At 41.5% G+C, this 72089-nt stretch overlaps 1 protein-coding gene across 1 annotated transcript; it reads right to left on the bottom strand.

The window, feature by feature from the left end:
- Positions 1-18410: 18410 nt before the first annotated feature.
- Positions 18411-64985, bottom strand: LOC308169100 (uncharacterized protein; the record flags this gene model as incomplete). Its single annotated transcript, XM_080543743.1, has 4 exons — positions 18411-18417; positions 28698-28821; positions 30888-31095; positions 64896-64985. The coding sequence occupies 4 exons, from the start codon at positions 64983-64985 to the stop codon at positions 18411-18413; spliced, it is 429 nt and encodes a 142-aa protein (XP_080399869.1).
- Positions 64986-72089: the final 7104 nt, after the last annotated feature.

Below are 72089 nucleotides of genomic sequence, written 5' to 3'. Positions count from 1 at the left end.
ACTACTGACTACATGAATTAACACAGGCCGTTTAGAATCCATTATAAGCAACCAAACAGATAAAATAATGTATTGTGCAACGTACTATGCACAGTTTTTTGTATATGTAAGCTATACATTGCCAAACTCGTAAGCCCCTCAAATTACAAATGGCAAATAGGTGTCAGATATGACAAAAAGCATGTTTTGTGCTTATTCATAAAAAACTATTGTGGATGATAAATGAAACTTGTTCTCATCTCACTCCATTTTCCAGGTGGACCAGGGAAGACCCTTTTATTTGAAGGGGAGGAAAATCATTTTGTGCCATCCACTTCCAAAGTCCTGCTTGACAGTGGGCTTTTTGTGGTTGTGGGCAAAATGATTGGCCATTCTTTTATCCACGGGGGTCCCAGGTTGACTGGACTGAGCCAGGCACTCTTTGACGACACTCAGCTGTCCTGTCTGGACTGCCCAGACATGGACATACGGGAAATGGTTGAGATTGTGAGTTCCATGTTTATTAAAAGATTTTCCCTCCATATCCTTGCTTATCATTTGCATTTGACGACAATGCTGTAATGGTGAACAACATTAATGTAGTTCGGGATAAGTGCCTGCTAGTAATTGAAATCAAGGGTCAACTGATTGTGTAACAACATGATAATATTTACATGTAACCTTTTAACAGGATTCGTGCTGCTTTGTTTGTTTTGTAATTCACAGCTTGATGGCCAGAGAAACCTCAGGGAGGACGAACAGCAAACCCTGCATGACCTGTGCCTGAACTGGGACCTGCCCCAACTCACTTCTGACAATAGGAAATGGCTGGCTGAGAAGATTCTCATCCATGCAGTAGGTTTCAGTATTTGCTGTTGAATCAATTGCCCTTTGGAGATTGCTGTTGTAATCAGGTTAGGCTCATGCCTTAACCAAGGCATTGGCCATAGAAGTGGATTCTTCTTCTAATAACTATTATAAATATTTTTCTTCTAATAACTATTATTGTAGGTCCTTGGCCGGAGAAGGGAGCAGGTGAAACAGCTGAGGAAGGGGCTGAAGGAGTGTCAGGTCCTTCACCTTTTAAAGGAAAGACCGGAGGCAGTGGAGGTTCTTCTTCCAAGATCGTCAAGCGTTAATGTGGTCCCAGAGGTATTAAAATACAGTGAGCACTCGATGCCTCACACCAGTCAATACCTGGCCTTGTCACTCCTTGCATGTCCAAGAGTACAGTATACTCACTATGTCCCATGTTATGGAAGTGTACATGACAGTTTTAACTGGTCCTATAATCCAAATATTTTGAGTAAAATCGTCTTATTTTCATAGATGATTCTAGGGCGAATTGTGTGGCCAACAGAAGAGAGCGAAGACTCGGACGACGACTACTCACCCAATATCTCGCTACTTGAAATCCAGTGTCGTGTGACTGGGTTCTTGAGGGAATATATTGAGAAAGGTAAGAAATCGATTTGTATTGCTATTTATTCTAGACCGTTGTGTACGTGAATGTTCTGTTGTCTGACTTGCAGGTAAATTGAAATGTCCAATTGTATTCGACAGAACATTTGAGGGAATGTAGTTACATTTTACAGCACTGTGGATGTCCAGTTGTCAAATACTCAGTTTGTTAAACGCGTGTCTTTTTTTCTGCAGCCACATCAGAAGAACTGAACCAGCTTTTGAAGTTCTGGGTAGGGTGGAGTGTTCTGCCAGAACAACTTCATGTTGAAGTTTGCTCGGTCCAGATGCCCACTTCAGCCACATGCTCAGAACTGTTAAAGCTACCTGGTCGCTACACATCCTTCCAGGATTTTGCAAATGATCTTGTGGCTTCTGTGTCCACAACTGACACTGGATTTGGACTTCTCTAGTCACTCCGCCTGCCTGACCCCCAGCCTGTCATATTGCCACTGTGTAGATGTTAATAGAACTGTCTGTAACATTGCCACTGTTTAGATTCAAATGGCAGCTTGCCCTGATGTACCCTCATGTATGCTGTCCAAATGCGCTCACATGCACAACGATGTTTACTGCTTGAAGGATTAACGAGGGGGCACAGAAACCACAGTACTTTTCTGACCAAGTAGTGTGTATAAAGTAACTATCTGACCAGACAGGCCATTTCAGGACATCTCTTACCTCCTAGACCTAGGACAAATCTACTGTAATTCACAGAGCCATAACAGGATGGAACTCTTAACCATGTTCGCAAGGACAAACAGACTGAAGCTCAGCTTCTACCCCAGGGCCATTCAGGCCCTGAACACAGCAAAGACCTAGGTTCTAGGCCCTGGACAATCTAGACATTTGATGGCAGCTACTAGATTGAAATCAAGTGCAATACTGAAACACAACTGTGAACATTTCAAACCTGCAAACTGCGACACTTTAAATGAATGTGCAATAACACTATGTGCAATATGACAACCCTCGGGTACATAAGGTTCAGAGATAGGAAATGTTAGAATAGGTATAGCATAGCATAGAGTACAGCACAGTGTTTATTTGTATAGTATAGTATAGTAGACAGTGTACATAGCCTTTATTTATGTAAACCAGCTCTTTTCCCTTCTTGTTTTTAGTTTTCTTTCCTAGCACCAGGGGAGCCCCCCCTCCCAAATTTCGTTATTTGGTACCTGTACTATATCAATGACAATAAAGACCATTCATTCATTCATTCATTCATTAACCCAAGCATGTTAGTAAAACTAATTCTAGATGCACTTTCAAGAAAACAATAAAAGAGCACTTGATACAATTAACTCTGAATGAACAGTAGATTATTTATCTCGTTTGCTGATCTGTTGTATTTCATTATTTTATTTTTATTAAAATGTATAAATGTATTTATTCTTATTCATTTATTGTTATTATGATGTATGTTTACAATTTTTTACAAAAAATGAAATAAAATTCTCTGTTGCAGTCCTTTGTCTTCAAGTGCTCCTTTGTTCCACACGACTATCTATACTTTAGATCAGGCCTATTCAAATAGCGGCCCGTGGACAGGTGTAGGTGTGATAGAGTTGATATGGAGGGTTAGGGTCTGATAGTGTTGATATGGAGGTCTGATAGAGTTGATATGGAGGTCTGATAGAGTTGATATGGAGGGTTACTGTGGGGAACATGGCGCGTTCCGACCTGCAGGGGGAGCCACAGGACGGTTGGTGAAGGGATGGGGGCGCAATTGGCACCGGCTGATCACCAACCGTCCTGTGGCTCCCCCTGCAGGTCGGAACGCGCCATGTTCCCCACAGTTACGGTCTGATAGAGTTGATATGGAGGTCAGATCCTGGTGGACGTAACAGTTAGTCACTGGGTCAGATAGCTATAGCTAACATTATTACCTAGCAAGGTATTACCTAAGCTAATTAGCCAGCTTATCATTATGGAGGCTTTATGGTTGTTGTAACTATTATTCTTTTAATGATACAAAAAAGTCTTGAATCAGAAACAGAATTTATTTTACAGTACACAATAATACAAATCTTTGGCTGTGGTTCTTCAACATTAGCTTTGCAGCAAGGTACATAATCACAACAATACCATCACAAGTAAATAAGTAATGTAAATAATGATAAGTAATAAAGTGATAAGCGATGGTAGTCACACTACAGCAGAATTAAAGTGCAATCAATAGTGTAACATGCTGTGCAAACACAAGTAAACAAGTAATGATAAGTAATAAAGTTTTGCCAGTCGTAGCATTGAACAAGCACGGTGCCATTCTCCAGGCCTACAAGCTGGGGGATGTTGACGTGTTTCACTGGAGAGCTGTCCCTCACGACTCTAGCAATGTCATCCAAAGTCTAGCTCAACAGGGTAGTCAAGACTTCCAGTGTTTGCAAATACAAGTGCACCCCATAATCTTTCACTGTGTTATCAGGATGAGGGAGCTGGCTCTGCCTGAGAAAGTTGCCGTGACAGTTGAATCTCAGGCACTTGAATTCCAGCAGCGTCTTCTCCAGGGTCACTGGGTCCAATCCAGTCAATGCCGTAGTTATTGTCCACCTAAACATCAGGTTAAACAGAATGGATAGGGTTATTGGTTTTGAGAGGTATCTGTATGACAGATGACGTCACAATCTCATGCTACAACCGGACACACACAGACGGACACATGTCATGTATAGAAGTGGCTGCACCACTTAAAAAGACGGTTACATTTTTAACAGCAATGTAATATGAGAATGTCAGCCTATTTCAGCATGAGTTGAAGGATCTTCCATTAGTGATCTACTGTTTCCAATAAACTCCAATGACAACAACTGTCTATTTTGGTATGATTTTAAAGGTATATAAAAACAGTGTATCCGCTCACTGTTTCTGTTGCTTGTTTGTTGTTATTTTATGTTGTATGTTGTATGTTTTTATAGTATAAATAAATAATAACAACATCTTTTTTTAATTAAGTGCTGCTTTTCTTGGCCAGGGCTCATTTGAAAAAGAGGCTACTGTCTCAATATGACTACCCTGGTTAAATAAAGGATTAATAAAAAAGTATAGAAACCTGCTGTAGATCTGGAGCGCCTGGGCTGTTTCGGAACCTGTGCCATAGCTGCATGGGTGACTGATTTCGGGCAGTGCGGATTCCATGGTGGTTCCACCCCTGGACAAAGAAGTCCAGGTGCATCTGAATCCTGGGCAGGAACACCCATTGAAGAGCAAAGAGGTGTGTCTCATCGTCTGGACACAAGAGTCCTTCACACTCCAAGTGCCAAAAGAGTGAGTGGAAGAGCTCTGTCACACCGATGAAGACATCCCTCCAGAGTCTCTCTATTCTGTTGGGGGATAAAATATACACCATATGTATGGTGTAAACCACAAAGAGGGATGCATATATCAAAATATACTGCATGGGTAGGCTGCTCATTAACCCGGTCCCTACCCATGAAATATATACAAACGCCTCAGAGTGCTTCATACCATGGTCACCATTACAATAATATGGGTAATAGGTGTTGAACAATTGTAATTGGTGTAAGGTGTTACAGAGTATTGTTACAGAAATATGACTACTTGTGAAAGAAATACCTCTGGTTATGCACACTTCTCCCAGCAATGTGGGAGTGTCTGTCGATACCTCTGTTGGCCACCATGTAGCTTGCTACATCCCTGTTCTCGCCCCCTTTATCGCTGCGAACCCTGGATGTTAAGCCGTGTGCATGGACAGCCTCAAGAAAATGGGAACAGACTGTCTCGGCACGGTTGTTGTTGGATGCTTTCAGAAACACAACCATTCTGCTGAAACCATCGATCCCTCCATGGATAATGATGCGCCACCTTCAGAAAACATAAGAAATGAGACACATTTATGATCATTTTTGATTTTGTTTTTCTCAATTACTTGTTATTCATCACTTCTGACCAATATTATCTATGGATACCTGATAAGCTTATGATTCCCATCAATGTGCCACAAGCAGTTTGGTGCGGGGACACTGTACACCCTTCTTCTTATTGTGTTCAGACGTAATGTACGCTCCAATACTCCCTCTGGGTCAATGCGTCTCATTGCTTGTTGGACTCTGAGACCTATGATCATAATATCCAATAACAGTGATCATTAATACAATTTAAAAGGACAATATGGTTACAAAATACATCACATAACCTTGTTTTGTGGGATTTGGAGCTTTGTATACTGTTCTGCACTAACAACACAAGCTACTTTCCAAATCCCCCTCCCTCAATACACTGTATACAGTCATGCTTGAAAGTCGTCATCAGACTATGGGACTCATATGAAGATCAAATAAAAGTCTAAAATGTGTGGAAATTCCAACAGGGTTCACAAGCGTTCAAGCATGATATACGGATCCTGCTGTGGACTCATTTTCACCATCGACCTTTTTCAATGATTGTCCATTGGATGTAAACATGATTTAAACTTTCTTGACGGCAAATGTATTCATGTGATAAAACCTTTGGTGCCAAGATAGCTGTAGGTTTGCCAAACTCTGAATCAGACTACATACTCTGAACCCTGATGCCTCTCCCTTGAAGATGTCCTCGCACCATCTTGTACCCACAGTTGGGAAACATATGCTGGATATCAGAAATAATGGTGTCCAGGTGCTCATCTTCCACATCAGAATAGAAATCTGATACCCTATTGTGAAAAAAAGATATATTGTAATATTTATGACATACTTATATGACGTTACATACAGTTTACAGTGATGTCTGTGTGTGTCTGTTCGTAGGATTGATTGGACAAGAGGCATTCCATGACTGCTGATCAGATTTCCAGAGCGAATTTACGAACGCAGCCGAGTACCCAAGTACCCACTCGATATAATAAACAGCAGTTTAACGATCACAAAATACTCATAATTTGTGGATACGTTCGTTTGGGGCTGTGTGATCATCTAATTATGTGTAGTTATGTGTTTCTAGCATGTCGATGTTCTATCAGAATGTTGTGATGTTATCAAAATTAAGAAGATGAATGGCTGAAATGGCGCAAAGCGGGGAAAAACAGATACGACATCTAAAGTCTGGATGGAACGATTATATTTCAAAACAAACTTTAACTCCCCGAGGGCTCCGACTACTGCCAAGTCTATCTGGGTTTATTTGCAAGGACCTTCGCCTGTAGGCCTACAGTGTTGTGGAAAACGAAGGTTTCTGCCGAATGCTGCAACACTGGAACCACGGTATTACATACCAGTTAACACAGATATCTGCAAAATCATGCAATGCCTACCAAATACTTACATGTCAATCCGGACGGTAATATAATTATCAGAGGACCTCAGGGTTTGCTTAAAAACAGTAAAGATAAGCTGCATGCTTATCTCAAAGGTTGGTTATAGTTTTAGTATTCAGTTCAATGTGTGACTGACCTCATGTCGTTTTGCTCCATTCTTCTTCTGATCGTCCTCAGCGAAACATTGAGTATACCGGCAACAGCTGTCGCTGATATGCCCAAGCTGACGTAGAACTCAATTAAACTGAACGGGACGTCCATTTTTGGACGGCCCGGTCGGCCAGTGGTGATGATCCCAGTCTCGGGTGCTGTTGCGTTTGGCATCGTTAATGTCAACAAATGTTCCTGTTGAATGGTCATCAAGGCGGTTACCGTTGCTTGAGGAAATTCTACACCCATAGCAGCAGAGATTTGCCCCATTCTATCCAACAGCCACTCTACGCGGTAGAACACAAAATCGTTAGACACTGTGTTTTGCTCTACCTGGAGTTGGAGGCCACGGATTTCTCGTCGTACAATCTCAAATGTGTCCATGTTGTTAACCTTATGATATGATAAAGGCTAGGCTAATACTATAAGGCTATTATAAGGAAAAGGCTCGTGGAAAGGCTGGAGACACACAACAGGCAACAAGTGCAGCAATTGATGAAAGGGCAAACTTTACAGATGTCACAGTTTTTATACTCTCTTACAGCTCCCATAGCGAATCACAGCGCCACCTATGGCCGGAAAGGGCAGAACCTATGGCCGGAACCGGAAGGTTGTATTCCATTCCGATGTAGGTGCCATAATACCTACATCGGAATGGAATACAATGCAAATTACATCGGATTTACATGGGATATCGAAAAGCAATGCAAATGAGTACCCAACACTCGAATGCAATACAATGCAAATTACATCGGATTTACATGGGATATCGAAAAGCAATGCAAATGAGTACACCGACACTCGAATGGAATACACTCATGACCGAATGGAATACGCTGCGCTCAAATGTAATACACATGCTCAATGGAATACACTCGTGACCAAATGTAATACACATGCTCAATGGAAGACACTCATGACCGAATGGAATACGCTGCGCTCAAATGTAATACACATTGATTTTATTTTGGCACAAACATGCCGTATTTTTGCATTGTATTTGGTGTTACACGTGTATTGCATTCCGATGTGTGTATTGCATTCCGATGTGTGTATTGCATTTAAATATGACATGATACACCCTCCATAGACAGCAGCCTACCTAGTATAAAAGCACATTGGTCGCTGTCTATTATATCTGGCACGATGTCCTTTAACCTATTGGCAATAATAGCTGTTACTATTTTATGGTCCGTATTCAGTAGCAATATTGGCCTGTAAGACGAACATTCAGTAGCGCCTGGGTTTCCGTTAACCGGCAATTACCGGTCTTTGTCCGGTAAATTTGGTTGAAGTCCGACATATTGAAAAGTCGTCGGACATATTGTCCGGTGAAAATAATTCCCTTTGAATACAATTCGCTAAAGTTCACATTCTGATTCCTTCTATTTTAAAAAAGACGAATATATAGGCTATGTATTTCTTTTATTATGATATGATTTGACACCGGCATGATGATGACTCCTAATGTGTAGGCCGGCCTATGCGAAACAGCGCACAGGTGCCACATGGGATTGATGCCAGATGGGATTACAGCTTAACCAGTCTATTACCGCTTAAACACAGTAGCCCATTCGGCGGTAACCCATGCCTATCTGGCAACCCTGCCAACCCGTCCACCATAGTAATACGGTTTCTTGATTTCCCATCTATGGGTGCGTTCGTAAACACGCTCTGGAAATCCGATCAGCACTCGCGGAACGCCTCTCGTCCAATCGAACGACTCGGTCGCTCTGTGACATCGAAGCCAGCGTGCGCTCCGGCGCTCTCAGAGCGTGTTTACGAACGCACCCCTAGAAGTTTCTAGCCAGCTAGCTGAAGCTGCTACACACACTAGAGCCATGGCGACCGAACGGCAAGTTAAACAACATACTATAAAAGTGACATTGTTTTACTCATTACTCATACATTTGTTGTCATTCAGTTATACAGTTATGTTCTTCCCATTGTCATACTCCCGAGCTAAACGAAATGCCTTCCCAACCAGCGAGACTTATAGAAATGACGTTGTTTTATTGATTTTAAAAAAAAGGGTAAAACTGGAAAGAGAAAATAGAAAACTCACATTAATCCCAAACAATTTAACAAACTTCAGTTAACGTAATGTGGAGTCCGTTCATTGATCGATGCTGTCTGTTCAGTTCCCAGTGAGGCGCCCGTTCAGCGCTGGACCCGTTCAGCGCTGGATTTGACGCATGGCATAGCGCGCATCCGTCAAATCATGTTATATTATTATATATTATATAGCTCGCATCTAATCGTATCGGATGAGAAATAGACATTAAATGGCATATATAGGCCGCTACACAACAGTAATCACCGCGACAAACAGCTATATTAGATTTGGAGAAAAGAAAAATATGATTTTGCAATTTTTTTTTTAAATTATATTTTAATATGATGACCGGAATATATCACGTTTGTCCGGTAAATCGAATTCTTCCCGGACACGATGTCCGACGGCAAATTTTTCTAACGGAAACCCTGAGTAGCGCCCTACCTTCTTTATGTATAACCGTTATTATAGATGAATTCCAAGTAGTTGCCCAATTTCCCGTTTGTAATACATACTTATATGCTTGTAAAAGTAGTGGTATCAATTGTTTTTTAAAAGTTTTATAAAATTCATTAGTATATCCATCATCACCTGGTGTTTTCCCCATTTTAAGGTTATTTATTTGTTGTTGTATTTCATTTACTGTGATGTCCTTAATGAGCTGTTCATTTTTTTATCTTGTTACCTGCTTTAAGTTTAACTTATGTAAGAAATCTTCCATTAGTCCCAGGTCAATATTTTCTGTGTTTTTATAGAGGTTCTCATAATATTTTACAAATTCTTCAGCTATTTTATCCTTTTCCGTTATTGTTCCAGAGCCTTCTACAGTCTTCAATTTCGAAATGTGTGCTTTTTTAGTCTGTGTCTTAAGTCGATATGCTAGGAGTTTTAAAGACTTAGGTCCTCCATCGTAATATTTCTGTTTGGTGTATGTCATCAATTTCTCCACTTCCTCTGTACGAATTTTATCCAACTCCTTATACTTATTTTTTAATTCATTTTTTACTATTATTTCATTTGTATTTTTTTATTTGTCTTCCAAGTGTTGTATTTGTTGTTCAAGCATTTTCTGTTTTTGTTGTGTTTGTCTTTTCTTAAATGCACAATATGCTATTATCTGTCCTCGTAGTACCGCTTTAAGGCCCTCCCATATAATAGTTGGATTAGTATCTCCATTGTCATTTATCTCTACATATTCTTTTATGGCTTTATTGATTTTTTCAACAAAGATTTTGAGATTGAGATTGAGATAACGTTTATTGCCACTATGCATTACACATATAGGAATTTGCTTCGTCACCACAGCAAGTGCGTTTATACTTTTTTCACATATCAAAAAACAGGACAACACAACAACAACACAGGACAGACGACAGTGCATTGGATAGTGCGGTATAAAGTAAAGTGCAGTGCAGAGTTTTTTTACAGTGAGTCCAGTTCAGACCTGGGCAGACTTGGGGGCGGGGGGGGGAGCCAGAGTCATTTAACAGCCTGGCGGCTGAGGGGTAGAAGCTGAGCCTGTGGCGGGCCTTAGATCTTATCTTGAAGAAGTGAATTGTTTAATCTCCATATTTTTTCTCCTTGCTTTATATCCAAATGTATAGTTATAGATAGCGTAGCATGATCTGATAAGTCCCTTGTGCCTGTTTCCAGCCTCTCTACGTCTTTTTTAAACATGAAGAAATAATCCAGTCTATTGGAAGTTGAAAATCGTCCAGAATAATATGTATATGTTTTTTTTGTTGGATTTAGCATCCTCCATGTCTACTAATCCAAATTCTGACATTGCACTTCTTAAAATTGATGATGTTTTATCAGCTCTGTGTGGTTTATTATTTGAGGAATCTAGCCTAGAATTTATTGTAAGATTCATCTCCTCCCATTAGGGTGATTCCTTTACATTTTGTCATTAACATTTTGATTATTTCTGACATGAATTCTGGGCCTAATTCCGGTGGATAGTATACATTTAAGAATGAGACAGTAATTTACTCTATTTTACCAATTACTAAAACAAACCTGCCCTCTTTGTCGTAAATATGTTGTTCTTCTTTAAATGGTATGTGTGGTTGTATAATTATAGCAACACCCCTCTTCTGTGTTCCATATGAACTGGAGTAAATTTGTCCCCTACTCAATTTGTCATGTTCTTTTTTCTTTAAATGGGTTTCTTGTAAAAAGAGGACATCTCCTTCAGCTCTCCTCAGCTGGAGGATAATCTTTTTCCTCTTAATTATGTTATTCAAGCCATTAACATTTAATGATATTATTTTCAACTTTTTCATATCTCAGTTTAAGGGCTTCATTTTAAACTAACATTACGAGTATTTCATGGAGTAGGCATATTATCGGGACTAGGAAAACAGTAGGAGGAGGAAGGACAGTAGGGAAAGGAGAGAGGGAAAGAGGAAGAGGAACAGGAACAAGAAGAAAAGAAAAGTAAAAAGAAGAAAAAGAGAATAAAAAGACAAAAGAAAGAAAACATTGACAGGTTCAATTGTACCACCTTAAATCAGGTAGTAATTATCAGTGACCTTCATTGGAGGAGCCAAAGTGGTCCTTGGGGCGGTCTGTGTCGGCCGCCAAAATATAGTTACTCGGCAAACCTTCCATTGGCATCAACGTAACATAGTCTCTCTATTCCCCTACTTATTTTCTCTTAATTATTCAAAATAGCTCCAATTCATATTTGTAATTTAAGGTTTCATTTATCAAAAAAGTGTGGACAAAATTAAAGTAATAGGGGGGGGGGGTGTAATCCTGCTGCACCAAGCTTTAAAGTAAACTTTCTGTTTTTATAACATTGAAGAAGTAAATAAAAGATAAAACAGTATTGGTAATTATAATAATAATGATAATAAACGAAATAAATTAATACCTTATTCAAAACAGCTCCAATCTATAATTAGTAATTTAATGTTTAATTTAGCAAAAAAGTATGGGCACAGTCAAAATAATAGAGGGGGGGGGGGGTGTTATATATTACAAGCCTCATCTCTACTCAATAATAATCATAATAGCATTTATCACCACAATAGCACAAAGACAGCTTTTACACCTCCATCCCTCCCAATAAGGTAACCACCTCGCCTTCCTCCCCATCCCACCCTCACACACAAAATCATACACGCCCCAGACACCAAAATACCCTCAAACATACAGATACCCCCACGCACGCGCACCCCAACTCAACATGCACACGCACATGCACTCACACACACACACACACACACACACAATAATAATGTAATGGTAATCATAATAACATTTATCATCACAATAGGACGAAGACAACTTTTACACCCCATCCCTCCCACACCAGCTGCCCACCCACTTCCTCCCATCCCACCCTCATTCATACAAATCCCCAGGCGCACAGTTACCCCCCCACACATGCACCCACACGCGCGCGCACACATACACATACACACACACACACACACACACACACACACACACACACACATACACACGTACACACGTACACACATACACATACACACATACACACACATATACACACACACACACACACACACACACACACACACGTACGTTCGGGGAAAACAAAAAGCAAAACAAAAAGGCAAAGTAATTTAAATTAAATAAACGGTTTAAAGGAAAAGAAAAGTAAAGAGAAAAATAAATATACCTTAAATTTAAATTAAATACCTAATTAATACGAAGCAATAGCCTATAGTGTTCACAGCAACTAGAATGTTAGTGATTGAAAGTCTTGGTACCTTGGTTTAATGTCTGTTTATGATCCAATCTTCTTCTCATGGCTTCTCCAGGCCTGTAGCTGAGTGTTTGTCCTTTCCATATACTCCTGCTTTGAACAATCCTCTCTTCTCCAGGTCTGTGGCTGCCTCTGTTGGGTTTGAGTAGGTTGTAAATGTTCCATCCAGGTTGAAAGCTTTCAGTTTTGCCGGCGCAAGGATGTGCGTCTTGATGCTCCTTTGATTTCTCAGGTACTCCCGGATCGGTTTGTAGAGGGCTCTCTGTTTTCTTGTTTTATATGTATAGTCCTGATCAAAAAAAATGCGCTCGCCGTCAAGCAGCACTTGCTTCTTATCCCAGGCTGCTTTAAGCACCCTTTTCTTTGTGTCAAAGTTTAAGAAGGCTGCAATAATCGGTCGAGTGGAGTGTGTTTGTTGGTTGCCCATGCGGTGCGCTCTGATTAAATTGATATCACCTGGCACCTCCAGAGTCTCTGCAATTAGCTTTTTTAGAAACTCTATCATATTGCTAGCTCCGTTTGTTTCCTTGACATTATATATACACATATTGTTCTGTCTGGATTTATTTTCTAAATAATCCACCTGATCTGAAAGCTCATCAATTCGATCCTTTGTCTGCTTCAGCTGCTTCTGGGCTGCTGCCTCGGCATCGTCCAGGTAGCTCACCCGTGTCTCCAAACAATCCACACGTTTTCCTATTTTCTCCACGTCCTCACGCAGATCTGCTGTTTGGTCCATAATTGTTTTAATGTCTTTTTCCGTGCGTTGTTGAAAGGTTTTGGAGTCGTCTCTGAACTCCTGGATATCTTTAGACAATGATTCTTTCAGATCGGTAAATAATTTCTGCATCTCCTCTTTGTTCATGGTGTTCATGGTGGATTCGGCGTTCACTCTGTGTTTATTCTTTTTAAGCAGTAGATTGTCAGGTTTTGTTGTTTCTCCAGAGCGTAGATTCATTCCTTGTTAGGCTATTATTTCACATTCTTGTTTGGTCTACTATTTCCGAGTTTTAATCATTATTTTTCGGGGCTTGCGAGAGAGGATATCACGTTGCGGCCATCTTGTCTCACGCACCTGTCATGGAGAGCCATCCGGACACTCCATGACACTGGATGCAGAAAAAGCATTTGACAGAGTGCTATGGCCATTCATGTTTGAAATTGTAAGAAGCTTTGGATTTCATGAGAATTTTAATAAATGGCTTCAAGGAATGTATAAAAATCCAGTGTCAAGAGTAAAAGTAAATGGCACAATACCCAGAAGATTTCCAATCTATAAAGGTACAAGACAAGGAGACCCACTCTCAGCAGTTATATTTGCTATATGCATGGAAGGACTAGCAGAAAGTATAAGGAAAAATAATACCATCAAAGGCATAACGATAAAAGAGGAACAGCATAAACTGGCATTATATGCAGATGACGTGGTCGTTTATTTAACATCACCAACCCAATCCTTACCGAGCCTAATGGAAGCAATTACAGAATATAGTAAACACTCTGGTTATAAACTAAATGAAAGTAAGTGTGAAGTATTAACAATTGGAGAACAGATAGATTCGGAAATTAAGGAAAAATATAAGTTGAAATGGGATGCAAAGAAAATCAAATATTTAGGAATCTACCTCACCGGAGATATAACAACATTATACACCGACAACTATCAAGCCCTTGAAAATAAAATACGAGAAGATCTTAATAGATGGAAGATAACACCTGAATCCTTAATGAGTAGAGTAGAAAGCGTCAAAATGATCCTCCCACAGTTTCTGTTTTTATTTCAAACATTACCAGTTCCCATTCCACATGGTAGCTTCAAAAAATGGAATACAATGCTCTCAAATTTCATTTGGAACTACAAAAGTAAACGGAAAAAACTTAATAAAAACTTAAACTTAATAACTCAAACCAGAGAAAAAGGAGGGTTTAATTTCCCTGATCTAAAGTCCTATTTCCATGCAACTCAAATAGATACAATAATGAAATGGATGAATAACTCGGTTCAAACCAAATGGAAAGACATAGAAAAACAAGTAATATCAATATCAATAGGAACACTACCTTTTCTGAGTCTAAAGGATATTCAAAAATATAGTGGAAATAACAGATGCATAGAAAATACCCTCATAAATTGGAAAACTATTCGTAAAATGTATAAATGGGATGACAAATGTATTTATTTGAGAGAGATAGCCAGTGATCCAGACTTTTTACCTAATAAAACAGACAAAATATTAGAAGAATGGGCTAGGAAGGGACTACAGGTGTACTCACAGATGGTTACAAATGACATGATAGACTCATTTGAAACCTTAGTTAATAAATGTAATATAAGTAATAGCCATTTCTTTAAGTACGTACAAATTAGAAGCTACCTTATAACACAGCAGAGGAGACAGGAACAAAGATCACATATACTGATGGAATATCTGAGCAAAAATAGAAACAGCGAAAAGACAAAAATCTCAAAACTTTACAAAATCATGCAAGAAATCAAGATACAAGAAGATAACACTAAAGAAAAATGGGAAAACGAATTAGCAATAACAATTACGGATGAAGATTGGAAAGAAGCATGCAAAATAATATTTAAGACAACACAATCAAAATTCTGGAAAGAATTTGCTTGGAAAATAAATATGAAGATCTTCCTAACACCGAAAATGTTGTCAAAATATAGGCCAACAGACAATGCAGAATGCTGGAGGAAATGTACGGAACGAGAAGCCAATCACACACACATTTTTTATACATGCCCTAAATTGAAAAGGTTTTGGGAGGCAGTTCAAGTAAAAAAAAAAATACATTTACCTTACACAATCCTATACATCCAGTCAATATTATACTCGGTCTTATTCCATTAGATATACACAGGGAGGGAGATAAATATTTGTACACCATATTGTACTTCCTAAGAAGACTTAGGTCTTTTGATGTGTGTGGAGAGATGCTGGCCATGTTTTACCAGTCTGTCATGGCCAGCATTCTCTTCTACGCTGCAGTCTGCTGGGGGGGAAACATCACCAAGAGGGATACCGGACGGCTGGACAAGCTCGTAAAAAAGGTGGGTTCAGTGGTGGGAAGGAGCCTGGACTCTCTGGGGACGGTGGTGGAGAGAAGGACTAGGAGTAAGCTGCTGTCCATCAGGGACAACCCCAACCACCCCCTCCATCATGTCCTTGCTGGGCAAACCAGCAGCCGCCGCAGAGGGCGGTTCATCACGATACGCTCCCGGACGGAGCGATATAAAAAATCATTTATCCCGGCTGCACTAAGACTGTTCAATGGCAACTAAAGTAGCAGTCGGGGTCAAGGCTCCTGAATTTGTATTTATTATTTATTTTAATCATCATCATCACTTTTTAGTATTTTAATATAATAACTATAGCCATCTTTTTAATCCACTTTTATATCATGATCTCACTGTTTTTTATATACTGTACATGGCTGGCCCAGTGTTGTTGTCTGTCCTTTATGTTGTGTTGTGTTGTTATGTGTGGTTTTTAGTGGAGTGGCGCGGCAAAACGAATTTCCCCACGGGGATAAATAAAGTATCTTTGAATTGAATTGAATTGAATTGAATTACGTATTGCGGCTTTAAAGCAAATTACACGTAAATGGTTGGACTTAAACCCACCATCTGTTAATAATTGGAAAAAAACTGTTGAAGAGATAAAATAAATGGAAAGAATTACTTATAAAGTGGGAAACCGTGAAGAGCAATTCACTATGAACTGGAGTAAATGGACCGAATGAATGAGTAGGAAGAAACCCCCCCCCTCACCGATCCCACCCCTCCCACCCCCCTCCTTTTATCTCTTACTTTTCTATCTCTATCCCTATCATTTCTCTCTTCTTTTTCTGTATTTTCTCTCTCTTCTTTATTCTTTTTTATTATTTTTTTTGTTCTCTTTAAAAAAAAGAAGAAAAAAAAAGATGCAGGATGAACTTTAACAAGTGAAGAAAAGTTGTAAAGTGTATGAAATGAACTTGAAATGTAATGTACAACCCTGCAATAAAGTATATATATACAAAAATAAAAAAAGTTGAATTGTGTCTATTTAAGCGATTAATATGCCAATGTGTTTCCCTTGAGGATGTTAGAGTAGATCGGTTGGTCAGAAAGTAAAAAAAAAAGTACACTAAAACTCATAATCCCACAATGCACTATTCGAGCAGCACTGTTTCCTGAACAACGGAGATAGAATGGAGAGAAAACAGCCCCGAACCTCTGATCAGATTGGCAACATATCGTTATTAAAGTGGTGAATCTAAATGATAAATTACATAATACATAATGTCAATTATGATAATTATAATACATTATATGCCAATGTATTCTTCTACTTTTTATTTTGGTTACTAAATTCAACCAGGGGGCCAGGAAACTTTCACAATAGGGCACGTTAAGCACTGTGTATGTGGGTGGGTGTATGTGTGTATGTGTGTATGCTATACTATAACAGCAACACCCCATAACATGCCGATCAAACTCTGGTTATTTTCAGGGTGTAAACTGCTGATCCACATTCTTTAGTTATTCTAATACAAAATTCACAATGGGCTTCTATACTTAACATTTAGTGGTGGTTGACCAATATACCAACTTTGTTAATTAGGTTTTTATTTCACATTTAGTGGAGGGAGAATGTTACTCTTTATAAGGAGATTAATCAGTTCAGCCCACTCCTCGCTCGGTGTGGAGTAGTTTTCAGCGTTACGGGAGTGAACAGGTGGGAGGGGGGAATGCTCAGTTCTGGAGCATTGGGGGGGTCTCGGTTAGTTTGTTGAGAGACCCAGTTTGTTTGTTTGTTTTTCTTCGTTTTTCTCTTTTGACCTCTTTTTTCTTTTTTTGTACATTATTGCACAATGATACAAGGAATTTACAAATGTATTGCTATCTATGACTGGTAAATTAGACATCAAGTTCACATCCTGGAACTGCAGAGGGCTACAAAAAATAAAAAAGGTAAAGCAGGTGATGGGGAGATTAAAAAGTATTAATTCCCAAATAATTTTTCTTCAAGAAACACATCTTTCAAAAGACAAAGACATTGGGATTAGGAGGAGGTGGCAGGGTAAGGTATTCTCAGCGCCCTTTAACACTCAAGCAAGAGGGGTCATGACTCTTGTATATAAATCTATTCCTCTTAATGTCACAAAGATAATTGCGGATAAGGCAGGTAGATACCTAATAATTCAAGGCATGCTTCTGACAGAACTTCTCAACCTGGTCAACATTTATGCGCCAAATAATGATGACCCTGAATTTTTCAGTAATTTGTTTTTCACTCTATCAACCCTCAAAGGTCAATATATAATAGCAGGAGATTTCAACTGTACACTAGATCCCTCTAAAGATAGGTTAACACATATTGATAAGTCCCATAATGAATGAATGAATGAATGAATGGTCTTTATTGTCATTGCTATAGTACAGGTACCAAACAACGACATTTAGGAGGGGTGGCTCCCCCGGTGCTAGGAAAGAAAAAAACAAACAAAAAAAAAAACAAGAAGGGAAGGAGCAGGTTTACATAAATAAAGGCTATGTACACTATCCACTATACTATACTGTACAGATAGACGACTAGGGTTGTCATATTGCACATAGTGTTATTGCACATTCATTTGAAGTGTCGCAGTTTGCAGGCTAGAAATGTACATATTTGTGCCTCAGCACTACACCTGAATTCTTTTTTTTTCAGTCCAGCAGCTGCCATCAATCCGTCCAGACTGTCCAGGGCCCAGAACCTAGGTCTTTGCTGTGTTCAGGGCCTGGATGGAAAGCAGAGACATTAAATCTTAGAGATATATGGAGAGACAGAAACCCTGAAGTATTATTCTATTCGTGTTTTTCCAATACACATAAAACATACTCCCGAATTGATTATTTCTTAATTTCTGCAGGCCTGGTGTCTAGAATCAAGGAATGTAATTATGACAGTATTCTGATATAATTTAATAATAATTTAATAATTTTATAATTTATAATAATTTTATAATAATTTTGCCATTTAGCAGACGCTTTTATCCAAAGCGACTTACAATTACGAATTACAGGGACATTCCCCCTGGAGTAACTGAGGGCTAAGTGCCTTACCCAAGGGCACACTAGTAGTGGTGTGGCTTCAGGCGGGATTTGAACTCACAACCTTCCGATCACAAGTCCAACTCACTATCCACTAGACCACCACTACCCCGTATACCTCTGATATCAGATCACGCCCCAAATAATTTGTGTTATGTAGACCCAGAATTGATAAGGTATACACCAACATCAAGCTTGCTTACAAGGCTAGACCGCTAGCTCATCAAGGCATGTCTGACCATGTGTCAATCCTCCTGATCCCAGCCTACACTCCCATGAGGAAAAGTGCTCCCATCACCACTAAGACTGTCAGAACCTGGCCAGCAGGGTCCGCTCCACTGCAGATCTGCCTGAATGACACCTCATGGCAGGAATATGAGCATGAGGACCTGGAACAGTTCACGTCGTCGGTTCTGAACCACATAGTGAACTGCACCAACTCAGCCACCGTGGACAAACGGGTCCGGGTCTACCCCAACACGAAGCCATGGATGACTGGGAAGGTCCAAAAACTGCTCAAGGAGAGGGACAACGCCTTCTCAGGGAAGGACACACTGCTGTACAGCACCACCAGGGCTAACCTAAAGCGCGGCATCCGGGAGGCCAAGGCAGACCACAGAGAGAAGATTGAGGAATGCTTCCTGAGCAACGACTCCAGGCGGGTGTGGCAGGGGGTTCAGCACATGACAAACTTCAGAGCCAACAGGCTCACAGCCGCGGAGGACGACCCCCTGCTGGCGGAAAAGCTGAACTCCTTCTACGCCCGGTTCGACGAGGGGCGAACGGAGGTAACCACAACACAAACACCACTCTCTCCAGCTCTCAGCAGCCTCACCCTCACAGAGGATGAAGTGAGACGCGTGCTGAAGGCGGTGGACCCCAGGAAAGCCTCAGGGCCGGATGGCGTCCTGGGACGGGTGCTGAGGGACTGCGCCGACCAGCTGGCCGGGGTTTTCACCAACATCTTCAACCAGTCCCTTCCCAGGCCACCATCCCACCCTGCCTGAAAACCTCAACTATCATCCCAGTCCCGAAGAAAAGCACGGTGAGCTGCCTAAACGACTACCGCCCGGTGGCACTCACACCAATCATCATGAAGTGCTTTGAGAAACTAGTCCGGGCCCACATACTCACACGCCTCCCGCCCAACCTGGATCCATACCAGTTCGCCTACAGAGCCCACAGGTCCACAGAGGACGCCATCGCGACGACTCTCCACTCCACTCTATCCCACCTGGAGAGGGGAAACAGCTACGCGAGACTGCTCTTTGTGGACTTCAGCTCTGCCTTCAACACCATCCTTCCAGACAGGCTAGTGACCAAACTACTAGACCTGGGACTATCACACTCTATATGTGCATGGATCAAGGACTTCCTGTCTGACCGCCCCCAGAGGGTGCGGGTGGGCTCCCACACCTCCACAGCCCTCAGACTCAGCACTGGGTCCCCCCAGGGCTGCGTGCTAAGCCCCATCCTCTACAACCTCTACACCTACGACTTCACCCCCGTCCACCCCAGCAACTCCATCGTAAAGTTTGCAGACGACACCACCGTGGTGGGCTGCATCTCGGGGGGGGACGAGGCGGCGTACAGGGATGAGGTGGAGCAGCTGGGCAAGCTGTGCAAGGTTAACAACCTGCTGCTGAACCAGTCAAAGACCCAGGAAATCATCGTGGACTTCAGGAGGAAAAAATCTGAGGTCCAGCCCCTGCTCGTCGATGGAGGGAGCGTGGAGAGAGTCTCAACCCTCCGATTCCTGGGGGTGCACATACAGGATGACCTGTCCTGGAAGATCAACACAGCAGCCATCATCAAGAAGGCACAACAGCGGCTCTACTTCCTGAGAGTCCTCAGGAAAGACCACATCGGACAGGAGATGCTGGTGACCTTCTACCGCTGCGCAGTGGAGAGCATCCTCACCTACTGCATCTGCGTGTGGTTCTCCAGCTGCACAGCCGCAGAGAGGAATGCGCTACAGAGAGTCGTGAGATCGGCCCAGAAGATCACCGGCGCCCCCCTCCCCTCTCTGGAAGAGCTGTACAACACACGCTGCCTCAGGAAGGCCTCCAAGATCTCCAGAGACCCATCCCACCCTGGGTACGAACACTTTGCTCGGCTGCCCTCGGACAGGCGGTTCAGGACCATGTTCGCAAGGACAAACAGACTGAAGCTCAGCTTCTACCCCAGGGCCATTCAGGCCCTGAACACAGCAAAGACCTAGGTTCTAGGCCCTGGACAATCTAGACAATTTGATGGCAGCTACTAGATTGAAATCAAGTGCAACACTGAAACACAACTGTGAACATTTCAAACCTGCAAACTGCGACACTTTAAATGAATGTGCAATAACACTATGTGCAATATGACAACCCTCGGGTACATAAGGTTCAGAGATAGGAAATGTTAGAATAGGTATAGCATAGCATAGAGTACAGCACAGTGTTTTATTTGTATAGTATAGTATAGTGGATAGTGTACATAGCCTTTATTTAGGTAGACCAGCTCTTTTCCCTTCTTGTTTTTAGTTTTTTTTTTTCCTAGCACCAGGGGAGCCCCCCCTCCTACATTTCGTTGTTTGGTACCTGTACTATATCAATGACAATAAAGACCATTCATTCATTCATTCAAAAAGGATCCACCAAAATGGAGATTGCAGCAAAGTTGGCTATGGGACCCAGATCTAATCTCTTTCCTTGAGGTACAAATTGATGTATTTTTCATAATCAACACAGATGAGACTTCTGCAAGCACCAGATGGGAAGCTTTTAAAGCTTACATTAGGGGCCAGATTATTAGTTTTACAAGTTCTAAATCTAAAAGAGCTAAACAAAAATGTACATTGTTAGAGTCAAAAATCAAAGTCTTGGAGAGAAATTATTATCAAAATCCCGATCCAAAAACTCACCAGGAATTGTTATTGTTGAGAACACAGTATAATGAAATGTCAAGTGCAAAAGCTACAGATAATCTCTTAAAACTTAAACAAACTATATTTGACCAAGGGGAAAAATCTGGAAAAATCTTAGCATGGCGCTTAAAACAACTTCAAACCGAAAGAGCTATTACCAACCTCAAGACTCATAACGATGACTCTATTATAGATCCTATTAAAATTAATGAGGCATTTAGAGAACATTATGGAAAACTATATAGTTCCGAAAGAGCTCCAGAATTACCAGACCAAAAGCTATTCCTGAATAATATTGATATCCCTAGTATATCAGAGGAAGAAAGGATGGAACTGGGTGACGACTTATCCTTAGAAGACATCACTATGGCAATAAAGAGCATGAAATGTGGGAAGGTGGCAGGACCAGACGGCCTACCCATCGATTTTTATAAGAAATTTGAATCTAAATTAAGGAAACCTCTTCTTGAGATGTTTAATGACTCATTTCGGGAAGGGATTCTCCCTCCCTCCTTGAGAGGGGCTTTGATTACTCTCCTTCCTAAACCTGGAAAATCAAATGATAAATGCGAAAACATGAGGCCAATCAGCCTCCTCAACTCAGATTTAAAAGTACTCTGCAAAATTCTAGCAAAAAGATTAGAGATTATTCTACCAGATATCATAAAGGGAGACTAAAATATCTTACATTCCCAAAGAGAGTTACCAGATACAGCTTTCCTGTCATTGGATGCTGAGAAAGCATTTGACAGGGTGGAATGGGCATACCTGTTTGAGCTTCTCGAACGATTTGGGCTGGGAGAAAACTTTTGTAAATGGGTGAAATTATTATATAAAGAACCATATGCAGAAATAATTACTAACAACAATATATCTATGCCAATTAAAATCAACGAAGGATGCAGACAGGGGTGTCCATTGAGCCCTCTCATATTTACGATGGCAATTGAGCCCTTAGCAATTGCAATACGAAATCACACATCAATATCAGGCATACCTATAGGTCAACTTGAACATCGCATAGCTCTCTATGCGGATGACATAATCATGTTCCTTAACAATCTGGGAGAATCGATCCCGGCTCTTATGGACCTCATTAAAAGATTCGGCAATATTTCTGGGTACAAAGTTAATAGCCATAAATCTGCCATATTACTGCTTAATTCGAATGAGAGAGAGAACCCACCCAATTATATTGGTCACTTTAAGTCAGTTGACAGCTTTACATATTTAGGAATACAAATTACTCACAGGTTAGAAGAAGTGGTACAGACTAATTATAGCCCTGTTGTAAATTCTATTTGCGAATCAATTGATAGATGGTCATCTCTTCCTATTTCCCAGATAGGCAGAATTAATATATTGAAAATGAACACTCTCCCAAAGCTATTATATCTCTTTCAAAACATCCCCTTGCCGCCTCCCCTAAACTTATTTCCTAGACTAAGGACATTATTCACGAACTTTATATGGAAAAATAGACGCCCCAGACTTCGCCTGTCTCTTCTGTATTTACCTTATGACAGGGGTGGCCTACAATGCCCAAACATGTTGTGGTATTACTGGGCAACTCAAATCAGAACTATGAGGTTTTACTACTCGACAGAAGGACTACTTTCACCAGCATGGAAAGACATTGAGTGTAACTCTATAGGGCTCCAACTGCCGACATATATATACTCTGATAATCTGAAAAACCTTAAAAGGAAAACATTGAACCCTATATTGAGAAACATGATTTCTGTATGGTACGAGGTACAAAAATACTTGTCGGAAACACCTGTTCTCTCTCGCTATAGTCCCATTTGGGGCAATAATTACTTTGTGCCAGGTAGGGCAGACGGGGGCTTTAAATTATGGTCTGACAAAGGAATAACACAAATTAATGACATCTTCGACTCAAAGGATGAGCATATGGAATCATTTGAAATTCTAGTAAACAAACATTCTATCCCTCGCAAACATTTCTTTAAGTACTTACAGCTCAGGAACTTTATTTATTCTTAGGGATGCTCCGATTTATCGGCCACCGATTTAAATCGGCCGATTTCACTCCAAATGACTCGATCTGTGATCGGCAAAAATGGCCGATCGCAAAAAACGAATTTTTTATTTTATTTTTTTTCCTGGGGAAGACAGATAACTGAACAGAAAACATAGGAGGACGTAACAGTATGTAAACCATGAAGGCCACGTTTATGATGTCTTTTATACAGCCATATCGACTGACTTACTAACTGGGTGATAGGCCAGACCTTTACTATGCCATAAAAATGGGTCTGCGTTTGCTTGGTGCCTAATGGATCAAAACGTTTGTTTAAAAAGCAAAAAATATGTAGGCTATCCAGTCAGTAGGCCTACAGTTATGTATTTAAAAAAAAATCGGTATCGGTTGATCTTGAGGAAAAAAATCGGTGATCGGTATCGGCCCCAAAAATCCAAATCGGAGCATCCCTATTTATTCTAATCAAAATCATTCCCTGGACATACCCGCTCTATCCTCATTGGAGAACGTTTTAATTAAAAATCGTTTCGGAAAAGGAATTATTTCGGATGTATATGATTTGTTGATTGCTAGATCACTAGAATCTTCAGAACCCAAATTGAAAGCATGGAGGAGTGACCTACAAGAGGAAATATCAGTGGAAAAATGGAACAAGGCATGCAAAAGAGCTCAAACCCAGACTGCTAACACTTGTTTAAAGCTTCTACAGTACAATTGGTTAACGAGAGTATATATAACACCAGAAAAACTCAATAAATGTAACCCCAACATTCCAGACGTATGTAACAGGTGTAGAGAGGACAAGGGTAAATGTTTTCATTGCATATGGGAATGTCCAAGAATTCAAGAATTCTGGGAAGAACTTGGAATAATAATACAGGACATTCTGTCAATTAAAATTACTGTTGAGCCTAAGCTGTTTATTCTTGGCATTTACCCAGAGGGACACAGGATGAAATGCAGTGAACAGATCTTTATGGATATGTCTTTTACAGGCCAAAAGATCAATAGCACTAACGTGGAAAAGCACAGGTAAACCAAGTATTGTGCAATGGTTTAGGGAGATGTCTCAGTGTCTACCATTAGAGAAAATGTCATACACACTCAAAGACAGGCAGGAAAGATTCCAAAGTATTTGGGGCCCATTCATAAAATATCTGGAGGACAAGGACGTATCACACTGGATGGACGAACCTGGGTGTGAACAAATGTAAACTCTGTAATAAATCATTTGAACAGTTGTGTGAATTTACCAGGAGTAGAGTAGGAGTTGGATATAATTCTTGTATCTGTTGCAATGTACTCTTTTCTTTATTTTTTTTTTATCAGTTTTCATGTTTTTATTATTACCTTTATTTTATTTTGTTCTCTCCCTTTTATTTTGTATGTGTATATATGAGCTCAGTTATATGATTGCCTCTCCATCAATGTACGTACTATATATAGGCCTACATGTGTATGGCAATTCTGGTGAGTTATCTGCTTGTATGTATATACATATATAATTATTACTAATTATTTATTTTCAATATTTGTTTTATCTTTTTCAAAAAACTCAATAAATATACTGTTGTTGAAAAAAAAAAGCTTAAGATCAAGCTTAAACTCACCTGGTTAATTAAAACGAGTCTACCGCTGGTATGTACAGAAAGGTAGGCTATTCATAGTTTGCATGTGTCGTCACGGCATAATGGGAACGCCCACCTGGCGGGCAAAACAAATCTTTCTTCCGCTGCCTGCCAGCTATTTTATCAGGTTTTTTACCAAGTAATTCGTTGTTTGACAAAATGCTGGATAGTTGCTGTGCAATCGGGTGCACTAACCGACGAGGAGATGACCCTGGGTTGGGCTTCTACAGAATTACGTCAGAAAAAATAAAACCCAGAGGAGAAGATTGTGGATTTGTGCTATTAGGACGAATTTTCAGCTAATCTCTTCTGCAAGATGTTGAGAAATTGTCGATGTTTCAAATGGAGATCGCCTCCAAAAAGATCTGGGCTTCCAATTATATTCTATGGGGCCGTGAACACAGCGCTTAAGAAATCTGGTGGCGTTACTTTGTGACTATTTCTAGATCTGTTTCTCCTGTCCAATCACCTGCTGATTCAACTTCACATAATATACAATCAGTATGACAGTATGTCAACTGACCACTTGACATAGAGGAAGATGATGAAAGTGATATAATAACAATTTGTGAGTGGATATGTAGGCCTATGTTTGTGTCAGGTGTCATGTAAGTGTGTATGTAGGTGTTGAATGAATTAATGCATATGTACAGTGGGTGCGGAAAGTATTCAGACCCCTTCAGTTTTTCCACATTTTGTTGTATTATAGCCTCAATTTAAAATGGATTAAATTAAAATAAATTGCCATCAATCCACACACAATACCCCAGAATCACAACATGTAATAAACAAATCTACAAAATTGTATTAAACGTAATGCTTTGTAGTAAAACCAAATAAACACATTTCCAGCAACTTTCTTTGCTGTATCACTTGAATTCATTGTTGTAAACACAATTATGGATATGAGATTCTTTTTTACATTAAGGGATTATTTTTTGCCACTTGGTTATAGACCAATTTTGTAGAGTGACTGGCATGCTGTGGCCCCATCGGCCGTGCTTTTACCCCTCCACATTCAACGTTGTAGATTTATGTAAGTCTCCCCAGGCCTCAGGGTCACATTTCTGAGCAGTTTTGTTACTCTCCATTTTCTCAATGTTTATGGCAACCTGATCTACACAGACTCTCATTGACTCCTATGCAAATTAGAAACCCTATATACCATGTATACAAGGCTTACATTCTTAAAAAAGAAAATGTAGAACTCTGGATTGAAAATGAACATAGTATTACATTATTTGTCAAGTATTACATTATCAGTTCAGGGCTTAAAGTGGGAAAAAATCCTGTGCCTGAAACTTTTTCTTCCCTTTTTTTTTTACATTTTCAATGGAGTTAAGTGGACATTTTATTACATTATCAGGCGTTATTACATTATCAGGAAATTATTACATTATAGGGTGCTACAGGGAGCACTGGAATGGTTTCTCTCCTGTGTGTATTATCTGATGTCTCTTAAGGGATAATGCATGACGGAAGCTCTTCCCACACTGGGAGCACTGGTATAGTTTCTCTCCTGTGTGTAATCTCTGGTGTATAGTTAGGCTTCCTGCATGAATGAAACTCTTCCCACACTTGGAGCACTGGTATAGTTTCTCTCCCGTGTGAATTCTCTGGTGTCTCTTCAGGTCTCCTGCCCGAATGAAACTCTTCTCGCATTGGGAGCACTGGTGTGGTTTCTCTCCTGTGTGTATTCTCTGGTGTGTCTTTAGTTCTCCTTCTAGAATAAAACATTTCCCACACTGGGAGCACTGGAATGGTTTCTCTCCTGTGTGTATTATCTGATGTCTCTTAAGGGATAATGCATGACGGAAGCTCTTCCCACACAGGGAGCACTGGTATGGTTTCTCTCCTGTGTGTATTCTCTGATGTCTCTTTAGGTCTCCTGCTTGATTGAAACTCTTGCCACACTGTGTGCACTGGTATGGTTTCTCTCCTGTGTGTATTTTCATGTGTATAGTTAGGTATCCAGCTTGAGTAAAACTTTTCTCACACTGCAAGCACTGGTATGGTTTCTCTCCTGTGTGTGTTCTTTGGTGTGTCTTTAGGGTGCTTGCATCGCTGAAACGCTTCCCACATTCTGAGCAGAGGTATGGCTTATCATCTGTGTGAATAATCTGATGTCTTTTTAGATCTTTTTCCCAATTGAAACTCTTCCCACAATGGGAGCACTGGTATGGTTTCTCTCCTGTGTGTATTCTCTTGTGTCTCTTCAGGTCTCCTGTCTGATTGAAACTCTTCTCACACTGGGAGCACTGGTATGGTTTCTCTCCTGTGTGTATTATCTGATGTCTTTTTAGGTGTTGTTCCCGATTGAAACTCTTCCCACAATGGGAGCACTGGTATGGTTTCTCTCCTGTGTGTATTCTCTGATGTGTCTTCAGGTCTTCTGTCCGATTGAAACTCTTCTCACACTGGGAGCACTGGAATGGTTTCTCTCCTGTGTGTATTCTCTGATGTGTCTTAAGGGATGCTGCATGACAGAAGATCTTCCCACACTGGGAGCACTGGTATGGTTTCTCTCCTGTGTGTATTCTCTGATGTGTCTTCAGGTCTTCTGTCCGATTGAAACTCTTCTCACACTGGGAGCACTGGAATGGTTTCTCTCCTGTGTGTATTATCTGATGTCTCTTAAGGGATTTTGCATGACAGAAGATCTTCCCACACTGGGAGCACTGGTATGGTTTCTCTCCGGTGTGTATTCTCTGATGTGTCTTCAGGTCTCCTGTCTGTTTGAAACTCTTCTCACACTGGGAGCACTGGAATGGTTTCTCTCCTGTGTGTATTATCTGATGTCTCTTAAGGGATTTTGCATGACAGAAGAACTTCCCACACTGGGAGCACTGGTATGGTTTCTCTCCTGTGTGTATTCTCTGATGTGTCTTCAGGTCTCCTGTCTGTTTGAAACTCTTCTCACACTGGGAGCACTGGAATGGTTTCTCTCCTGTGTGTATTATCTGATGTGTCTTAAGGGATGATGCATGACGGAAGCTCTTCTCACACTGGGAGCACTGGTATGGTTTCTCTGTTGTGTGAACCCTCTGGTGTGACCTTAGGTTTTGTTCCCGATTGAAACTTTTCTCACACTGCAAGCACTGGTATGGTTTCTCTCCTGTGTGTATTCGCTGATGCTTCTTTAGGGTGCTTGCATCGCTGAAACGCTTCCCACATTCTGAGCAGAGGTATGGTTTCTCTCCCGTGTGAATTCTCTGGTGTCTCTTCAGGTCTCCTGCCCGAATGAAACTCTTCTTACATTGGGAGCACTGGTATGGTTTCTCTCCTGTGTGAATTCTCTGGTGTGTCTTCAGGTGTCCTGCCCGAATGAAACTCTTCTTAAATTGGGAGCACTGGAATGGTTTCTCTCCTGTGTGTATTCGCTGATGTTTTGTTAGGTTGCTTGTACAATTAAAACTCATCCCACACCGAGAGCATTGGTATGGTTTCTCTCCGGTGTGTATTCGCTTATGTTTTGTTTGGTTCCTTGTACAGGTTCCTGATGTGGTGGAGCTGGGCTCGCTGTCTGAACTTGGGTTGGAGCTCTGCTGATCTGTAAGAATAGGAACATATACAGGGTTACAAACACATTTTGTACAAAAAAGTGAGCAATGTTGCCACAAAGAATAATATACAAAAAAATAGATCGGAGATAATCGACTCGGACAACTCGGCCCCTGGGTAAGGTAGACACGTGGTCTTCGCCAGGGAGTGCATCGGGGTGGCCTTGTGATCACTGACTTGCCCCTGACCTAATGTAACCCCCTTCCGGACAGCCAAGAACCATGGAGTGATCCTGGACAACCGCCTATCCTGTGTGGAGAACTCAAGGTGTCGGAGGCCTAGGGGGAGTCATTGTATTGATATGTGGGGGTCCAGCACAAGGTGAAATTTGTTTGAGCTGTTCATGTGGATTTCCTTCACTCAAAGCCTTCCTGCTACGACTGGTGGATTGATGATTCACTTGCTTAGTATTAAAATGTATTGATTGTAAGTCGCTTTGGAATAAGGCGTCTGCTAAATGCCACTAATTTTAATGTAAATGCAAAGGCCTCTGTAAGACCTATTTGGTTCAATTGGGCAAAACATATTTTTTTGTCTGCTACACCAGAAATATGAACAGTTGCACACGTGGATGCAGAATGAACAGCCCTGCCGTCTGTTTCTGCAAGTAACTTGCAATGTATCAATTAAACTTGTCGTTTTATATCTTTGAGTCAGGGTTTGTCCAATGCTAATCCTGTCCGAATAGGGCTTTACAGTGCATTGGTAGCATTGATTTTACAGCAGTGCAATGACACTCACCACTATACAACAAAGACTTAGGCCCAATCCCGATTCCCTTTTCTACCCCTATGGCTCGTTTTCGAGTGTGACTCGATTCGAAGCCAAGGCCTTTCGAACAGAGCCACAAGCCATAGGGGTTGAAATCTACCCCTATGAAATGGGACAACCCTTCAAGACTGATACGTCATCAGGAGTATCGTAGAAAAGCATTGACGCTCGCGACTCATTCACAACTTCACTTTTACGCTATCAATCGATCAAACAAGTCATCAAACAAAAAAGAACAATGCTTCATTATCAGACCATGACAGAATAACGGCGCTCTAACCTGTATGAAACCTGTGCTCCTACCCTGCCAGTCTGCACTGATTTAGGACAACAGTGCAACAACTTCGCGGCTGAACTTTAGTTAAATTTACGGCGTCATATACCATCAATGGGAAACATGGAAAAATGCATGACTTACATATTTAATTTTATGACGTTCCGAAATCCGAAGTGACAGGAACGCTGGAGAAACAGGCGCTGTCCACTGCATTAATTAACTACATGTCCTTGATGAGTCTCCCGCTCACTGCCCTCCATCAAAAATGTCACATCCATCAATAACATTACATAATAACAACTGCTCGGATTAGATTGCGAGTTGGTTTGGTACAATTTATACCACCAAAGGGGGGGAACTCGCACCTATCATGCACATATCAGCCTGTGGATAGAAGACTTTAAATAGATAACTTTATATTAAATATGTCTACCATCATCCGCTGTCAAACACCACAATTTATTTCATGATTGTACATCTCTGAAATGTTAATCGCGCACATTTCTATGGGTCAGTTGCCGGGGCAGAGGAACAGGGTGACTGTCAGCCTGTGACAAACGCGCAGATATGAGTGCTCCGGTAGTCTAATGGAAGTGATCAGGCATAACAGCGATTTTTTTTGTTATGCTTGTTATAAAGAAAAGGTCTATAATGCATTGTAATGACATTAAACTAAGATAATAAGATGGTTATCATAATTTTTCAAATCTTTATTAATAAGTAATTACAGAGAAAGTAAAATGACATTTCCGCATTGAATAGAGCGACATAACATTTCTGTAGATGATTCGCAATGCATCCTGGAATCAAGGGGTAGCGTACCCCTATGGCTTCGAAGCTAGTCTGGTCCTGAAATCGCTCGAAATGAAGCCATAGTTAGCCCTCGAAATGAAGCCATGGCTCGATGAAATATGAATTGGGATAGCCCTCCCCCTAAACGTGAACGCGCAAATCAAGCCATAGGGGTGAAAACGAAGCCGTAGGGGTGAATTGGGATTGGCCCTTACCATTCGTGTCTTCAATCTCCACTTCTACTTCGCCCTCTTCTTCTTTCTCCATCACACCATTCTCCTCTACATCTTCTTCATCCAGCTTCACTACCACCATCGCTGGACCCCACTGTGAGCTTTTCAGGGCTGGAGAACCACAGCCAGATCCGGGGGACTCTGTGGACTCTGGTTGATATATGGTTGCTGCTCTGAGGAGAAACTGCAGCTAGAAACAAAAGAGGCACAAACAGGTTAAACTATAAATGAACAGAAGCCAAATACCTGATGGGACAAGTTCTGCGAATGGCCAATATACCAGATTATATATATACCTATATAACCACGGTATCAGAATGACAGTTGGGACTTGATTTCCCAATTATGAAACCACATTAGCAGATAATCTTAAAGATGCCATGCCTTATGTTTTACACAGTTAATATCCAAACCAGTGTTCATTTTGGCAGGCTGTGCTCCATTTGGCAGGCTTTACAACCATAACCCTAAAATGCACATTAGTCTTAGTCACATTTAGTCATTTTCATCCTTCTTAGTTTTAGTCAACAAAAACTCAATTATATTATATTTGTATTTGATGTTTTATATTCAAATTAATTCAACTAGGAAATTGGAAGCAAATTGTTAAAGCGACATTTCACTCTGTTAACCCTTTTATTTGTGTAACCGTAGCTGGATATCTGTACCCTAGCCTCTCTCTCCCATCGACTGTGTTGTCCTCGCTACTACTATGTAGGGATGTCCCGATCCGATATTGATATCGGATATCTGTGCGATATTGGTCCTGAATGCTGGATCGCAGATCGGACGGGAAAAAAATAGGCTCTGATCTGCTTTCTCGATCTGGCGTGTCACTCACGTGATGACAACAGTAGTAGTCAGTGGCCACGTGCATGAGAGTTGGCTAGTAGCTACCTGTGTGTAATGAGTCTGACAATGTCATGATGCCAGCTGGTGAAATCATAAATCATTTGCGTAAGTAATTTTTCGGTGGTTCACATCCAGATGGTAAGCTTTCAAATGATGTGTCATACATTGAAATCGGGAAAAAAATCAAGACAACACGAGTATTTGAATGTTACTTAAGTGACTGATCAAACCACAACAAATGCTGCTAACAGCTAGCGGCTAACAGTGGTACATCGCTAGGAACGTCTAACTACGTTTATATAACATCACAACATGCTGAGAGAACATGGACATGCTAAACAGGGTTTCCGTTAACCGGTAATTACCGGTCTTTGTCCGGTAAAATATGTTGAAGTCCGACATATTTAAACCACTTCGGTCATAATGTCCGGTGAAAATAATTCCCTCTAAGCACAATTTGAATACAATTCGCTAAAGTTTAATTGTCACATTCTGATTCCTTCTATATTAAATAAGACAAATATATAGGCTATGTTGTGTCTTGTTGTTCTCTAACTTACAAGATACACTTTATATTAATAATACTCGGGTCTCTGGAGCAACGTTCAACGACAACTAGACCACACTAGTCGATCGATGATAACATTGTCAAGATGTAATGCTACGGAGGCAATAGCAATCAATCCCAGACAGGGTTTCCGTTAGAAAAATTTGGTGCCGGTCAACGTGTCCGGGAAGATTTCAATGTGTCGGACAAACGGGAGAAATTCCGGTCATCATATTAGAATATAATATAGGTGTTTGTCGCGGTGATTAGCTGTTGTGTAGCCTATATAGGCCTATGCCATTTAATGTCTATTTCTCATCCGATACGATTAGATCGCGAACTATATCATAATATAGGCGTTCATGATTCGCATGCGCTACTATGGCATATGTCCAGGGCTGCACGCGCCACACTGGGCAGCCTAGTCACCTTTGCTACTTTGAATTACGACTGTAGGCTAAGATGTTTATTTCAATTGCATTAATGGGATTTGAGTATGTAATTGGTAATTTTAAGTATGCCTAGTTTAGCTTTTGATGGCTATTTGAACGGACTGCATCGATCGATCAATGAACGGACTCCACATTACGTTAACTGAAGTGTGTTAAATAGTTTCACGACAGTAATGTAAGTTTTCTATATTCTCTTTCCAGTTTTACCCTTTTTATCAATAAAACAACGTCAATTCTCTAACCACGTCTCGCTGATTGGGAAGGCATTAAGTCTAGCTGCCTGTCAAATCATACTTTCTCGGGAGTATGAGAATGAGGAGGATGTATCGGGGGGGATACACACCCGTGGACTACTTCAACTTAGTGGCACAAATTAAACTCTAACACTATAGATCAGTGGAGGCTGGTGACTTCCAGAATTGAGGAGGCCAATTTTTTTTCCGCTTGCTCGCTTCACTCGCGATGGAATGTTCCCTGTTCTTCTTATCTGTCTTTGTGCTGGACAAAGGCACACTATTTGGAGTGTAAGCTACAATCAGAAAGTTCTGATTGATGGAATTCATTGTGCAGAGCTTAGCCTATGTGCCTGCCTGAAGAAATGACATTGCTGTAAGTCTATGAGCCTGCCTGATAATTAAGTTGAGAAATGACATTTGGATGTAATATAAATGCCCAGTGAACATGTGTAAAAGGCAGGAATTTGATAATTATGTGGTTAAAAAACAATTTAGTTTAGCCTACATTTTTCATTCTTCTTCTTCTACAGCTTCAACATGTAATCATCAATTTAATCAAGTTTAGCATATAAAAAAGATAAGTAACAGTTTCTTTATCAAATGTAGTTTTATTCAATATATTTAATATAAATAAACAAAAATGTTTAATGTTGTGAGGACAGTACTGGTTCCAGCTGGCTTCATCTGCTGAGAAACACAGACATGCAATGGAGTGGTATTACTACTGAGAACTAGTGGTGTAACACTGGTAGAGACATCTGATTAGTTCAACTCACCACTGGTTTAGCTGAGGGGCGGCATACTCTCTCTCTCCAGGACTCCATTTGATATGGAAGAATATTACATTGACTTGTAATAAAACGAAATCGACTACATTAAAAATAAAACTGTTCAATAAATCCTAAATGTTGTCTACCTATTCGATGTATAAATCGCGCCAGAATCTCGCCGATTTCCGAGGTCATTTTAAGCAAAAGTATTTGGCCAAATGAGTTATTATTTTCAGGGATAATAGCCATGGGTGTTCTAGACGTGTCCTGTAAAGGACAAGTTGATAGGACACTCGTAGACACTATGGAGTGTTTCTTTGACTGAAGTGACTGGCGAATTCTCAAAATGGCTTCATGTGATTGGACGAACAAAATGTCAATCATTCAGCCCTGGACTCATTTCTAATATTTATCCTGCAGAACAGCACTCATACACGCGTGTGGCGGAAAAAAAGTACTACAACGGAGGAGAGGCCTCCTGTTCCCACCCATTTTCAGTGATGGGCCAATCACATATTGCCATGAAAAAAATTGCATTACATTGACTTCTATGAGAAACCACTTTCCAACAGGAGGCCTGGACTTTTCGACAGGAGGCCTGGCCTCCTTCAATAGAAACGGATAGGGATTCTGGCCTGTAGGTGCTTTACAATTGCAATATTGGGTTTTAGCCATGGAAAATATTTATGAACAAAACGGAAATAATATTAATAAATAATATTAATATAAAACAATTTAAAATATTTTTTTTGTTAAATAAATAAAAAATAAAAAATAAAAAATATAATTATTGCTTTTTAAAATCTCTCTCTCTTCTCTCAAATTATTGGGGAGGCCAGGCCTCCTCCACCTCTATGGAGGAGCCTCCACTGCTATAGATAGACTAAATTGAACTTAAATGATGGACACCGACTGAATAACTGAGTGGGGGGAAGACAGGTCTCAAATGTGGAACAATTATAACATTTAATACATAAAGATAAAACATACACAAATATATAACATTGATATCCCTAAACTCAAATGTAGTGTGGTGTTGTCAACCTAATCTAATCAATCCTAATCTAATGGTACCAGTAGCCCAGGTTGTCGATAGTAGCGCACGTGGAGATGGACGAATGTAGAGGAGGAAAGTTCAATGGAAACTCCCGGAGTAGAAGAGGTAGCCAGTAGGGATGCTCCGATTTATCGGCCACCGATTTAAATCGGCCGATTTCACTCCAAATGACTCGATCGGTGATCGTCAAAAATGGCCGATCGCAAAAGCCGATCTTTTAAGTTATTTTATTGTGGGAAAAAGTTATTTCTATGTTGCGATAACTTCTCAACAGGATTTTACAGGGTTCGTTCAAACTATCGTAATTCTTGAACTATACGTGCAATCGGAAAAAAAACATCAGTTTCTGAAAGCAGAGAAGTTGCACTCTCTAACCATTTAGGGTTATTACGGTAGTTCACCAAAAAAACTAATGCATTGACCTCTAAGCGTCATAGGAGCTGGAGAGTGATTTCAAGAGAAGCGGTATTTTATACTTTAGTGAGTTTCTGTACATACTATATGTTTGTGATTGTGAAATGTCATGAGGTTAGTTCTAGATAATTTACCTGATAGAACATCGACATGCTAGAAACACATAACTACAAATAATTAGATGATAATACCGCCCCAAACACAAACACGTCCCAAAACAAAAGTATTTACAAAAGCCTTACCAAATAGTAGTCTATGGCAAACGAGAATGGTGAATCCAATCCATAAAGTATGTAGTGATCGTTAAACTGTTGTTTATTTTTCGTGTTATGAAAAAAAACGAGTCGGCGAGTAGCGTAGTTCTAGGCTGCGTTCGTAAATTCGCTCTGGAAATCTGACCAGCAGTCATGGAATGCCTCTTGTCCAATCAAATTACTTGGTCCATTTATGACGTTGAGCCCAGTGTGCCCTCCGGCGCTCTCAGAGCGAATTTACGAACGCAGCCTAGAACTACGCTACTCGCCGACTCGTTTTTTTTCATAACACGAAAAATAAGCAACAGTTTAACGATCACTAAATACCATCAGTTAAGCTGCGCCCAAAACCCTGATATGTTGCCATGTGAAACGATAAGACAAGAGGCCACGATACGATAATCGCCGTAGGAGGCGATTTGACTGTAGGCATGTGAAGTTATAATTTCTTCAAACTTGCAGTGGTAGCAACAGTGTGTGTGGTTTACTAAATATAGCGTGCGTGTGTGTGTAGCTGTACGTGTACGTGTGTGTGTGTGTGGCCCTCCTGTGAGAGGTGTGTGTGTACGTGTGTGTGTGTGTGCCATATCTCAGTATGTAGGCTATGCAGTGTAAGTAAGTGTGTGAGTTTATTCTGTTATTTATGCTATTATATCTAGTATTGTGTTGAGAAGCAATGGAAATGAATCAAGAATTGATAAAGTAGGCTAACTTACATTATCATTGTTCTATATGCAACAGAACAGATCACCCAGCATTGCTAATGAAAATAATCAATGAATGTGAGTCTAATACCAATACTTGCTCAATAGGTCTTCAAATCTATTAAAAGTGTTCTTATAAAGGTCTTAAATGTAACTTGTAGAAACCTGCTTACATTAATTATGGTTAATGGGTTAATTATGGGTGTTACGGTCAGGGCCATCGCTACTTACACGCGCATCATTGTTAGACTGTTAATGATAGAGCTAACCATCTACGGACAAAAAAAAAAGTGTCACCTTTTTGGACCATCGCCAGTTTGCACCCCTGCGTATGTAAACCATGAAGGCCACGTTTATGATGTCTTTTATACAGCCATATCGACTGACTTGGGTCTGCGTTTGCTTGGTGCCTAATGGATCAAGACTTTTGTCTAAAAAGCAAAATATATGTAGGCTATTATCTAGTGATGCTCCGATCTGATCGGCGCCGATCGGTATCGGCCGATATGGCCTTGATCGGTTTTGATCGGAGTTCTCAAAACGGCCGATCAAACACGACCGATCAGTTTACAAAATGGCGTCGCCAGTCTGGAAATATTACACAGTGTCGGAAAGAGACAACAAATATGCCGTTTGTAATGTCTGCTCAAAATAAATACCTCGGGGAGGAACGCACGCAAGGTCTTTCAATACCATGAATATCATACGGCATTTCCTGCGTTCGTCGATTCGCTCACAGAGCGCCGAAGCGCACACTGGGCTCGACGTCATAAAGGGACCGAGTGCTTTGATTGGACGAGAGGCGTTCCACGAGTGCTGGTCAGAGTTCCAGCGCGACTTCACGAGCGTAGTGTAGGTAGTGTGCAGCGACGTCATGTGACCCCGCGAGCAGGAAGTCACTTGGCCCATAGCACGTTTAACTATTAGCACGTGAGTTTTAGGTCTTCCTCTGTGCACCTTGCACAAGTGTAGATAGCGAGCGACTTTTCAGCAGCAGGACATATTTTAGATGATAAGAGGAACAGGCTGAGTGCCAAAAACGCTGAGATGCTTGTATTTCTCAAGGCTAATCTGCCAGTGATGCTGCTTAATCAGAAGTAAGGTTTGAGTCTGAAATCTCCTTAGGTGCAATGTTTAGTTTTTTTGTTTTATTGATTATTGCTGACTTGCTGTCTTATCTCCTCCTAAATATGACTTGAAACTGACTGACTTGAAACAGTATTTTATATTTGGCTATAGCCTGTTTATGTTGCAGTTTAGTTTGGGTATGTTTATTGTTACAGTATACTGTATAAGCTCCAAGTTCTCTAAGAGCCCCTAGTTCCTCTCATTCGAGTGGAATGTTGCACATTTGATGTGACAGTGTACATTTTATTTATTATGATTTTTATTTTCACATTTTTTTTCCTGAAGTAAGCTACAGGTGGTTGTGAATTCAATAAAACAGATGGTCGTCAATTCATGATACTTTCTCATCTCCTAATTTCATTTAAATACTTAATATACAATGTCAATGGTGTTAAGAATAATTAAAAACATAAATAATGCTACACAATAAATAGAATGCTTCAATTGCCATTTTCGACGCTGTGATCGGTGATCGGTGATATCGGATCGGCAGATCACTGATTCCAGTGATCGGTGATCGGCACCAAAAACCCTGATTGGAGCATCTCTACTATTATCCAGTCAGTAGGCATACAGTTATGTATTTTTAAAAAGATCGGTATCGGTATCGGTAGATCTTGAGGAAAAAAATCGGTGATCGGTATCGGCCCCAAAAATCCAGATCGGAGCATCCCTAGTAGCCAGGGGGAGTAGAAGAGGTAGCCAGGGGGAGTAGAAGAGGTAGCCAGGGGGAGTAGAAGAGGTAGCCAGGGGGAGTATAAGAGGTAGCCAGGGGGAGTAGAAAAGGTAGCCAGGGGGATGTTGTACTCTGAATCTCCCGACTCAGGGCTGGAACGGGCACGGCAGGCTCAATCAATGAACGGGGTTGAGATGGCCGCTAGCGTCCTTTACTAGCCGCATCTCACGGCCCTCGGTGGTCATTCACTGTGCTCTAGCACATCCAAAACACGCAGAACAATAACCTTGACTCCGGTCACTGCAGTGGTTTTATTTAGACTAGATCAAACTAAATTAACGGACTAAACTACTCACGCCGTTGAGAGACAGGGTTGCCAGATGGGGCGGGTTACCGCCGAATGGGCTACTGGGTTTAGCGGTTATTTTCACCGGACATTATGACCGAAGAGGTTTAAATATGTCGGACTTCAACAGATTTTATCGGACAAAGACCGGTAATTACCGGTTAACGGAAACCCAGATCCCAGATCTATGCTAAACATAGCAATATACTACAGGCTATATATTTCTTTTATTATTATATGATTTAACGCCGGCATGATGATGACTCCGCGAAACAGCGTTAGATGGGGAAGGAAAAATGTTCTGCTCACCGTGCAAAAAATCGGGGAGGAATAACGGATTCACGAGAGGAGCAACGAATATGAGAATGTTGCACTTTTCAATAAAATTTTATAAATCTAGACATTGTGGTATTTCTTTATATACGTATCCCAGCCTGCCTATCAATCGTTTCTCAATAAACAGTTATGTTCTCCTCATTGTCATACTCCCGAGTCCGATTGAGTATGATTTGACAGGCAGCTAAACTAAATGCCTTCCCAACCAGCGAGACCTGGTTATAGAAATGACGTTGTTTTATTGATAAAAAAGGGTAAAACTGAAAAGAGAAAATAGTTAATCCCATTAATCCCAAACAATTCGCGCATGCGAATCATGAAAGCCTATTATATTTATTATATAGCTCGCATCTAATCGTATCGGATGAGAAATAGTCATTAAACGGCATATATAGGCTACACAACAGTAATCACCGCGACAAACAGCTATATTATATTTGAATATGATGACCGGAATATCTGACGTTTGTCCGGTAAATTGAAATCTTCCCGGACACGTTGACCGGCGCCAATTTTTTCTAACGGAAACCCTGATGCTAAAAACACATAAGTACGCATAATTAGATGAACACACAGTCCTTGCTTTTGAACACGGCTTAAAAAGAAAGTATGTTTACATGTCATTATCACTTACCGGTAGCCTGCGGCAAACGAGAACAGTGAATCGAATCCACAGATTATACGTATTTAGTGATCGTTAAACTGTTGTATATTATATCGAGTGGTACTTTAAAACATCAAAAGAAAACCAGATATTGATGACACCCCTTTGATTCTGCGACTGGTTTATGGTCAAACCAGCGGGCATCACTAGGCTACACTTTAAAAATGGGTGCTATAATTGATTTGCCATTTGTAAGAGAAGATAATAATAATAATACATTAGACTTATATAGCGCTTTTCTAGACCAGCGTTTCTCAACCTTTTTTCAGTCACGGCACCCTTCAAAAGTCGATAAAATCTCAAGGCACCCCAGTCTAAAATATAGCTATTCAAAAACGACACTGCATCACCCAGACAGCCCCACACACACACACACACACACACACACACACACACACACACACACACACACACACACACACACACACACACACACACGCACACACGCACACACACACACACACACACACACACACACACACACACACACACACACACACACTCACTCAGCGGCTATTGATACAAATAAAAGTTGTATTATTATTATTATTATTATTGAGAGAGAGAGGAGGGAGTGAAAGCGGCAAGTGTGCATCAAAGGCATCAGGCACGTAACCGTGCTGTATAAACATGACACAGTGACCGAACAAAAGTGGGAATTTATGGAACACATTAATTTTCATATTCCCACATTTGATTGGAAACACCTATCCAGTCCATTCAACGTAAACACCGGGGATGCAGAGTTATTAAGCCAGAAAATGCGTCTCTCTCTCCCGCTGCGCGCATGACCTTGTCTGGATGTATTAAATTCATTGCATGAAAACGAAACCGTGCGTTATTTCGCGAACTTTCCAACCCTGCTTAGCTTCCGAAGTCGGACGAGAGAATAATGTCACCGATCATCCATATAGAACAACCACCTCCACACTCTGCCGGCGAGCGAGACTGCCCTGCCCGATCAGACCCTTTTTCGGGAGCGGGGAACATTGATTGATTGATTGAAAACTTTATTAGAAGATTTGCAGAAGTAGGTACATGAAAGTACATATTACATACAAGGTCAACTAAGAGGATAAAAACCCAAGAAAGCCACTGGCTTATTTCAATTGGGGTCCTTGTTGGGGTCCTTCAACATAGGACCCTTTTAGATGTCATTGATTTGCCTTCCAATTGTACAGTCAGACAGCGGGACCTTTGCTATTTCTTTTGCAGCTTGTGGGCCTAGCATCTTATTAACTATTGCTGTGCATGCTGGCAATATTACGGACTCGGCTATAGTGTGTGGCTTCTTCGCCTTAGCAACAATTTCGGCTACGAGGTAACTAGCCTCCAATGCTTTCTCTGAAACTTTGGCGCACTTCATCATTACCTGTTCTGGACAGCTATGCTTACTTTTCATCCGAACAAAATATTCAGCATCCTTGCTAGCTTGTGATGGATGATCTGTTGTCAGTTCGTCATGTTCCATGATTCTGCTTGTTTGCTTGTTCATTGCTCTCGAAATGTCTTTGACACACTGACCTTACGCTGAACCCGGTATTGACATTGTGAAATGGGAAAGGGGCGTGCGAGACAGAATATAGAATAATTTGACGGCACCCCTGAAGACGCCAGGCGGCGCCCCAGTGTGCCGCGGCACCCCGGTTGAGAAACGCTGTTCTAGACACTCAAAGACGCTTCACAAACTGAAAAGATCGAGTAGTAACATAAAAAGAAACCAAAAAAAAAATAAAAGTATAGGGGTCTAATTAATTTTAGATAACTAAATCTAAATCTAAGTGTCTTTTGTAGGACAATCTACTCTGTATACTGCAAGTATATCTAGATTTTGGGCGGAGAAGCGGCGGAAAAAAGCAGCGCCAGCGTCCTCTCTCGACCCACATTTTTTGAAAAGTGAAAAGTGAGTATGATCAATGTAATGTTAGCTAGCTACGTCTAAACATGGATTTGGCTGAGCATAAATTAGTTAATTTGAGGTGGTAAACACAGTCTGGCTATCTTATCTGTCTGGTTAACTTATCTGTGTAGTTGTGAGGTTCTCTCCAGAGCCATAGACAGATGTCTGTACTGTAGCATCTGAGAAGCGGCAAACAAGCAACGCCAGCCTCCTCTCTCGACCGACTACTAGTATAGGGGTCTAATTAATTTTTAGATTACTAAATCTAAATCTAAGTGTCCAATATTGTAGGACAATCTACTCTGTATACTGAGTAGAATATATATCAAAACAAAATGTAGTTGAACTTGAAGATGGCGGCGCTACGCCCGAGAGCAGCCGGCCACTTTCTACCTGTCATGGTATTTGCCTTTTTACTGTTTGTTTTACTACGTTTTACTACGTTTTACTATGTCAGAGTGTTCTTCAAACGAACCTGATCATAGTGAGTATATGACATATACAGATATGACCGAAGAGAGCTTTTTGACATCCGTGCCTCATTAGGAGAAATCCCATCGAACATGACAGCTCCCTTCACTATTCCCTACGGACCATGGAGTATTAACAAACGGATTCACCAGAGAGGAGCAGGCAGACGCCGAGGGCATCGGGCCGGATCAGCGGCGAAACGCAAACAGCGAGCCCGCATGAATACCGAGCCGTCACCCCTCTCTCCCACCCGGCCTCAAGATCAACACATGCCGGTAGAGAAACCTACCTCGCCCGTGACTCGTAAAGTGGTAAAGATGGGACTCCTGAACGCCAGATCGGTGAAGGAGAAAACATCCGTGCTGAATGTCTTTATATCCAAACAAGATCTCTTTCTTTTTCATCACAGAAACGTGGCAAACTCCTGGGGATTATTCCACTCTCAATGAACTCTGCCCAGCTGGCTGGAAGTACCATAGCAACCCGAGACGCGGTAAGACGGGAGGGGGCGTGGCCTGCCTATATAAGGAGAAATACACCTGTTCTCTGCAGAACTGTCATACTTTTTCCAGTTTTGAGGTTCAGTTGCTGAAAGTAGGCATAACCCTCTTCATCATGATCATCTACCGCCCGACGGACAGCAAAACCTTTAAGGAAACCAAGAATTTTACATCCCAATTCTCTGATCTCCTTACTGAAATCATTCCCAGCCATAACAAGGTGCTTATCGTGGGGGATCTCAATATCCATGGGGATAATCCCACCCGGGCTTTCGAGTCTGAATTCCTGGACCTGATCGAGTCATTTGGTTTGACTCAGCATGTTTCTGGCCCCACCCACAGTGGAGGACACACATTAGATCTGGTCCTCTCAGTCAACATCCCCATCAGTGACGTGGAGACCATGCTGGCCCATGCTGACTGTGACCATAAGGCAGTTCTGTTCAGCTCATCTCTGTCCATCCCTCCCGCTACCCAATCCTCTGCTCGCCTCTCTCGATGCATTAACGCCCAGACAGCCCCAAGGTTTTCCTCTGCTTTCATGGCCGCCCAAAACATCAGGGGCCTCATTTATAAAGCTTGCGTACGGTGGAAATGGTATCCATTTCAAAGCGTTTCTCCTCTTTCATCCTTCTGCCAGCGGAGTCGCAGTTGCTCATTTCTCCAGTTACTATGCGTACGCATGGGTCCCAGTGTGCTTAGAGGTGCGCACAGTTTCACGCCAAGTTCCTTTTTTATAAATCCCAAATTTGCGGGAGGATTTACGTACGCATGTACGTACGCAAGTCACAGAATCAATCAATCAGATTCTAACCTCTCCATCATGGGCAAGACCAAAAAGTTGTATAAGGACGTCAGGGACAAGATTGTAGACCTGCACAAGGCTGGAATGGGCTACAAGACCATCAGCAAGCAGCTTGTTACTCCTTGTGCGATTATTTGAAAATGACAGAAAGACAAAATAACCATCAATCGCCCTCGGTCTGGGGCGACTAACATGAAATGCATCTGCGTTTCCTTGTCGTAGTACTTCTCTAATCTAATCTAAAAGAGAAATTATTTAGTATAATAACTACAAAGCGAGGTATCTGTTTTTGCAAAACAACCTCTCAAATGTTGTAGTTTAATCGGGAATCATATTGGATCTGTAATTATTATACATATTATACCAATACTTGGATGTTATGACATTATCATAAATAATAAGGTAAACAGTAGGACGAATCACGTTTAAACTGATTCCGTTGTCGATGCAGTCTGGAACATGTTATATATGGTCTGGCGAGAACGTTCGTTGCGCAGAAATTTACTGATTGGGTGAAAAGTATTTTTTCCGGCGTTCTGTCGGCCGTTTGACTGACCATTTATATGCAACGTTTGCAGGAAAAGTGCCATAGAAATAAAAAGTTATTATTTTATTATAGGCAACTATGGGCGTCAAAAAGGGTGGGACAAGACGCTCGTTCACGTGTGCAACAGAGTTGATTGGAAGCAGGCATGGAACTTGCAAATTCCACTGGCGTGCGCACCGTTTTATAAATCCGAATGTTGGCGACGTAAATGTTCTTGCTTTGCAAAGGTGCGTAGGTACGCAAAGCTTTATAAATGAGGCCCCAGGGCAGGTGAGGCACCATCTGACCCAGAGGAACTCACTTCCATGTTCAACACCTCCTGTCGCTCCATCCTCGACTCGATAGCCCCACTTACCCTGAAAAAGCCCAAACCCACGGTCTCAGCTTGGCTCAACGACACCATCAGATCTCAGAGAAGAGCGTGGAGACAGGCGGAACGCAGGTGGAAAAAGGACAGGCTGACCATCTCACTCGAGATTTTGAGGGAAAAGCAGAGGACCTATCAGAAGGTGGTAAAGACTGAAAGGGCTAAGTACTTTGCCACTCTCATCTCCAACAACTCACACAACCCCAGAGTGTTATTCAGGACAATCAACACCGTTGTTCACCCCCCCCCTACCGTCATCCAGGATCCATCCCCGGCTAAGTGCGAGGAATTTCTATCCTTTTTTTCTGACAAAGTCACCAACATCAGAAAAAACATCCCGCACTCCACCAAGGACTTAGCCGTCACACTGGGATGTTCATCCACTTTCTCCAGCTTCTGTCCTTTCACTCTACCAGCCCTCTCCAAGATCAGGCATGAAAACAGGTCGGGGTGAAAAAGGTGAGAAGGATATGAGACCCGGATCCTGCTAGGGCAGTCGGAGACTGAGAGCCAAAAAAGATTATTGGGGTACCAGAAAGAGACACATCATACATGTGGGCTCACAAAAGCTCTCCCTCTCACTCACTCTCCCTCACTCACACACACACTCCAATAGGCTACGAGACCAGTGGCGTCATTTCAGCAAAAGCCACGATATGGCATGGTACCGAATGGGGGGGTAGAGGTGGATTTTTTCCCTCCAAATCAGTTATGCAATAGTAAATTTTAGTTAATATAAGCTAGTACAGTGTTACAGTATATATATATATATATATATTTGATGACGCCCTTAGTCTGTGTACTACGGTAGCAGTCGCACTGTTATTCTGTTCTTGTATGAAGGTACTACGTTGACTGTCGAGTCTGTTGTCAGTCTGTGAATAAACTTACCGGAGACATGCTGAAGAGAATACCGAGTCTGCTTTACTTATTGTTCATACGCGATTCATGTGCACCCAAGCTCAACACATATATACCATATATCTGCCATATATCATACTTCTGTTATATATCGAAAAATATGATGATAAATACATATAAAACGGAGGTATGATATATATGGCAGTCTCACGCGCCTGTCACGTCTCCAGTACATTAGAACTTCGCATCCTTTGATACATATGGCGGGATGTAAGGATCTTGTAACTTCGCAAACAATGGCAAAATTGAAATAGTTTACTCTATGTTCAACTGCCGCGGCGAAGTTACAGATCCTTACATCCCGCCATATGTATCAAAGGATGCGAAGTTCTAATGTACTGGAGACGTGACAGGCGCGTGAGACTGCCATATACACCTCGTTCCAAATTATTATGCAAATTATATTTTTCTCAGATTTTCCTAAATAGTCGATGCAAATGACAATCAGTATAATTTTCAAGTCATCAACCGTTAGAGTATAATTCAAATTTTATTGAACTAACCTCCCAATGATAACAGTATTTTTTTTTTAAATAAAAAACTCAAAATGCACTGTTCCAAATTATTATGCACAACAGAGTTTCAAAACATTTTATAGGTTGTAAAGAACTAAAAATGGTAATTTGATGAATTTAGGGTTAGGAGGTCATATTAGGAGGTCATATTTACTGAAATCAAAAGCTATTTCAAACAAAAACATCTTAACAGGTCAAGTTACATGTTAACATAGGACCCCTTCTTTGATATCACCTTCACAATTCTTGCATCCATTGAACTTGTGAGTTTTTGGACAGTTTCTGCTTGAATTTCTTTGCAGGATGCCAGAATAGCCTCCCAGAGCTGCTGTTTTGATGTGAACTGCCTCCCACCCTCATATATATTTTGCTTGAGGATGCTCCAAAGGTTCTCAATAGGGTTGAGGTCAGGGGAAGATGGGGGCCACACCATGAGTTTCTCTCCTTTTATGCCTATAGCAGCCAATGACACAGAGGTATTCTTTGCAGCATGACAGTGGGCTCAGAAATACATGAAGACTAATTTCCAAACAGTCTTGTTTACTGATGAGTGCCGTGCAACCCTGGATGGTCCAGATGGATGGAGTAGTGGATGGTTGGTGGATGGCCACCATGTCCCAACAAGGCTGCGACGTCAGCAAGGAGGTGGCGGAGTCATGTTTTGGGTCGGAATCATGGGGAGAGAGCTGGTAGGCCCTTTTAAGGTCCCTGAAGGTGTGAAAATGACCTCGGCAAAGTATGTAGAGTTTCTGACTGACCACTTTCTTCCGTGGTACAAAAAGAAGAACCGTGCCTTCCGTAGCAAAATCATCTTCATGCATGACAATGCACCATGTCATGCTGCAAAGAATACCTCTGTGTCATTGGCTGCTATAGGCATAAAAGGAGAGAAACTCATGGTGTGGCCCCCATCTTCCCCTGACCTCAAACCTATTGAGAACCTTTGGAGCATCCTCAAGCAAAATATATATGAGTGTGGGAGGCAGTTCACATCAAAACAGCAGCTCCGGGAGGCTATTCTGGCATCCTGCAAAGAAATTCAAGCAGAAACTGTCCAAAATCTCACAAGTTCAATGGATGCAAGAATTGTGAAGGTGATATCAAAGAAGGGGTCCTATGTTAACATGTAACTTGACCTGTTAAGATGTTTTTGTTTGAAATAGCTTTTGATTTCAGTAAATATGACCTCCTAATATGACCTCCTAACCCTAAATTCATCAAATTACCATTTTTAGTTCTTTACAACCTATAAAATGTTTTGAAACTCTGTTGTGCATAATAATTTGGAACAGTGCATTTTGAGTTTTTTATTTAAAAAAAAAAATACTGTTATCATTGGGAGGTTTGTTCAATAAAATTTGAATTATACTCTAACGGTTGATGACTTGAAAATTATACTGATTGTCATTTGCATCGACTATTTAGGAAAATCTGAGAAAAATATAATTTGCATAATAATTTGGAACGAGGTGTATGTGCCGTTTTATATGTATTTATCATCATATTTATATCATCAAGGATCTTGACGGGATGTAAGGATCTTGTAACTTCGCAAACAATGGCAGAATTGAAATAGTTTACTCTATGTTCAACTGCCGCGGCGTTGCCTTTAATATACAAATATTGTATGACCCTCAGCCTGCTCACACGGCGCGGCTCCACGGTTCTTTGGTGGAAAGGCATTTTTAACGAACTCCCAGCGAAATCAAAACACGAAAATCTTCTGTCACTACCTTTTCCAGTAAACTATTTCAATTTTGCCATTGTTTGCGAAGTTACAAGATCCTTATATGTATCAAAGGATGCAAAGTTCTAATGTAGCTACTGGAGACGTGACAGGCGCCTGAGACTGCCATATATCTCAGTGTTTCCTCCAGGATTTTTCACATTAGTGGCGTAGCGGTTGTCTTTCGCGTGCACGCGCATAAAACGCGCACTGGCGCTCAAAACAAAGACATAGTTTCACCAAAAACTAGAGGGTGGCAACAATTATAATTTCTTAAATAGCGGTTAAGTCATTAAAGCCGAGCAGGTGATTTTATATAGAAGGTGATCAAATACCAATATATCCTACAGCTGCAGCGGAACATGCGGAACACGCATTACACACACACACAGAAAGATCAATACGAAGTAGGCCTACATGAGAGTACATGCACAAAACCGGCTAACGTTACTCATTAACTGCTTACACAAGTAAAATCACAGTGTGACAGTCAGATGGAGCATTCGGTAAACAACAACAACAAGGTAATGCTATCAGTTGAGTTAAAGAAAACCAACTCTTACCTTTGAGGACACCAACATGAGACCTGCTTACCCGTAGGCTACCTCCGCCGTTCTGTTCGTGGTGATTTTAGAGGCAATAGATTATTTTTGCCCCGCGCTTATTGCTATGAATAGTTCGAAGCTAGGTGCTTGCACGTTAGGTGCGAGAATGCTCGGTTAACCCATTAGCGGGAACATTATTTGTTTCACAAAATACCGTATTTTCCGCACTAAGGCGCACTTAAAAGCCTTTATTTTTTTTTTAAAACGACAGTGCGCCTTATAATCCGGAGCGCCTTATATATGGATCAATTGGTTAATTGGTTGATCCATACTGGTTGTACACGGCGCTCAAGGCGCTCGGTCAAAATGTTTCAGTACGACTGGTAAACTACAAAGCCGCACCGCTTGCAGCATTACGGTAATCAGTAAACACCGGTACTGATGTGCTTACTCACAGTCCCACACCACAAGACCCCAAGTAAAGAAGACTAAACAGAGTTTCCGAGGGAACAAAGTGATATGGCCACAGTTAGACGACAAACACAGTTAGAGGACAAACTCGAACAGTGGGTTGTTGAACAGAGAGCAGCAAGTAGAAGCGTCTCTACAGTCACTATTCGAATGAAGGCAACAGCGCGAGCACGGGACATGAACATCGATGAATTTCGAGGCGGTCCTTCTTGGTGCTTTCAACTTGAAGTTTTAAAGTACCCACTCGATATAATAAACAACAGTTTAACGATCACTAAACACTTATAATTTGTGTATTGGATTCATTATTCTCGTTTGCCGGAGGCTACCGGTAAGGGAGGGTTAACTTGTAAACATACTTTCGTTTTAGCTCGTGTTCAAAAGCAAGAACTGTGTGTTCATCTAGTTATGAGTAGTTATGTGTTTTTAGCATGTCGATGTTCTCCCAGTATGTTGTCATGTTATTAAAATACAGTTTAGACCTTCGTAGCGATGTGTTTTGTTAGCGTTGGCTGCGTTCATAGCTGGGGCTGCGTTCAGAGTCACTTTTCTCCCATTCAGTGTTTGAGGTGAACCAACATTCAAATACACCTGTCGTGTTCAATCTTTCTCTGATTTGAATGTATGACACATCATTTGAAAGCTTACAATCTGTCGTTTAAGCATGTGTAAAAACTGAAAATTTATGTTGCACATTTCACCAGGAGCTGTCACATATTGGTTGTTGGTTATAATTGTATAGCCTATTGGTTGTTTTCTGGTGTTGTTTTATTGTTTTGCTCTGTTTGTAGTCTACTTGATGTATTTTTATCAGCTGTTAAATCACCACAGCGGTTAATCCACTAATAGAGATAATACCAGATTGAAAATGCTTGTAGCTAACTACTCTATATCTCGTGGTCGCAGCTATTGCGAATTGCTATTCACGTGAGTCCGCTGTGAATCACCGCAGGTCCTTGACGCTTGTTGCAAAAATGGATGAAGAACGGCTGATACTTGAGGTGGAAAAATATATATTTTTGACAGTGGAGCAGGTAGAACGTTGACGGTGACAACGCTCCGGTGGAGCATGGACAACGGGAAGTTGACACAACACCGATGGAGAGGTGACGCAACGCAGTAGGTGGAGCTTGGGCGTAACGCAACCCCAGTCAAACGTTTGACTGCAGTATTCTATATTCTATTCTATGCGCCTTATAATCCGGTGCGCCCTGTATATGAAAAGAGTTCTAAAATAGGCCATTCATTGAAGGTGCGCCTTATAATCCGGTGCGCCTTATAGTGCGGAAAATACGGTAGGCTGATTTAATTGACCATGAACATCAGAGACATACATTACGAATGTTCATTTAAAATACTCTATACTGAGCACTGGTATAAGAACATGAACCAGATAACAGCAGTAAATGCAATAACCCACAGTCGTCGCTGATGATGTTGCATTTTCGATTAGGATACGGGATTAAAGGGACCGGCGACGGGCTAAAAGAGAAATCCAAATGTCCCGCTAAATTCGGACCAATCACAAAACTGTTTTGAAAGCGCGTCACCTCGCGCCGCGCGCCTGTTGAGAGCGATTCAGTCTCGATTGCAGTGCGAACACAAACGACGAGGTTAATTGCAACATTGTAACATATTGTAAATGTAAATAACTACGCCCTAAATCGTAACGAAATGTTGGTCTGGAAGCGGCCTAAATCTAGCTTCAATCTGCTTTTTTCCTGTTCTCCATTCATAATAACTCGCTGCCTTTCTGCGCAGCTTGAATCAAAGTGGACTGGCTGAATCAATTAGTGGCGGAGGAAATTCATTCGTGGCGGCCCGCCACGAATAAATGCATATAGAGGAAACACTGTATCTGCCATATATCATACCTCAGTTTTATATGTATTCATCATCATATTTTTCGGGCATTTAGCTCATTAAACGGCGAAAATCACTGGCGGACCTGGGTTGCGATTCCATTTAATTTACAGGGAACTATGTGTGAAAGGGGCTAACAGCTTGCAAAATAGGCTGACAACGCTAATGTTAGTAGTTATCTGTACTGTAATCTGTACTGCACTTAGTAATGTTAGTACCAAATGTTAGTACCAAAGTTAGCCATCTATCGTTAGCTAGCAATTTGTATTTTGTTAACGTTACATTCTTATCTCAGTATTTGCGACTTCAGTCCTTGTCTTCTCTCAGCATACAAAAACTTCGGCTGACGTTCTGTCACCAATTTCTTCACCAAGGAGCTTCACGCGCACATTACAGTTTCAGCCCTTCACGCCTGGGCACCTGTTCGCTATGCTGCTTCGCTTTTCTGTAGCCCTGGTCCATCAACAGCCCATCAAAATCTTATCGTTCGAACGTTCAACGTGCGTTCCAGACTAATGAGCCGCTCCGCCACCCCCCCCAAAAAAATAAAAAACTCATCGGATCTATATGATTCAGGGAAGTCATCTATTTTGGATTCAAAACGGCTAATTTCGACGAAAGGTGAGCGATTATCATGCCTGCAAGATGGCCGCTGCACTGAAGCCGGCCTCATCGTCTCTGGACCCCATCCCTACCCCCCTACTCAAAGAGGTGTTCGACACGACAGGGCCACACATCCTCTCAATAATCAATAGCTCGCTGGCCACTGGCATTGTTCCGCCCAGCCTCAAACAAGCAGTGGTCCAGCCTCTCCTTAAGAAACCCAACCTGGACCCCTCCAACCCCAGTAACTACAGACCTATTTCCAAGCTCCCAGTCGTGTCCAAGCTCCTGGAAAAGGCTGTCCTCAGCCAGCTGTGGCCCTACCTCCAACAGAACAACATCCTGGAGAAGTTTCAGTCTGGCTTCAGACCTGGCCATAGCACTGAGTCGGCACTTTTAAAGGTTTGGAACGACCTCCTCCTCATCGCAGACTCCAGGAAATGTGCTGCCCTGGTCCTCCTGGACCTCAGCGCAGTTTTTGACACTATAGACCACGCCATCCTCCTCGATCGCCTCCAGCAGGAGGTTGGCATCACCGACACCGCTTTCTCGTGGTTCAAGTCTCAGCAATAGAACCCACGCCGTCCACATAGCAGACAGCTCCTCCAGACAAGCCAACCTCACCTGTGGGGTCCCTCAGGGCTCCATCCTCGGTCCCATCTTGTTCTCCCTCTACATGCTCCCCCTCTGTCTAATCCCTCAACGCTACAAGATCTCATTCCACTGCTATGCGGACGACACCCAGCTCTACTTATCAATCAACACTGACGACCCCGCCGATCTGAAGCGCCTGATGGACTGCCTCCGGATGTGAAGGAGTGGATGGCCCAGAGCTTCCTACAGCTGAATGAGAGCAAGGGGGAAATCCTCCTCATCGGCAACACCACCGCCATCACTCAGCTCAGCACCAACATGGGAAGCCTGTCCACCCTTGTCAGACCACATGTCAAGAACCTCTGTGTCATCTTTGACTCCGAGCTCAACCTTGACCGACAAGTGAGCTCCGTCGTGAAGGCATGTTTCTACCAACTACGCATCATAGCCAAGATCAAGTCCTTCCTCACCTCCAGCGACCTGAGGAGGGTCGTCCTCATGCTAATCTCATCTAGGCTCGACTACTGCAACTCACTCTATGCTGGACTTCATGATAAGACCATCTACCGCCTGCAGCTAGTCCAAAATGCCGCTGCCAGGCTGGTGTCAGGCACCAAAATGTCCCCTGTCTCCCCTGTCCTCATCTCCCTTCACTGGCTCCCAGTGAAGAAGAGAGTGAAGTTCAAAATCTGCACCTTTGTCTTTAAAGCTCTCAACAGTCTCGCCCCACCCTACATCAAGGACCTCCTGGACCAGTCTACCTCCTCAAGGCCCAGACCCAGGCTCAGGTCCGACGCCCAACTCAGCCTGAGGGTCCCACGTACCAACCTCAAGAGGAAGGGTGACCGTGCCTTTGCGGTGATAGCACAGACCCTGTGGAACGCGCTCCCTTCTGCCATCAAGTTTGCCCCCACTCTGGACTCCTTTAGAGCCAAGTTAAAAACCCACCTCTTCCTAAATGATATTCCCTAAGTCTACTCCCTATTTGTTGTGAATTGTATGCCTGAGATTTACGTTTAAGTCGTCTGTGTCTGATTGCTTTCTGTGTTCCTTGTCTTTGTCTTTATCTGTTCCTTTACCCGGGCTGCGCCCCGGGCCGATGTAAAAGTTGGATGAGGGGCGCATTATAAATAAGATTACCATAACATAACATATAATATATATAGCTAATATATATATATATATATATATATATATATATATATAGAGATAATACTATATATATAATACTATATACTCTGTATATCTACTGCAAGTATAGATTTAGTCTAGAACCTAGAATGAATGAATGCAGATAAATAGAATAAAAACCTGAAGGCACTAAAACTAGAAATCAGACAGTAACTCTTTTTTTTTTCTACAATGATTCCAAGATATGGTATGTATACGTTATTTATCTGTGTAAATTTAGGTTGCATAAAAAGAGCTGATGCATGGGCAATTCCATGTAAATGTCACCCTCACCAAGTAACACTTTTTATAACAAAATCACTTTAAAATGTATCATCAAGGTCGATATTTTGGAGTACAGAATTAAGCTGACCAAATGATTTATGAAATTGCATATTTACCCCCACTACAACAGGAATCACAAACATAAAAAAACTACTTTTTAAATAAACGTAATTGCATGATTTCTTGAAGGGGGATAAAGGCCTAAATGTTCACCCACACCAATTCTCCAGCCTCTCCTTTAGAGATGAGAGGCTGGTGTAGCAATATGTAAATCAATTGTGTAATTTGAGTTTTTCCTTCAACTGTTGAACCTGGTTAAAGTGATGTGCTTTTACAGGACAGCCAATGTCACGTCCATAACGTTTTTCAGGAAAAGTTGTTATAAAACATGCATTTGAAATGCAATATTACCCAAACTTTCTGTGCAAAGCTAACTTTCACTGATGTATATGTGATCATCAAATAGTCATTCTACTCTCTTTCTAAATGTTATTTTTGCGCGTTACGGATATGACAATCAAACTAGAGAATTGCGAATAGGCCTACACCAAATGGATATGCGTTAAGCACATAATGACCGTTACATTGTAGCATATTCCACATGTTGCGTTGTGTGTTAATGTTTGTGTAACTCCTGCTTACCGAAGTGTAGGCTAGATACGGTCAATAAGATGACTAGCAGAAAGTAGGATACGATCGCGTTCTCACAGAAGAAAAAAGTACCGCTGCTTCACGTTAGTCGGATCATCATCAAAGTGCAGAAAATGCAAGACAATGGTATGAAATCTAACATTTGCATTACGTGTCCATCCTGATGTGTTTCCATATGCATCCATTGTTTATCTAGGCTATAGTTCCTGCCAGGTAAGTAGCCTATAGTGTTTCTGTATGCGCGAACGTGTGTCAGTAGCCTATGTGCGCGAGAGACGGTGAAGCGGCAAACTTGGACAGGGGACTCCTCAGCATCAATGTAAGATCCATAAGGTAAGTTACGTAATGTATAGCAAATCATTGTAAATATTATCTTGTTTAAGTAGGTAATGTAAGTTAATGTTTGATCATACAGAAGAGTGGGGATTAAAATTAATGTAGGCCTATGAAGGAAAGAATGAATGAATGAATGAATAACAGCTGTTAGGATAGCTAGATAACCAGCCAACTTTTGAATTTAAAGTTTGCTTTTGTTCACTGTCTAGTGGAATACCTGTTTCTAAATCAAAATAAATTGAAAAGTGGACTATCCTCTTAAAAAACATTTAATTACGGTGTGTGATCTACACTGTTAATTAGGGGTGTAACGGATCACGGAAATTCCGTGATCCGTTCGGATCGCCCTCCACGGTTCGGAACGCATGTGTACCGCGGATCAATTGCAAAATGTTAACAAGTAATAATATTACTTAATATCTTACTTAATATCTCTTGTAAATCACAATGTAGAGTTGCCATGAAAAGATAGACGCGACAGTTGCGGGCTTTGTTGTACTCTAAAGCGCAATGATAGGTTGATAATGCGAAAGAAAAAGAATCCGTTGTTTGCTCACTACACGTGAAGCTGGAAATCCACAACAACAAGGCTGCGTTCGTAAATCCACTCTGGAATCTGATCAGCGTTCAAGGAACGCCTCTTGTCCAATCAAATTACTTGGTCCCTTTATGACGTCGGACCCAGTGTGCGCTCCGGCGCTCTCAAAGCGAATTTACGAACGCGGCCCAAGTGTGTCATGTTACGTTGTTCGGCGGAGAAGAACTCGAAATGCCTCCTCGTCATTTAAATCCCATGTATTGGAGCACTTTGGCTTCTCTGTCAACTATGACGGGAGGCACGAAAAAGGTAGCTCGACAACTTCTGATAATGTAGGCATTTTTTTCATACCATGTTCAAAATAAGGGTTCACTTTATTATTTAGTTAAAAGTGGCATAAAACATGTTTATTCATCTGCTTTAAAGAGCCCAGTGACTCACTGCTGCAACCAGGCGAGGCTCCTCCCTCTCTCCTATCATTTAAATTGAGTGTATTTCAGTATAATTATGTAATGTTTGAGTGTAGAATATGTTATATATATATATTATGTATATGTATGTATATATATATATATATATTACCAGTTTTGACATCTTGAATGTTGTTGGTTTTTGTCACATAGTAAAAGTGGTGTTTTTACAGAATTCAAGGAAAAAGCAGTTTTTATAAAAACAAAAATGTTTTGTGTTGATCCGAAAAATTATCCGATCCGTGACTCAAAAACCGTGACACGATCCGATCCGTGAGTTAGGTGATCCGTTACACCCCTACTGTTAATTGAGCTCAGTCAATGTAAATGTATGTTTTGATTTCAATTTCAGGAAATGGCTAAAACACCTGCTGAGAGGCAGAAGGCCTTTCGTGAGAGAAAAAAGAATGACCAGGTATTCAAAGAGAGAGAGAGGAAGAGGGCTGAGAGATTGGAGAAATTACACAAACAAAGCAGGAGGCACAGAAGGTACGGAAACAGGCAAGGGAACGGCAGAGACACAGGCGTCTCCGTCTTAAAGAGTCAACTCCTATCGTTTATTCAAGGAAGAGTACCCTGAGTCCATAGTGGGTAAATCAAAGTTTTCAGAGCTGCGCCCACCATGCGTGCTCCCAAGAGCAGACACTCCACGAAATGTTTGCCTCTGCAAATACCATGAGAACACCAAGCTCCTCCTTGACTGTGCCCACAAACATGTTCCCAGGCAGGCATTTAGAAGTGTGGAGAACTACATTGATGCAGTGGTCTGCAGTCGCAACAATGCAGAGTGCATGTTGAACGACTGTGATGAGTGCTGCGATGCACGCAAGTTCCTGCAGCTTACTTCTAACATCCCAGAGGAGGAGAAAGAGATTGCCACTAGTTGGTATTACTGGGAGCCTGCAGGAGGAGTGCATGTGAAGAGCCAGAAGACTGGACTGCTCAGAGATGTCCTTGACAAACTGCTTGAAACTGCCCCCAAGTTCATTCGACATGCATTTATCAAACAACAACAGAGTGCCTTCTTTCAGGAGAAGAAGAGGGGGAGGGATGAGAGGTGTGCTGTCCTTCAGGTAGACTTTGCAGAAAACTTCACAGCAGGCTACCAAGATGAAATCCAGGCTGCTTATTGGAATCAGAGCCAGATTACCATCTTCACGGCTGTAGCCTGGGTCAAAGAAGAAGCACAGTCCTATGTTGTGATAAGTGATGACCTACACCATGACAAAAAGGCTGTCACTACTTTCCTCTAAGAGATCCTGAAAGACATGAAGAAGAAACATCCAGTCATCAACGAACTACACATTTTCAGCGATGGGGCAGCATCACAATTCAAAAATAAATATATCTGGTTCTTCCTCTCAACTACCCTTAAGCAGATTATCCCAGAAGTGAACGTTGAATGGCATTTTTTTGCCACCAGCCATGGCAAAGGTGCAGTGGATGGAGTGGGGGGCACGGTGAAGAGGGCTGTCAGCACCGCCGTGCTTAGCAGACAACTGGCGCAAGTAAACGCAAAGTCATTTGCTGAGACAGCAAAAAGTATCTGTCCAAAACTGGAAGTGTGTCTCATCTATAAAGAAGACATCTCAAAGTTCTGTGGAGAACATGGCATTGAAAAGCACTGGGAGCTGGTAGCACCTCTCCCAGGTACTCTAAACGTGCACTGTGTTGCTCCAATATCATGGGGCCAAGTGCAATACAAAGCATACTCCTCTGCAGCAGAGTCATCAGTACATACACTGATACAGAGCCCTGATTCCTCAGACTCAAGTGATGAGTATGAGCCCCAAGCCCCATGTGAGCCATCAGAAAATATAAAAACAGGTGATTGCGTGCTCATTAGTTACAAGGGCAAGAAGTCCAGCAGGGTGTTTGTCGGGCTTGTAACAGATTCAGATTCAGAGGGACTGGAAGTCCAGTTTCTGAGAAGAAATGATGAACTGGGCTTGGTCTAATTGCTGCCAACAAAGGAGGACTTGTCGTGGGTAGTAACAGGACAAGTTATCCGGTGTCTTGATCCTTATGTAGATAATAGGGGCCGGTACCATTTCAAAGAGGCTGTACTAGCAGAATAAGGGGAAAGGAAAGTTAACTTAAAGTTGAAAAACACAGTAGCCTGGAATAAGTGTTTAAATTATAATAAACTATTTTCTTCAACTTGGAAACATTTCTTATTGTCATTTAATTTAGGACCTACATCATTTGTAATAATGTAAGATCCGAAATCATGTGCAAGTCTGTGAGAGTATTCAGAGCTAAATATGAACTGATTCTGACATCTGATAATAGTACATTACATTCATTAGTCATTTAGCAGATGCTTTTATCCAAAGCGACTTACATTCAACATCTGTAGTCAAGAGAAATTGTGCAACCTTTCTAAACAAGCATCTAGAGAGGGCCTCAGAGAGACGGGGCAACCGAACATCTTGAGTCAGCACAGCGAAGTGGTCGGGCGGCGGTGTAGGGCTTGACACTGGCCTGGAGGGAGGAAGGAGCTGTTTATCTCACTGCCCTGTAGGCTAGTACCAGAGTCTTAAACTGGATGCGAGCTGCTACAGGGATTCCAATGTCATTGAAATCAATGCTATTTTGGCGGCCATCTTGAGCCATCTCAGGTGGTTTCTTCTTAATATCAAAACTGACATTCAGAGTCATTTTAGATGTCAACAAAAGTGCTGTGATAGAATTTGTTTGGGAAATCAACAATAAAACTATGCGAATTTCAGACACGTCACATCCATAACAGAGTTATGTCACATCCATAACGTTGGTTTTTCCTCATAAAATTCTAAATAAAATATCAAATACAGTATGTTTGAAATAGCTATTTATATATTCAGCCAAGACTCGTTCATCATGTGGATATCAAACTTTCTGCATTAGACTTAAAAGTTCACAGAGTTTTAAAAGAAAGTATAGTCTCCACGAAATGACTGTAATTTCTTGTCACATCCATAACGCATGCCTTTTTGTATTTTTTTTGTGACCTCATTTATATATATTTTTTTAAATGTTTTGCTCCTCTATTCTCCCCATTGGGTGCTCTGAGAATATGCATTAGATATTTAAATCTTGTAAGAATTGTTAATTTACTGAGGCATTTAGCTTGTAATTCTGGGTCCAAATGTCACATCCATAACGCTGGAATTGCCCTGCATAATAAACTTTATGATAATTGTTGGAGTGCCTCTTGCTAAGATGTTTCTAAGACGATAAATAATATCACAGCACTGGTTTATAAAGTGTAAGTTATTTATAGTACAAGACTTGAATGGTTGGTTCGCACGCAATGCACACTTAAGTGCAGCCTTTGATACGGTAGACCATTCCATACTTATTGAGAGACTTGAAAACTGGGTTGGCCTCTCAGGTCCGGTCTTAAACTGGTTCAGGACTTACCTGGCTGACCGAGACTACTTTGTAGCCCTTGGTGACCATAAGTCAAAAAATTATAGCACAACCTGTGGAGTTCCCCAGGGGTCCATTTTAGGACCGTTGCTTTTTAGCCTATACATGCTACCCAAATGAAAAATGTTAGGGGCACACAAAGAAATTTAGGAGCACAGTGAAAAATGTAATTATAACACATTTGTATTAGTGATTTTGCCATTTTTGCACCAAAATCACACATTGGCCCATGCCTACAGCCCTACTAGACGCAGAGTTGATGGCATTGTATTATGGTAACTAGCTGTGTCAAGTTCTCCTGGTTAGCAGCATGTTCATTCATTCATCCATGTCATGCCTGTCAGCTAGCAGCTAGCAGCCCAGCCAGGCTTTAGGGCTAGGTCTGTCAGCTAGCAGCCCAGCCAGGCCATGCAGAGGTCTGTCTCCATGCTGCCCACCTCCCTGCTGCTGGGTCAGGCTACATCAGTCACACACGGTGGCCAGACAACTCCACATCTAGGGGTATTAAACTACCCCACATCCAGATGACCAATCCCCAGCCCCATGCTGCCCGGGGTGGTGACATGTGGAGGTGGCCAGCCCAGCACGGTGCCTCTGCGGCGGCTAGCTGTTAGCACACCACCATCCCCGGTAGGGGTGTAACGGATCACGGATAATCCGTGATCCGTTCGGATCGCCCTCCACGGTTCGGATCGCATGTGTACCGCGGATCAATAGCAAAAAAAAAAAAAAAAAAAAAAAACGTGCGCTTTATTCTCACTCTCTGCATGCGTACTGAGTTGACAACAACATTCATTCACTCATCTCTGTCCCACTTATATCACGTCATATCACCCGCAAAGCAGCCTGGGTGATTGTGTAAACACACACCTCCACATGAAGCTGGGAATCCACAGTAACAAGTATGGCGAGTGCTAGCAACGTTGGCGAACTGGAAAGGCCTCCCTCGTCATTGAAATCACATGTATGGGAGCACTTTGGCTTCCCTGTCACTTATAATAATGATGGAAGGAGGGAGGTTGATAAGAAAGTTACGGTGTGTAGGCATTGTGCCACGCGGAAATCTTATGAGGCAGGCAATACGTCAAGCATGGCCACACATTTAACGCGACATCACCCTGGTGTGTTGATGACGGGGGGCAAGAAAAAAGTACCGCAACAACAACTTCTCCAAACGTCATTTAAACAAACGATTCCTGCAGACTCAGACCGGGGTAAAGCCATTACCAATTCAATTGGGAAGTTTATCGCGGCAGACATGAGGCCATACTCCGTTGTGGAGAACGGAGGGTTTCAAAATATGATCAATGTGCTTGAGCCACGTTACAAAATCCCCTCGCGCCCCCACTTCAGTGAGAAGGTTGTGCCCGACCTCTATGAAAAGGAGAGGATCCTAATTGTCGGCGAATTAGCAAATGCATCCTCTGTTGCCCTCACCACAGACGGGTGGACCTCCCGTGCAACGCAAAGCTACGTGACCGTGACGGCTCACTTCATCACAGCAGAGTGGGAGATGTGCAGTCCCGTGCTGCAGACGCGCGCACTCTATGAGAGTCACACAGGTACCAATCTTGCGCAGATCCTGACAGGAGCAGTAGCAGAGTGGAAGCTAGAGAGACCCAATATAAATATCCCAGTCACCACAGATAATGCCAAGAACCAAGCAAATGCAGTGATAGAAGCTGGACTGGGGCCACAGATATGGTGCTTTGCACATTCCATTAATTTAGCATCCCAAAGGGGAATCTCTGTCAACCGGATGGACCGCCTCCTTGGGAGGATCAGGAAGGTTGTTTCCTATTTCCACAGGAGCACAACAGCTGCTCATTTGCTTAAGACCAAGCAAGAAATGCTACAGCTACCAACCCACAAGCTCATACAGGATGTCACAACAAGATGGAACTCCACCTATGACATGATGGAGCGCTATCTGGAGCAGCAGGCAGCTGTATACTCTGCACTGACAGACAAGACCCTGAAAAGAAATGTCAAAGACATTGTCACCTTGTCTGATGGTGACGTGAAAGTGGCAGAAGAGGTCCTCGAAGTGCTCAAACCCCTAAAGATGATAACAACTCTGATGAGCACTGAAACAGCACCATCTGTGTCCATGATCCTACCTCTGAAAACAAGGATTCTACAATCCATGGCCCCAGATGAGCAAGACAGCAACATCACTGGAGATGTCAAGGCTGCCATTAGAGGGGACCTGAGCCCCAGATACACTGACCCCCCTCTACAGGACTACCTTCACCGATCTACTGCACTGGACCCAAGGTTCAAGTCGCTGTCTCACCTAGACCCTACCCTACGTCAGAGGACATACAGCGATCTCATCACTGAGATTATGGGCACTGAAGAAAAGGTAAATATATATATATTAAAACGTTTTTTTTACCTAATATTTAATTACTTAAATAATAAATACTGCAATTATTTTAGTCTATGCCATTTTGGATTTAGATAATAATGTATGTTATTGCTACAATTATAGTTCTATGAAATATGAAAATAAATGATTAGATTAATAGATCGATTCCTTTTTTCTGCAGGGTCAAGCCACAGAGCTGCCAGGAGAAGACGCAGAGCCAGAGGCATCTCCTCCACAAAAGAAGTCAGCCATGCAGGAGCTTTTTGGGGAGACCTTTGTGAGCAGCATGGACATAGCCCAGACGTTTGCCAACACCATTGAGGAGGAGGTGTCATCCTACAAGGTAGCAAGCAGCATTCCACTGGATGGTGATCCACTGGCATGGTGGAAAAGGAATGAGGATAAATACCCTCACGTTGCCATGATGGCAAGACGCTACCTGGCTGTGCCGGCTACTTCAGTTCCTAGCGAGAGGGTGTTCTCCACAGCAGGAGACATAGTGACTGCAAATAGGTCTGCCCTCTCCCCAGACAATGTGGACATCCTCATATTTTTGAAAATGAATATGAAGTTATAAGCTTGAGGCTGCTTTGCTTTATTTACTTTTTTTTCTTACCATGTTTAAAGGATTTCACTTTATTATTTAGGTAAAGTTAGGTTTCACTTGGCAACCAGATTGCAGCAGTGATGTTATATATATATATATATATATATATATATATATATATATATATGTTGTTATATATATATATATATATATATATATATATATATATGTTGTTATATATAGATGTTATATATATATGTGATATATATATATATCAGTTTTGACATCTTGAATGTTGTTTTTTTGTTTCACACATTAAAAGTGGTGTTATTACAGAATTCAAGGAAAATGTTGTTTTTATTTTAAAAAATATATGTTTTGTGTTGATCCGAAAAATGATCCGATCCGTGACTCAAAATCCGTGACACGATCCGATCCGTGAGTTAGGTGATCCGTTACACCCCTAATCCCCGGGGGTCCCACCTCTCTGCCACACTCAAGTACAACATGTTGCATTTTCATGCCATTAGGCAACTTGCTTCCTAGGGTTTCCTAGGATTAGAGATGCATTTGGACTTCTGGAGTACCTCCACTACTTTCAATGGGTTCTGAAGGTCTGAGAGCTTTCTACTTTCTACCCTGGGTAGTTAACCCTGGTTGTAACCTTGGGTTCAAATCTGGAGTGTGTGGGACCAAATCTGTAGATGTGGTGAGCTAATGAAGCTAATGAAGCTTGAGATGAGAAAAGGGCGCTTGTCTCTTTAAGGCCCAGGAGGGAGTTAGCGATTAGCGATGTTAGCTTAGCGCCAGTTTAACAGAAGTAACTTCACTTTTAACATGACTTCCCGTGGTCGTAGCGGGCTGGCTGACGGCTTAAAATGTGGCCACACGGTTCGCGCAGATTTATTTTTAGAATTTAAAAAAATAAAATAAAAAATAAAAAATAAAATAATCTGTACTCGCACGTGTGCTCGTGAATTTATTTCTCTAGTCGCACAGATGTATTTTTAGTCGCAAATGCGAGTGAAATGGTCGCACTGTAGAGCCCTGCTCAGTTCTGTTATCAAGAGGCATAGCGTTAACTACCACAGCTATGCTGACGACACTCAGCTTTATATCTCAGTAACTCCCAACGACTACAAGATGATCGACCACCTGATAGATTGTATTGCCGATATTAATATTTGGATGACACAAAACTTTCTCCAACTCAATCAAGAAAAAACAGAGGTATTGATCATTGGCGAGAAAACTGGGAGAGAGAAATTATCTGCACACTTGAAAACACTAGCTCTTGACACCTAACAAGTGTCAGGCTAGGAATCTTGGTGTCATAATTGACCCAGATCAAATTTTTGAAAGTCATTAATAATACTATTAAAACATCCTTCTACCATCTAAGAAACATCACTAAGGTACAATCATTTCTCTCCCAGGCAGACACTGAAAAACGAATGCATGCGTTTGTTACTCGTAGGCTAGATTACTGTAATGCTCTCCTGACAGGTCTCCCTAAAAAATTATTAATAGACTACAAATGGTTCAGAATGCTGCTGCTCGTGTCCTTACTAGGACCAAACGAAGAGCGCACATCACACCTGTCTTGAGATCACTACACTGGCTCCCTGTCAGTTATAGAATAGACTTTAAGATCCTTTTACTAGTCTATAAATCACTCCACTGCGATGCACCCAATTACATGGTGGACATGCTCATAAGATACACACCAGCTAGACCCCTAAGGTCTAGTGGCACAGAACTTTTAATAGTGCCAGAGGCTAGGACAAAGAGATTTGGAGGATCAGCTTTTAGCATATATGCTCCTAGATTGTGGAACACCCTACCTGAGGGCCTGAGGTTGTCTAAAACTCAGGACATTTTTAAACGTGACCTCAAAACCTACTTATTCAATGTCACCTTTTGATACTAAGGGAGACATTGGACATTATAGAACTAGGATCACTAGGCCATTACACCATACTCGTGTTTTGAGATTTGTGTTGACAGGAAAATGGACCCGGGTGCTGATGAGGCACTGTCAGCTCCCAGTAGCACCTAGAGCAGTATTGGAACCGGTACAAGGGTGTACTAGGACCACCATCAGATTGTATTGCTGTCATCTTTATTGTCTTTATTGTGTTGTTGCATCATAACTGTGCTTAAGATTCTCTTTTGGCAGGACCTGTGACCATGCTGGATGCAGAACGATGCAGATATAACACTAAATTTATGAACAGTGTGTACGCCGATAATATGCAAGGAACTTTTCCTGGATACATGGTGTACAGGTTTTTTGCCCTTGCTTGCTTGCTTTGTGCCGGTGGTCTTTGGCCTCCCCTGTGTGCCTGGTCTGTTCCGCCGCCGGGGCACCTGCTTGGCCGTCCTTGTGCGGGGCCTCTTTGGTCTGTGCTTGCTTGGCTGGGCCGGGTTTGCTGGTGGTGGGGCGGGCTGGGTGCGTGGAGCGGCGGGGGCTCCCCGGGGGGGAGTGTGGGGGCCCACCGCTGGGTACTGGTAGGCAAACTGGCAAGTAGTCGCTCTATGTGTAGAGGGCTGCAAGGGAATTTTGTCCTGGCTACATAGTGTACAGGTTTTTACTTTTGCCTGCTCGCGGCTCTGTCAGTATTGATTGATTGATTGACTGATTGACTGAACATGTTCATTGTGTGAAGCGCATTGAGTTGCATCTTAAATGCGCTATACAAATACAATTTGATTTGATTTGATTTGATACATCAATCATTCAAGCTTTATTTATACAGCATATGGATGTTCCGTGCCTAATGCCTAGACCTTTGATGCGCACACTTGTTACTTGCCGCTTTCATAATATAACCACCTAAAACAAAGCGACCCTGACACATCCCACAACAAAGCCCATACCTCCAGAGAGACTCTAGGGAGATGCCACCTCAGCCAGCTGGTTCTGGGACTCTGTTCACAAACACAAACAGAGCCACCAGACAGAAACCTCATGAGAAAGAATCAAAACTAATGAAATCCATGACTATGTCCAGACTCAGCGAGCACAGCCTCGCCATGGAGAAGGGCCAGAAGCAGGCAAACCCGGTTCCCAAGGGAACAGAGACTGTGCACCCACTGCACACACAATAAGGTGGAAACAGAGCTGCACTTTTTAACTAACTGCCAACTGTACAAAAACATCAGAGAAGGTATGAAAGGAAAGGGAACAAAGGTTTAATTATTCATCCTCAGAGAGAAAGATGCCCCAAGGCTCACCAATGGGGCATTACAAGGTTATTCAAGTCTGTGGGCAAAACCAGAATCTACTGTCATCACTTGGTGGAGGAGGCCAATATCTTGGCTGCCAGGCTTTGGAATACTCTGCCCTTGGATCTTAGATCAGCTGGCTTGGTCGAGGTTTTTAAAAAAACAGCTAAAGACTGTCTTGTATAGACAGGCTTTTGGATAGCCCCAAGGGCCTGTCTTTCTGTGTCCTGTTGATGTTGTTGTACACCTGTTGTCTGTTACTTGTTTTTATTTTCACTTGTTTGCCTGTTTTAACCTGCTGTGGCATTCGCTCTTGTATTACGTTTAATTGTTTCTTCCTTGTTATGTAAAGCACTTTGTGACCCTTGGTCTGGGAAAGGTGCTGTATAAATACATTTTACTTACTTACTTAGTTATTTATCACATTGGAGAATATCAGGACCCGACTTAGAAAATTATGTGACAATTATGAAGACTGTTGTAAATGATCATTTGGTTTAAGTTTTGTCTTGTCTAAAATAAATGTTATTGTTTGGTACATAAATGATATATTTTGTTGTCACATCCACATAAAAAAACATGATCCCAGTGACTTCTGATTGATTCAGGTGACATTACAAACGTGTGATTTGAAAATGTTCAAAAAAGATGGTTTCCAAGTCTCCATAGACAGCTCATTCCAAAACTTTTGTTGTTGTTGTTGTTGTAGTACTGACCTCATCCCTCATTTCATCTCCTCCGTCCTCTTCTTTCACCATCAGACCCTTCTGCATTACATCTTCTCCTCCATTTTCTTTTTTCACCATCGCACCATTCTCCTCTACATCTTCTTCCTCCAGCTTCAGTGCCACCATCTCTGGACCCCACTGTGAGCTTTTCAGGTCTGGAGGACCACAGCCAGATCCGGGGGACTCTGTGGACTCTGGTTGATACATGGTTGCTGCTCTGAGGAGGACCTGCAGCTAGAAACAAAAGAAGCACAAACAGGGAAAACTATAAATTACAGCCTAACATCTGATGGGACAAGTTCTGCAAAGGGGCAATACCCCAGTATCAGAATGATAATTGGGACTCGATTTTCCAATTGGGAAACCACTTTCATCAAGATATATGTGACAGGGCATGGTTAAAAAGTCCTCAACTAGGGCAAAATCTTTTTTCTGTTTTTTCCAGATTATGAAAGGGTAGATTGTAAGCTTTAAAATGATGTGTCATACATTGAAATCTGAAACAATTTCATGGATAGTTTAATGGTGATACCCCCTGAACCACCGTACTGAGATATCTAGCCTCAAACTTCTTCAGAGACGTTTTTCACAGAGGTAATGAGTGGGAACAATAGCTGGTTAACTCCACCCTAATCACTCCCTCAAGACAACCACTCCCCCATTACACTACCTGTCATTACCTACCTGTCATCTGTCAGTGGGGTTGTCAGCTAACCCTCAGGAAGCTAAATTGCAGGGCTGACACGTTTAAATAGCTAAATAATAATAATAATAATAATAATAATAATTCAAGATTCATGATTCATCATCATTTTATTGCCATGTGTGCCAAAAGTTTATTACGTCCCATTACAAGTACAAGAGAGTAAAATTCATGGCAATGGAAAAAATTAGGCAAGATACAATTGAGCAATACAATAATAGAATGGTAAACAATTATAATGTTGTGTCTGTGTGTATGCATTTATCATTATAGTCCATAAAGCATCTAGTGGGACTTCGGTGTAGTTCCTTCCCATCCCATCTGGGCATCAAAGCTGTAATAAAAAAAGAAGACAGTACATTTAAAATGATTGCCCACTGTTACCAACACCACTTTTACAAAATAGCCTACTACAATCTTCATAAAATAGAATTGCATACAATGACAATGACACATACCTGAAGTGCTGGTGACTCTCATCAAGGTGTCATCTCTCAGAACCTCTCACCTCCTCATTCTGTAACACAGATGTCAGGTCAGAGGTGTGGACACTTCTCTAGTGTAGGTTTTCCATAGACTCAGTGTACTGTACTTGTACTGAAGACATTTCAATTCACAGTATTATTCTACAGCAAATCTACATATCAATGAATTAATCATTATTTTTGATTCCACATAACATTATCGTTCATTACAAAAGCATTTACTTTTTCTATAATCTATTACATCTCTAACAAAGCTAGCTAGCTAGCTAACAAGCTAACACTTGTTTGGCTAGCTGGTACACACACACAAACACACTAAAATGGTGCATGAAACATATTACACTATGTTGCATGTTTAGTAGGTCTGCAACAAATGTATTTATTCATTATGTTTGATCTTTGACAACCTATTTCTTCCTCCCACCATCTCCTATTAGTGATGGTGGGAGGTAGTCTGATAACTGATGCTAACAACGGGGCTGATGCTACCTTACTCACAAAACAACAAATAACTGTATGGCTATCCTAAGTAAACAACACAAAATCCTAGTAAACAACACATGTAACTCACTAAAACTTACCCAAGAACACAGCAGAAGGTCTGTCTGCAGACGACTGTCCCAAGAATAGTGAACTGATGTGGAGATCAATGTCTGAAATTCCGTTGTCATCTGTCATCGTCAGATTCGGAGTTCGGAGTTCCCGTTCAGAGTTCCCATTATGTATAGTCCAATATGAAGGAGTTCATTAATTGCCCACGGTGGATATTTCTGCCTGCTTTTGAAATTCTGTTGATAGCATTTAGCTTCAGCATCCATCTTGTAAACTTGTAAACAGATCCACATCGCACATGGCTCCTTACATACAGCTGGGGTGGGCGTGGCTACACACACAGCCACACGAAAACGAATAATACCCCCCTCCCGACTTTGCTAACTAAATGTAGGTATTTAGTGAATGTAAAACTGTTGGATATGATATCGAGTGGGTTCTTCATCGCTTCGTTTGTCGTCCTATGCCAAAAACCGGAAAACACATTTTTTCACAACAAGACTTGTTTGGCTCGATTGCGAGGTTTCAAAATGGCCGAGATGGGGACCTATTAATCAGACGCTGTCACATATGTTGTGCCCTAAGCTTGACACAATTAATATCAGATGCTCCGATCTGATCGGCGCCGATCGATATCGGCCGATATGCCCTTGATCGGAGTTCTCAAAACGTCCGATCAAACACGGCCGATCAGTTTACATAGAGAAATGGCGTCGCCAGTCTGGCAATATTACACAGTGTCGGAAAGAGACAACAAATATGCAGTTTGTAATGTCTGCTCAAAAGAAATACCTCGCGGAGGAACGCACGCAAGGTCTTTCAATACCACGAATATCATACGGCATTTGAAGGCTTGTCGCACCAAGGAATTTAACGAGTTTGATAAATTGGCGAGCGCTAAGGCCAGAGAGAAAGAGTCTTCGAAAGAACGTTCGACGCCACTCACTCAGCTAACTGTTACAGAGACATTGAAACGACAGCAACCATACGGCAACGACAACAAGAAACGAAAGGAGATAAATGCGAAAGTAATGGAATTCATATGCCTTGATCAGCAGCCCCTGCAGTTATCCCAGACGGTAATGGACAGCCTCTTGCTTTTTGGAAGGCCAACGAAGGCCGCTTTCCTGCTCTTGCACAAGCAGCACGAGTCTTCCTCTGTGCACCTTGCACAAGTGTACCGGTAGATAGCGAGCGACTTTTCAGCATAGCAGGACATATTTTAGATGATAAGAGGAACAGGTTGAGTGCCAAAAACGCTGAGATGCTTGTATTTCTCAAGGCTAATCTGCCAGTGATGCTGCTTAATAATTCATTAATAATAATAATTTAATAATAATTTTGCCATTTATGAATGAATGAATGAATGGTCTTTATTGTCATTGATATAGTACAGGTACCATACAACGAAATTTGGGAAAGTTTGGGAGGGGGGGCTCCCCTGGTGCTAGGAAAAAAAACTAAAAACAAGAAGGGAAAAGAGCTGGTTTACATAAATAAAGGCTATGTACACTATCCACTATACTATACTATACAAATAAAACACTGTGCTGTACTCTATGCTATGCTATACCTATTCTAACATTTCCTATCTCTGAACCTTATGTACCCGAGGGTTGTCATATTGCACATAGTGTTATTGCACATTCATTTAAAGTGTCGCAGTTTGCAGGTTTGAAATGTTCACAGTTGTGTTTCAGTATTGCACTTGATTAGAATCTAGTAGCTGCCATCGAATTGTCTAGATTGTCCAGGGCCTAGAACCTAGGTCTTTGCTGTGCTTTGGATTAAAAGCGTCTGCTTTGCGATTAGCTAATCGCATCATTTCAAATCGCGATTTCGATTTAAAATCGATTAATCGTGCAGCCCTAATAAGGAGCCAGATATTGTCAGCAAAAGCTGCGCCTCCTGCAGAAACTGCCCACTCTGCTGCTTTCAGGTACTTCGACAGTTCAACATGCTCTCAGATGCCTACCATGTCCTTGGGCTTGCCTACAAGTACCTGCTGACGCTCTCCGTAACCCAGGTGGCCTGCGAGAGAACATTTTCAACACTCAAGTTCATCAAGAACAGACTGAGGAGCACCCTATCTGCAGACAAGCTGGAGACGTTCTTGTTGATGGCGACCGAAAAAGATGTCCTCATGGGGTTGGACTCTGACACCATCATTGACAGGGTAGCTGAGAAGAGTGACCTCATGAGAAAGATGCTCCTCTAGCTTAAAAAGGTGAGACATATATTTAAAAATATCTAAATTCTCATCACTAGGCTAGTCCAGTCTCAGGGATGTGTGTGCCACACACCGCCACCTACTGTGCGGGAGTGTGCCACAGACTTGCCAAACAAATGCTAATCTCTCTCTTTTTCTCTCTCTCTATGTCTCATAGGATGCCTTCCCTTGTCATGTTTTAAAGACTGCAGCCTTTCCGTTTGTGTTGGTTGATCTGGAGTTCACAGGCAGCGTTTTGACTTGGTGAGTATACACTATATAGACATGCTGCAAATCTGTTTTTTGATTCCCAGAAGATTCTGATCTGAATCAGTTATGTAATCACTTATCATGTCTTCTCACTCCTTGTCTCTTTTAAAGGGGTGCAAACTGGTGATGGTCCAAAAAGGTGACACTTTTTTTTTTGCCCGAAAACAAAGAAAATGGGGGGGGGGGAGATAGTGCTTGCACCAACAGTGCTACATGGATAGCCTAGCACTAGTGGTGGTAGATGGGTAGCTCTAGCATTAACAGTGGCCTAACAATGATGCGCGTGTAAGTAGCGATGGCCCTGACCTTAACACACGCATAATTAATGTAAGCAACCTGTTCTCAAAGTACTAATTATGCGGGTTCCTGCAGGTTTCAACAACTTACATTTAAGACCTTTTTAAGACCATATTTAAGATAATTTAAGACCTATTGCACAAGTATTGGTATTAGACTCACATTCGTTGATTCTTTTCATTAGCAATGCTGGGTGATCTGTTCTGTTGCATATAGAAGTTAATGTAATAATAATAATAATGTATGTTAGCATACTCTATCAATTTCTTGACGGTTTTGACAAAAAGCGTTGCTATTTTCAGAAACCGAAAAACCGTCCTACCCTAACTTACACCATTTCGTCTATAAGGAAAACACATCAGACATCCTGACTAGGGATGGGACGATTATCGTGTTTATCGTTAATCGCGATAAAAACACCCGCGATAACTTTATCGTGGAGAATTTTAATTAGTTGAATAATCGTCATAATCGTTTTTTTTTTTTTTTTTTTTTTTTATTATTATTTTTAAATGACTGGACTTTTTAAATAGGCACTACATTTTATAAACACTGCTTTGTCTGTCTGTTTTTATTGTATGTATTAATGTATGTGACCTATGTGTGTTTTTTTGGGGGGGGGTTAATATTTTTATTGAGTTTCACAGAGACATGTACACAACAGGACATAACAACAACAACTAGTATCCGTGGGGGAGGTTATTGTCCCATTAATAGTAGAAAACTAGTTTTGCACTTTGTTATGCAGTACATTGTCCATAAACAGAAAATGTTTAAAAACGAAACAAAAACAAAAAAACAGTGGGGGAGGAGGCAATGTCACATATCAGAAATAAACAGAAAAGAAAATGACACAACAAATGCCATAATATATGGGGGGATCACCCCCATCGGAGACAGCATCCATGTCTTACAGTCCTAAACACAGCGGCAGCACAACACCAGCACAGTAAATAATATTGTGACCCATACATTGTAGATCTGTTACACATTAGTCTTGTGTACTTTCTTGAGTGTAATCCACCAAACCTTTCATTACAATGGCAGCCAGTCTGGTACCAATATAATCTAAGAACGGAGACCAAATCTTATAGAATGTCTTTATCTTACACTTAGACTGTCAGATATTCCATAGGAATCATATCAAAAATTACCTTGTGCCATCCAGCTATTGTAGGCGGTTTGCAGTCTATCCATTTCAGCAATATATTTTTCCTTGCACAAAAAGTGAAGATACACAGAAGTCTTTTGGAATGCATACTTTTAAGTTGTTTGTCTGGCAACCCAAACAATAGACACATGGGGTCCTTATCCAATGTAACATCTAGAATTAGATGAATTTTATCCACTATACCTTTCCAGTAATCATCTATATATCTACAAGTCCAAACACAATGAACAAAGCTCCCAACCTCGGTAATACACTTTGTACACATTTCCGATTTGTTATGATCCATTTTATGTCTAAGTTGGGGAGTAATCTGCAAACGTTGTAGTAGTCTAAATTGCGTTTCCTTCGTCCTATTACAGATTGAGATGTCGTTTGCCGATTGCCATATTAGTGACCAAGTTGCTTCATCAGTATTAATGTTCAGGTCATTATTCCAGTCTTTGGGCGTAAATGCAGGTTTGCCTTTATCATATTTTGAAAGTGCTCTATACCCAAGCCTGGGTTTCCGTTAACCGGCAATTACCGGTCTTTGTCCGGTAAATTTTGTTGAAGTCCGACATATTGAAAAGTCGTCGGACATATTGTCCGGTGAAAATAATTCCCTTTGAATACAATTCGCTAAAGTTCACATTCTGATTCCTTCTATTTTAAAAAAGACGAATATATAGGCTATGTATTTCTTTTATTATGATATGATTTGACACCGGCATGATGATGACTCCTAATGTGTAGGCCGGCCTATGCGAAACAGCGCACAGGTGCCACATGGGATTGATGCCAGATGGGATTACAGCTTAACCAGTCTATTACCGCTTAAACACAGTAGCCCATTCGGCGGTAACCCATGCCTATCTGGCAACCCTGCCAACCCGTCCACCATAGTAATAGGGTTTCTTGATTTCCCATCTATGGGTGCGTTCGTAAACACGCTCTGGAAATCCGATCAGCACTCGCGGAACGCCTCTCGTCCAATCGAACGACTCGGTCTCTCTGTGACATCGAAGCCAGCGTGCGCTCCGGCGCTCTCAGAGCGTGTTTACGAACGCACCCCTAGACGTTTCTAGCCAGCTAGCTGAAGCTGCTACACACACTAGAGCCATGGCGACCGAACGGCAAGTTAAACAACATACTATAAAAGTGACATTGTTTTACTCATTACTCATACATTTGTTGTCATTCAGTTATACAGTTATGTTCTTCCCATTGTCATACTCCCGAGCTAAACGAAATGCCTTCCCAACCAGCGAGACTTATAGAAATGACGTTGTTTTATTGATTTAAAAAAAAAGGGTAAAACTGGAAAGAGACAATAGAAAACTCACATTAATCCCAAACAATTTAACAAACTTCAGTTAACGTAATGTGGAGTCCGTTCATTGATCGATGCTGTCTGTTCAGTTCCCAGTGAGGCGCCCGTTCAGCGCTGGACCCGTTCAGCGCTGGATTTGACGCATGGCATAGCGCGCATGCGTCAAATCATGTTATATTATTATAT

Source organism: Nansenia antarctica, assembly GCF_963989245.1.
Source record: "Nansenia antarctica genome assembly, chromosome: 13".
Classification (NCBI taxonomy): Eukaryota; Metazoa; Chordata; class Actinopteri; order Argentiniformes; family Microstomatidae; genus Nansenia; species Nansenia antarctica.
The sequence above is the reverse complement of the archived record's forward strand: the minus strand, read 5'-3'. Positions and strand labels throughout refer to the sequence as shown.